This window comes from Brassica napus, chromosome C6 (genome assembly GCF_020379485.1).
Source record: "Brassica napus cultivar Da-Ae chromosome C6, Da-Ae, whole genome shotgun sequence".
NCBI classification, from domain to species: Eukaryota; Viridiplantae; Streptophyta; class Magnoliopsida; order Brassicales; family Brassicaceae; genus Brassica; species Brassica napus.
In genome coordinates, this window is record NC_063449.1 from 43,918,078 (window position 1) to 43,981,603 (window position 63,526).

Sequence of the window (63,526 nt, forward strand, 5' to 3'; positions counted from 1 at the left end):
AGGGAGAAGCAACATATTGAGAGAGTATATGATATAAGGATTCATGGTCCAACATGTTATTCTTGTGGAGTTCAAGGACATATTCGACGTGATTGTTTCAAATTGGTTGATCAAAGAGGCACATCAAAAAGTGGAGCCAAAGAAGCTTGTCAGGTAGTACGTCGGGACGTGCGACAAGGAGTACGACATAAAGTTCTACATCACGTAGCTGTGAGTAACAAGCCGAAGGTTGTACATCAGTGCACCAACATGAAGGCCAGGCAGGAGGTTCTGAAACATGGTTGTGTAGCTGGTACAAGAAAGGAGACTGATCGGTGCATCAGCAGCTGTGTCAGGCCAAGCAAGAAGCAACATCAGATGTGCTGTTGGTTCTGTGGAAAGGTTGGACACAAGAAGGTGGAGTGTTTTGCTCGTGAGAAGAGCAGAAACATGGCCAAAAAGGTGAACAAAACGTTCACTAAACCCAAGAGGGTTGAAGAGGGGTCCTTACCCAAGAGTGGCTTACTTGATGAGATCAAGGAAGAGACATCAGAAGAAGGATGCAGCTCTGGTAGGAGTGATCTTGAGGTTGATCAATGAGCATCAAGTCTGGAGCCAGGACACGAGGTTGTTTGTGGCACAAAGGGGAAGGAGATCGAAGTGCGTCAGGAAGTGATGCAAGATGATCTTCAGGAGTGTGATAGCGAAATCACTCCAAGACAATAGCAACGAGTGCAGAGTGCACTCGGTGTGGATGAGGAGGGGCTCATGGTCAAGGAGACGACACATGAAGGTAACCAGGTCCTCAATAGAAGTGGGTCGAGAGGTAGCTCGACATGTGCGTCAGATCGTGATGCAGTACTTGTTATTCCGCTGCAGTAAGGACTGTATCATGATTACTATGATGGAATGGTTGACATCTAAGCATCTGTGTTTTAGCTTAGTATGCAATCAAGCAGGGGGAGAAGTGGTGACGTTCTGGTCCAAGGAGTGCATATCTCATGGGGGAGAAGAGCATGGTGATGGACATCCTGAAGTAGATCGTGCTTATCTCATGGGGGAGAAAAGTACATTTGGTGTGCAAGTTTCCAGGTGAGGAACGTGGTTATTGAACCAGAAACATGTTGTGCTTGATCGGCATACAAAGCTAAAAGGGGGAGATTGAAGATGCAAGATGTCTGCCCTGAAGTAGTCGTTGAAGTAGTTGCTGACGCAGACGACATGTTGAATGGTGAAGACCATGTGGAGTCAAGATGCTGAGCTGGAGTCGTGGAGACTTGGAGAGAAAAGGAATATCTTGGAGAAAAGACAAGAGGAATAAACTTGGGGAGCAAGTTGATGACTTAAAAAAAGAGGAATAAGTGCATTCCAAGAAAAGGAAAGTTGCACTTAATATTATGGAAGATGTTCATATCCATGTTGCCTAGGAGACTAGGGTTTCAAGAACATGGAGTTAATGATAAAATAGCTCTAAGGGTCGTTGGGAAAAAGATACATAGAGGCTGATTTTATAGAGAGAGAGAAAAGCCCTTGAGTGTGGTTTTGGTCGTGCTGAAGCAAGTGCTGAAGTACTGACGGAAGAGAGACATAAGCTTTATAGCTTAGGAATCGTTCAGTAGCGTGTGTTAGGGTGTTAACACTAGACGTGTAAAAACTGAATTAAACAGATTTTGTAATAGATTGTTTAAAAGATATTCTAATAAAGCATAAGTATTTGTTTGTAGTGTTTTGCCTCTCAATTTATTTTCTGCAGTACTACTGTGGTGTCTCTTTTACATCAACACAGTATCATTGCTATCTCACATTTTCGTCTGTAATTGTGTATGCCTTACTATATAAGATAATTACTTTAAGACTTTGTCTATAAATAAATAATCTTTTGGAGACAAAGTGTGAACCTTTGAATACTAATAATAATCTAGTAGTGTGAATACATGTGTTTTGAACTTTGTTCACGAACTATTGTCTGAAAAATCAAGTATTGGCATGTGTCACGAGCAAATGACACACGGTCTCGCCACCGCGAAAGAGACGGAAAGATGGGCATTGACCTCGGAGCACATTTGAGCTATAAAGGCCCATGAAAATCGGCCCACCGACTTACCTAATTAGATGGACCTACCAGATTCTTCAATGCATCAAAGCCGTCCATCTTAAGAAAATACACTCTAACCACTCCAGATCTCATAACTAAACCAAACACAACAATGGAACAAAAAGTTTGGTCAGAATTAATAATGTCTGCATCTACTCACCAAGTTACCAACTTTTTTCATTCACATATACAAACAAAATCTATAGTTATTTTAGCTATTAATAAAATCGAACCATTTGATTGGTGACTAGTAAACAAATTTTGATTATAAAGTTTTTTTATTAGTGTCGTTACTATTGTATCACTGGTAAACACAAATAAATAATCCTTGACCAAAAAGACAAAAAATTAAGACGGAAAAATCGATAAAAAAAGTAAAATGTGGGGGCCATCCTACATTTTTCTCCAAAACATTTCTTTCTTTACTCCTTTTTTGAAAATTAAAAAAATCTTTTTTTTTCTTGCTTCTTTTTAAATGAAAATGTTTAAAAGAAAGGAAGAGAGAAGGGTCTTGGAAACTTCATGGAAAATCAAAACCAGCTTTGCATTAACTACACAAAGCACCTATAAGTACAACCACGAGCCGAGAAAACATAAGTAAAAAAGAAATATTAAAATACATACAGAGCTCACGAGATTCAAGCAATGGCAAACATTTTCCTTATCGCCAGTGGATCAAGATCAAGAACAAGAAGAGAAATTAAATCAAAGAACCCTGAAGGAAAGAGATCAAACTCCAATCCCAATTCAAACTCAGACAATAACTTCTCATGCAAGAAGCACACGAAACACAGACAGTCTCCTGGAGTATGTTCCCTATGTCTCACCGAGAGGCTCTCTAAGGTAGAGTATTACGACTACACTAAGAACGCAGCTCAAACGGCGTCATCAACAGCATCATCTTCCACATCGGTCTCGTCTTGTTACTCATCTTCTTCGGTCTCTTCTTATTCGTCTCCATTGCAATATCGGTACAAAGAGAAGAAGAAGGATGGGAAGAAACACAGCTTGTTTAGATTATTGCTTGGATCCATAGTAGATTAGATTTTTTAAATTTATTTTCAAAGTTTTTTATTCATACTACGAGTATATTCCTTTTGCGTATTCATTCTTGGTCAGAGAATCAGTAAAGTTGCATAAGATTATAACTAAAAAATTGGATTTTAATATTTTAAATCTTGATGTCTATGACCCAATAAAGGAAGTTCAAAATTACACATCTTTTTCTAATGCTAATTTATTATGAAGTTATAGTTGTTAAAAAATTTACATAAATGATTTTATAACCGATAATTATATATGTTTTATAAATCTGCATGCACCAAATCAAAAGTCTTATGAAAATCTATGCAATAAATCATTCTTTTAAAAACGAAATTTAGGCTTTTTAAAATAGAAATATTAATGAACTTATTGGACTAAAATTAACGAAATTCAGAGCTTGTAAATCAACCACATTGCGTTACTTCAAACTTGTAAATTAACGAAGTTCAGAGCTTCTACGAAAATTTACAAGTCTCTGGTTGTAAACTATGTCGGTGGTAATATATTGTACATTTTTTTAATTACAACATAAATTTCGTGTATAAAAACTACTTTTCAGTTTTGTCAATTTTAACTTCAAATACGGTGTTACATCCAAAACCATAATATAATATGATCAAATATTATGAAATTGTTTTCTTAAAAAGTATATTATCAAATTGTTTCCTGTCCAAAATTGTGCGCGAGCTGTGAACATCGTTAATTTGGAAAAAAAAATTACTGCATGTTGTCAGCATATTTAGTGAGATTTTTTTGGGAGTGAAATGTTAAAATTTATACCAATTTTTTTTTTAAAAAAATGTTGGTTACAACTTATTTAAACAAATGAAAAAAAAAACTAAAAACAACCAAAACGCCTCAAAGAAGCCGAATGCTAGAAAAGTCGAACTCAAGCATGGAATGAGAGCTATCCGGTGATGGAAAGGAGAGCAGACGGTCCTGGATTAGGCGGTCTAGAGCGCGTTGAACACCTGCAGTTGAAGTGGTGGTGTTGGTGAAGATTCGAACAACACCACCACTTAACTTATTAATGAATTCAATATTAACATATTTCAATACTGATATATTTTACACATAATTAAATTAATATTAACTAATTCAATATTGATATATTTCGCACAAAATTAAATTAATATACACCTCAAATTTATTCCATAACCCAAGATAGTTGTAGTTTGAAACCTAAGCACTAATGAAATTCTTAATATATATGAAAAGTCCAATATTCTTACCAGTCTTAAAATGTTTACCATGACTGGAAGTCTAAAACATACAAGAATATTCGTAGAGTGTACTTAGGTATGTGATTTTGACCTACGTGACGAGTCTTTTAGTTATTCGACCCACAGGTTCTTGGTTAATAACGCTTCAAATAACTTATTTTTACTCCTATATTTGTATCATCGTATGACATATTGCCCAAAAAAAATTGCCATCTTTGTCATAAACACGTAGGTATGTGTCAGAACAACAGTTGGAAAAAACCCAAATAATTACCTTTCACGTTTCATTCTGTGTAATGCACATTTATGGGATATGTTTAAGGAAATAAAATGCATAATAAATAAATAAGAGTTATGACATGATAGGCTGGCGCATGACTTTTACTCTAGTTGCCAGAAAGAATGTACGGTAAGAGGACAAAGACGTGTTGTACTTCCATATCATATGATTCACTTCATATCACATACAGCTGTTCTAATTATTAATTTAGCCGTACCACTAATGTCTGATGCATACAATCATAAATATTTACAGATAGATGTGTATGTGTTGCGCGTCTTGGAACTTCAAAGATACTATATGATCACCGATGAAGTCCGGTGAAAGTTCTTTGAACATTAGTATACATATATTTTTTTTTTTTTGTCAACATACTTTGTATTGATGTTGGCCCATAAAGGCATAGTACAAGTGAAGTTACAAAATGGACCATTACCCACACTTACATTCTCGAGATAAAATTAACCCAACAGAAAAAGTCCATTATATTGACTTTTCCTTAAGCTTCGAGAAAAACCTAAGCAGTACACGCGTCCAGCATGTAAAGAAATTCCAACACGCGTCATCCCAAGCTTCATCACCAAGCTTGGATTGTGTGCCTCCTCACGCGCCGCTGCAGCAGGTGGATAATTTTGTGACGCGCCTCCGGCAAATCCCCAAGCTATACTAACTTCGACGCCGGAATCCTTTAACTTCACTTGATTGATGCTTCCTTCTCTATGTCGCCTCTGTCTTCTCCAGTCTTGCATTCTTTACGTCGGATGTGCAATTCACCAAGAAACTTAAAACGATTCACCAACAGTTTTTGTTGAAACACTTGCAATCAGAAGCAAGCTTCAACTCATCTAAAACCGAAGTAAATCATCTAGACATCTTGCAAAGCTCAACTTTTCAACTTCTCGGAAAACTTTACTTATAACATCGAAGCAAAGATTGATTTCCTTAAAGATGAAGGTAGAGGATGACCAACGGGAAGAGGAAGACCAAACGAAAGCAGTAGGGGTATGATATCTTCAAAGAGAGGAAGCTTAGGAACCGATCCAAAGATGGGATTTTTATTATAAGAGTCAAAATGATTCAGAAAAAGAAAGTGATTGATAAACTGCTCTGATCAATTGACTCTAAGCACATCAAAATCGCCTAGCGAAAAGTAAAGTCCGCAACCGGAAGTGAAAATCGATCAAACAGATCGAATATATACAATCAAAAAACAAAAAAAGAGATGGTAACCGGCGGTAAGAACCACCGGCCACCGACGATCGTCCTCAGTTAGGAAGTTTCTAGAGAGAGGTTAGAGTAAAGAAAAGAGATGATTTTTGGAAGAATTTAGTATACATATATTTAATTCATCATTATCATTGATTAGCGTTTTAGTTATATTCGAGCGAAGAGTTATAAATCTAATCTATTAAAACTGAAGTACACATTAAAAATAACCCTAAATTTTTCTAAATATTTACAACTGAATGCCACTGGTCTTAAATTTTTAATTGTAATTAATCCAATAATAACCATATATTTGAAAAAAAATATAAACAGAATCAATACAAACAAATTTGTTAAGAAACAATAACTCCTGATTTTACTCTTCTTTACATATAAGATATATTAATAACATTATTTTTGGAAACAGTTCGGATTTTTTTTAGTTAAAGGAAAAAATAAATTTTTTTAGTTAAAGGAAAAAATAAACATATATATTAATATATATGTTCAATGGATATATATTAATAACATTACCTACGACCCATCTATGAGAAGAAACATTTATATATATATATATATGTATATATATATATATATAGATTTATGAATAAGCAAATGGAATTTTATACAAATAATTCAAAATCAAAAGCATGACCTTTTTCATCATCAGCCCCTAATTCCACAAACATCTTTTAACAAAAACCATAAATGAACTATTCTATAACCAAAATAAAAAACCCTCAAATGAACTATTATAGTTCATATCTAATATATAATATTAAATTCATTATCTTTAAAAACATTATAGTAGTTTTATACACATAAGTAGATTTTATATAATACATATTTCTATTTTACAAACATATATAATTAACATAAAATTTATACACGTAATTAGATTACAAATATTTTGAAACACACAATTCTACAATGTACTGATATTTATATCTTATTCTAATTAAATTTTAACAAGAAAAAAATTAACAAACAAATCTCACGCTTTAGAAGAACATTTTCAGAATCAACAAACGTGCACGCCTAAACAAATTAGTGAACAAAAAAATTAAACCGGTCACCAGACATACATATGCCTAAAAAAATTATTGAACAAACGACAGATTATTAAACTATCAACAATAAAAATTATTCCGCGCTTTAAAAGCGCGGATAAAAATCTAGTTAACATTAACAATCAAGTACGTACAAATTCAAAGAAAACAAATTTGAGCCAACCCAATACGTTTTCTAGAATATGCGTATATATTAAGTTAAATGAATATTCTCGAAATCCCAACCTACGAGTCTATTACTTAGACCATCCTTGTCTTTTTACTTAGACCATCCTTGTCTTGTTTTGTTTCGTCGTAAGATACATTTTACTAGTATTTACTATTTAGTGCCGGTCCTGGAACCCTAGTTTTGAAAAGTAATAAGGTTAATTCTTTGAAGTGCAATATTTTATTCTTCAAATTTTAATTTTCTTCTTATTTATTATTCTTGTTCAATATTCTTCATATTTTAAAAATAAATAAATTAAACATATGCTAGGATCTGGTTTATACCTTTTTAAAATATTCTTCATATTTTAAAAATAAATTAATTAAACATCAGCCTTGATTTATACCTTTTTGTTACCTTTTTACAACTTTCAATATTCATTCTCATTATTTCTGATGTTTCCTTCTATTCCGATTTCTAAGATCTGGTTGTAAAAGTCCAATTAAAATCATCCTGAAAAAAATCCAGAATGCCATATTCAAAGGAAAAATCTATTTTGTAAAATGTTTTTAGAGTTGTACATTTCTATAAAGCTGTTGAGTTTCTGTGCCAATTGGCTTGAAGCCTCGTTATCAAAACGAAATGAACTAATTGGGCCAGATTCTAAATACCCAATCCAAGTACGAAAACTGATTGCCTCACGCAGGTGTCTCACATCGATAATTCTTTTTTTTTTTGGTCTAAATTCTAAGATAATCTAAGATAACATCGATAATTCACAAACTAATCTTTACCGAGGTGTATTGAATTGAGGGTTTTAGGAGATTTTGGGATTTTATTGGAATCTCCTGTTATTCATCAATGATTTTAATTTTTTTTTTTAAATCAAGTGTTACTCAACATGTGATTTGTGTAAAATCACTAAAACTCACTTACAATCTGCAATCTGCTTTACAATCTGCAATCTGCTGTTATTTAAATAACACATTCTAAAAGTTATATCAAATCCACTGTTATTCAATTGAAAACAATATTTAGTAATAAAATTTTTGATACAAATTTTAATAGACTTCATATCCATTTTTAGTTAAGAACATCTCTTGTAAAATAACATTTCCATAAGTGTTATTTGAAGATATTTGAAAATAAATAAATAAATTTATTATGTATACATATATGAACAACATACACGCATAGAGAGTCGAGACTTTGGTTGTATTAGTGTGCTCTCCTTTTGCAATTCCTCCTCACCGAGCCACCACTCTCTTCTCCACATCACCCCCACCTCCTCCTCTCTCCTTCTTACGAGCCACCACTCTCTATCCCTGTCGTTCAACGCGCCACCGACGAGCTCGTCAGCCTGGTTCCATCCTATCACAGACTCATTGTATCCTCATCGTTGGTTGTGGCTTCTCTTCACTCACTGTGTATGATGCTAAAAAGAAGCTCTGTTTCTTCTCTTTTGACATCCACAGTGGCCTCAACCTTCCAGGGTTTGTTCCTCTTTTAATGATAGTATAAAATAATCAAACAAAAGATATATGATTTGAGATTATAACTATCATTTAACAGTTCTTTTTAAACAAGGAGAATTAGAGGTAGTGACTGAGGTAGCTTCAGTAGTTGAGGTTATACAAAACCAAACAATAGAAGAAAGAGGAGTCTGTTGCATATCAAGTGATAGACTAAGCAAACCATTAACATATAATAATACAAACAAAAGACAGCCCAGAAAGGTAGTAATCACAAACAGTAGCGATTGCAGGAAACTGGCTTTGAACACTGAAGCTCCGGATGAGTAAGGTTAGGAACAAGTAACAACCACGTCAAATCCTTTAGTCCATTGCAGCCATTTATAATCACACTGGTGAGGTTTCTCAGTCTTTCCTAGTCAGAATTATGTCCCATGACGTCCTCCCAATCTCCATCTCCCATATATCACAGCTCCTTATGATGAGTATGAGAGTTGTAAGATGATGACACTCGTGTCTGCTGGATATCTCTTGAATCTCATTATTCATCAGTGACATTTTTCTCACAATACTCCAGTCTTTGACTCGTGGTACTTCATGTAGCCCCAAACTGGCTTGCACAACAAATCTCTCCTCTTGCTTCTCAATATCACATGCTAACCATAAAGCCATTTCACGTACCAGATCATGCATTTTCACAAACTTGTTGTCATAGTCATCATCCTCCGTCAATAAACAAGCACGGACAAGGTTATTGATAACTTGGTAACCTTGGTCATATCCACCAATGAATCCCTCGTTTTCCTAACATTCTATCAAGTTGTCTTTACAGTGTAAAAAATGGTGGAAACATAGCGCAATATTGGAGGCAGAACGTAAGCTATCCCAATATCGGAAGAACTTCATGTTTTGTGGCATGAAGTCGAAACGTCTAATGCATCATAAAGGAAAGTGAAGAAGATAGAGTTTTGTTGAATAACTTTATTATTTTCTTGATTTGGTTTGATACAAAGTTGATCTATTTATGCAGGAAATGTAAAACCCTAGAGCACGCACAGGTGTCATCATCAGGTGTCTATGAGATCATCTAAGGCTGAGAATGGATTTGACAGCTCGATCATATGCGCTCCTTCAGTCGTACAAGTAGCAGCTGGCTTGTGTACGCTGCTTTTGGTGATCGTCGACCGTTGAGAGTTTTGTTGACTGGATGATGACAAAACCTTGACAGGCTGCTTGCTGGGTCTATGCGGAACTTGGGCTTTATCATCAGACGGAATCAGAATGGCCTTGCCTTTCTGTTCTGCAGTGAAGCGTTTTGGCAAAAACCGTGTCGTTTTGCTCACTTGCCGGTAGAGTTCCTATAGCCCCCTCAAACTTTGCGACAGAGGTTCGACGACGCCAAGTTTGGATCGAAAACTTTGGAACGCCGCCGCCGGAAGAGACTTAGTGAAGATATCAGCAAGCTGGAAGCGAGCTGGGATGTGACGAACAACAAGTGCTTTGAGAGCTACTCGCTCTCTCACATAGTGATAGTCAATCTCAAAGTGCTTCGAGCGCTTGTGGAAAGCTGGATTAGCAGTGAGGTGCACAGAAGATAGATTATCACCATATAGTTCCGGAGTGGTCTTCATGGGAATCCCAAGTTCTCGCATAACAGAGCCAATCCAATGGAGTTCTGTTGCGGTTTCAGACAGTGACCTGTATTATGCTTCAGTCGAGCTGCGGGAGACTGAATTTTGCTTCAGAGATGACCACGAGATCAGATTGGAGCCAAGGAAGGTGCAGAATCCTCCAGTGGAGCGACGAGTGAAGGAACAGCCTCCCCAATCACTATCACTGTAAGCTCTCACCGCGAAATCTGTTTCACTTGTGAAGTTAATGCCAAGTTTTGTCGTTCCCCGTTTCAGCAGATTAAAATCCGAGACAGACGGGGCGTGCATTTTCTGACATATGTAGTTGACAGAATACTGAATGTCGGGTCTTGTTAATGTCAGGTACTGAAGCTTTCCCGCGAGACTCCGGAAGTATGTTGGATCCGAGAACAGCTCTTTTTGTTGCGGGATTTGATTGAGCTGAGTAGGTAGTGGAGTGGCCACAGGGTTGCAGTCTGACATTGCCGCCACAGTGAGTATGTCCTCAGCATACTGCTGCTGGTTGAGGAAGAGACCATTAGCATGGAAGGTCGCTTGAATGCCAAGAAAGTAGTGCATTTGCCCCTAGTCCTTCATCTTGAATTGCTTGCTGAGTTCATCCAAGAATGTCTTCATGACTGATGAGGTGTTTCCGGTGATCAGCATATCGTCAACGTAGAGAAGAAGCATGATGACATTCTTCCCATGAGAGTAGATGAAGAGAGAGGGGTCTTTGTAACTGTAAACGAACCCAAACTCGATGAGATAGTTGCTGAATTTATCGAACCAGGCGCGGGGAGACTGCTTCAAGCCGTAGAGAGCCTTGTGAAGAAGACACACGTGATTGGGTTTGGTCTTATCTACAAAGCCGGCTGGCTGCTTCATGTAAACTGTTTCATTCAAGTCGCCGTGGAGAAAGGCGTTTTTAACGTCCATTTGTCGAATGTGCCACTTCATGACCGTAGCTGTATGCAGGATCATACGAACCGTGGCAGATCGCACCACAGGGCTGTATGTCTCAAGGTAATCAACTCCTTCGGATTGATTGAACCCTTTAGCCACTAGTCTTGAGCGTAGGGACTTGACCGTGCCGTCAGCATTTAGTTTGACCCGATAAACCCATCGATTCCCTAACACGTTTGTTCCCTCTTTATAGGGAACGAGAGACCATGTTTTTGTTTCTTCGCAGTTGCCAATTTCTTCATTCATGGAGGCATTCCATCCAGGATGGCTTAATGCTTCAGCCAGCGTTCGAGGTTCAGTGTATGACGCCTTCTGTGTAAGTAATGCATAACGCGGGTTTGGTTTGACTATTCCATCCTTAGCTCTTGTGATCATTGGGTGAGATGTTGATGGTGTAGGAACTCCAGCTGATGTTGTCCTGCCTTGCGTAGGTACATAGCTGTTGCCTATAGAAGCAGGATCTAAGCCTGACGTACACTCAGAACTATGTCCCACACAAGGAGTAGAACCAGTAGAGGAGGCTACAGACGACGGAGAGGCTGGAGTTGCGGTTGTGGAGGACAAAGGTGGAAAGTCTGAAGCTGTGAACAGAGACGCTTGCATGAATTCTTGCGGAGGAGCAGGAGAGAAGGGTGGAGCAGCGGGCTTCGAAACAACAGGTGACACAGGCAACACACTCTTCTGCCAAGCCGTAGCTAAGGGAGTCTTGGGAGAAGGGTGCAGCTCTGAGTATTCTTTGCTAAAGGGAAAATGTTTCTCGTCGAAGATAACATGGCGCGAGATATACACTCTTCCAGTAGCAGGAAGTAAGCATCTGTATCCTTTATACTTTTCATTATAGCCTAGAAAGACACATTGTAGAGATCTTGGATCAAACTTGTGATGGCCATAGTCTCGGAGCATTGGATAACAAGCACATCCAAAAACTCTAAGTGATTTGTAATCCGGCTTTCTCTGATGTAGTAGCTCGTAGGGACTGTGAGAGCCTTCAAGAGCCGTGTGAGGTAGAAGGTTGCTGAGGAAATTAGCAGTGAAGAAGGCTTCTACCCAATACTTCTGAGGTAATTTGCTGTGAAACATCAGCGAGAGACCAAGTTCCGTTATTTGTCTGTGTTTACGGTCTACTAAGCCGTTTTGTTGTGGCGTGTAGGGACAAGAGATATGCTGTTGGATTCCAGAGGTTTGAAGAAGAGTGAGGAAGGGGTTACTGATGAATTCACCTCCTCCATCGCATTAAAAGGTTCCAATGGTGGTTTGAAATTGGTTTTGAACCAGAGTTTAGAACTTAACAAAGGTATGATAGAAATCTGATTTATTCTTCATAGGGAAAAACCAACAGAATCTTGTGAAATGGTCTACAAAGATGACATAATATCTAAATCCTTGCACAGACAACACCGGTGATGGTCCCCAGAGGTCACTGTGGATACGCTTTAGCGGTCTTGTTGCTACAAAGGAGGACGCTTCAAAAGGTAAACGAGAACTCTTCCCAAGTTGAAATGCCTCACAGAGACTCTTGGTGCTTTTATTGATGAAGATAGACTTGTTTGCAGATAGTTGCTGCAGAACATGAGGATTGGGGTGTCCTAACCGCTGATGCCAGCTCTCATCTGAGGTGGAGACTTGTCGCGAGGAGAAGAACACATGTTGAGGAGATTCTGGCAGCTTATAGAGGCCCTTATTACGGCTTCCTCGAAGAAGAAGCTGTTTGGTTCCCTTATCAAACACACGGACATCATCACAATCAAAGACAAAAGCACAAGGGTAATCCACAGTAGCCTTTGATACTGACATAAGTGATTTCGCAATATCAGGACACACTAGAACATCAGTGAGAGGAAGAGTACCTGACGTGGTAGCAATAGATGCAGAGCCGGTGTGAGTGATAGGCAGGAACTCGCTGTTGCCAACCATGACAGAGTTAGAGCCTGTGTAGGCCTGAGAATACTGCAGGTGGTGAGGGGAGTTCGTGACGTGAGACGTAGCTCCGGAGTCAGGGAACCACTCGTGACCAGTAGAGTTTGTGACATCAGTAATGCGAAGAGCTGCTAGCGCATTGTGAACATCCTCTGTCTGATAGGTGTTATCAAAACGGTGCCAGCACTTCAGAGCATGATGTCCAACGCGACCACAGATCTGACAAACCGGTCTTGCTTCAGATTCGGAGGAGACAGAGGAGTTGGAGGAGGGAGATAAATGTTGATGAAAGCCTCGGCCTCTCGTGGAGTAGTTTCCTCTGCCTCGACCTCTTCCACGGTGAGAGGTTCCTCGTCCCCTGTTAGAGTATAACACCAAATGAGGAGTAACGGAGCTCTGGCTTGCGTAACTCTGAAGGTGGTCATCATAGCTTGTGAGACGTGGGACAACTTCTTCAAAGGTCGGAGTTGGGAAGGAATCCATAGAGCTCTCAATGGTGGTTTTGATAGGCTCAAAGTCTCTGTTTAACCCATGAAGCGCTGCAAACACTTTCATGCGTTCTGGAACGGGACTACCAATGGAGGAGAGCTGAGAACAGATGTTCTTTATTTCCTTCAGGTACTCATCCATTGGCTTCTCAGCTTTCGACATAGTTTGAAGCTTTCTCTGGAGCTCAAACAGGCGAGAGCTTGTGGAGCGGTTGTAGTGGCTAGCGAGAGAATTCCAGACTTCCAGAGACGTTGAGCAGTCTATGACTACACTGAGGATGTCTTCAGAGAAGGAGCCAAAGAGCCAAGATTTCACCATTTGGTCTGTTTGAAACCATCGGTGGTAATCAGGGTGCGGAGCTTCATCGTTGATGCCGTTGATGTTTGGAACAGGGATGGTAGTGGGTGGTTGAGGAGTTTGACCAGTAACGAAGCCGAGCAGTCCTTGGCCGTTGAGAAACACCTCAAACTGCGACTTCCAAAGGATGTAGTTACGATCAGTAAGAGTGACCGTAACACAGTTGGTGATGTTGAAAGAGGGTGGTTTAAACACCTCCATAGCCATCGCATCCAAGGAGCTATCCCTGATGCTCTGATACCATAAAGGAAAGTGAAGAAGATAGAGTTTTGTTGAATAACTTTCTTATTTTCTTGATTTGGTTTGATACAAAGTTGATCTATTTATGCAGGAAATGTAAAACCCTAGAGCACGCACAGGTGTCATCATCAGGTGTCTATGAGATCATCTAAGGCTGAGAATGGATTTGACAGCTCGATCATATGCGCTCCTTCAGTCGTACAAGTAGCAGCTGGCTTGTGTACACTGCTTTTGGTGATCGTCGACCGTTGAGAGCTTTGTTGACTGGATGATGACAAACCCTTGACAGGCTGCTTGCTGGGTCTATGCGGAACTTGGGCTTTATCATCAGAGGGAATCAGAATGGCCTTGCCCTTCTGTTCTGCAGTGAAGCGTTTTGGCAAAAACCGTGTCGTTTTGCTCACTTGCCGGTAGAGTTCCTATACATCATGCTATTCCTGCATCGTCGTTTTGTAAGACATGGTCGCTCCAAGAACATTCAACGCAAGTGGTGAACCATGCCACTTTTAAGCTCTTCCATGTCTTTTTGTATAGCCTCAAGATTCTCTTCTAGGCTATGAACGTAATTCTCTAGGAAGCATAAAAAATGGGAAACATTTTTAACACTTGATCAGATGATAACGAAACAGAGGAACGACCTGCCATCATTGAAAAACACAACATAAAGCAACTATTTCAGAAACACTGGCTGAACTGTACTTATGAACTTTATAAAGCTTCGTATTTGATAAGAACTTTGCTCAGAAGAAAATATTATCAGTTAAATATTTTCATTTAAAATCACCTTAACAATTCTAAGATTTTCAGAAAATATCTTACCAAATCACCTATAAATTTTATTTTTATTTTTGAACTTTTACTAAAACACTCAAATCACTTCAAAACTCACATAAATACCACCAAAATTAAAAACTCCAAAATCTCCTAAAATCATTAATTCAATACACCCGATAATTAAAATAATATATCAATTTTGGTTTCAGTTATGTCCTGTCCACTTGAATCCGTTATAAAAAGCCCAAGTAATTATAGCTTGCCCGTAAAAAAAAAAGGAGGTCAATCATTGCCCGTCTGCCCGGGAAAACAATTTCAAATTTGAAAGGAGAGTAAAAAAGAATCAAACGGTCGTCTAATAACGTTAAAATAACCGTAACGGGATCCGATTCTTACCTTAAGTTAACCACACAATATTCTCTCCTCCTTCTCCTCCTCTTTGCTCTTCTTTAAAAGGTACAGTGATCGAGCTCAAGGACTCTGACAATGGCAGATCTGGATTCATATTGCGAATTGAGCAACGGTAAGGTCACTCGAAACTCGTCCCTTACGCATTTCCAAAATGCAGAAGAGTTTTAACACTAGAATCTGGATTTTGATTTGTAGATGTTGTTGATATGGAACAATCTAGCGATCCCGTAGCGTTAGGGTTTCGTCTAGCATCTCCCGATCTAGTAAGCTGTAGCGCTTCCCCTGATATACCTCGAGGCAGCAGGTACGTAGACTCGCCGGAGATCGCTAAGAAGCTCAGATTCTCCACCGAGCTTTCTCTGGAGAACGGAATCGATGGCGGACGTAAAACTCGATCCGTGAAATTCTCGGCGATTAATCAGACGTTTGAGTTTGAGCTGTCTCCTGAGTCTTCATTCGAGCTGCCTTCTCCGCCTGGGAACACGACGACGCCTGTGATGAGTATCAACTCGGGGTCTACGAGCGAGGACGTGAGTGTGGGGGATGTGACTTTCTTGAAGGATGAGCTTTTTAGTGGAGGTGGGACTGTGATGACTGATGATGTTGTTGGCAACGAGGAGGAGGCTTTGTTGTATCAGACGGCTAGAGTTGGTGATTTTGCTTACACGTTTAAGGCGTTGGATCCTGGGGATTACTTTATTGATCTGCATTTCGCGGAAATCGAGTTCACTGAAGGTCCAGCGGGAGTTAGAGTTTTCGATATATTTATTCAAGGAGCAAAGGCAAGGCCGTTACTGCATTTGAGATTTTCTTTGTGTTTTTGTTGTTCATCAGATATCTATTATTTATGATTTGATTGTTGCAGGTTATATCCGGACTTGATTTGTTTTCGCAAGTGGGAGCAAATACACCTTTTGTGATGTCTGATCTAAGGATGCTTGTTGGTGTGGAAGGAGAGTTATCTATACGGTTAGAAGGAGTGACAGGAGCCGCAATTCTATGTGGCATTTCTGTTAGGAAGGAGGCAACGGATACTTGTATGTTGCTTTCTAACCTTTTTGTGTCTTTGACTAGATTTTGAATCTTCCATATGGTGACTGGGAACCATAGAACTACTTACTTGGTTATTCAAGCTTCAAGTTTCTCTTTCAGATGGTGGAGACACTGGAGTGCTAGCGGTGAAAGGAAAAACTGACACTGTTCTGTCTCTGCCTCCTCAAGTGAGATTCCACAAGCTTGAAGTTTTTTCAGTTTAGTTTGAGTGTACATAAGTTCTGCAGATTGTTAAAATGTCGTACTATTTTTTTAGGAAAATGTGGACTGCGGTACGGAAGAAGAGACCCATGAGGTGAGTAGTGACTGTGAGCAGCAGAAGAAAGAGGTGGCGGACATGAAGAGAATGGTTGATGAGCTTAAACAAGAGAATCAACGAAAGAGTAGAGAATGTGAAGAAGCATTGAATTCTCTCCGTGAGCTTCAAAACGAGCTAATGCGCAAGTCGATGCATGTTGGTTCTCTGGGTATGTACACCCTTCTCCTCTTTCTTACATCTTTCATTGCAACCCTGAAAGCTGACATTTCAGTACTTTTTTTTTATATCTAGCATTTGCTGTGGAGGGACAAGTTAAAGAAAAGAGCAGATGGTTCTCTTCATTAAGAGATTTGACAAGAAAATTGAAGGTACACGAAGCAAACTTTAAGATACTATCAGCAATTGCAAAAATATTATGCCTCATTTTAACGATTCTGGGTCCATAGATTATGAAAATGGAGCAAATTAAGCTGTTGGAGGAGGCATCTACATACAAATCGCTAGTCCAAGATATCAACGTGTTCAGTTCTCACATCCACTCCAGAGGTGAGTCTTGATCTTTCTGTCATTTGGACACATCACAAGCACTATAAAGAATTTATAAATTTGTGCGTATGCAAATCTGTTTCGTTGACATTTGTTTTCGACAGTAAAGCATGACGCAGAATTGCATGAAAATCTCAAAGCTAAATTTGTAGAGGGAGAAAAAGAGAGGAAAGAACTATACAACAAGATACTAGAGCTAAAAGGTTTGTGTTTATATCCAATAGTAACTTTTAGAGGGACCTCTTACAATGGCAACCTAACAACACAATGATCATTCTTTCCATCAGGAAACATCAGAGTCTTTTGCAGGTGTCGCCCCCTAAACTTTGAAGAAATTGAAGCAGGAGTGTCAATGGGAATCGATGTTGAGTCAACCAAAAATGGGGAGGTCATAGTCATGTCAAATGGGTTTCCCAAGAAAAGCTTCAAGTTCGATTCTGTCTTTGGTCCTAACGCTTCCCAAGGTGATTTTTGGCATCCAATATCACCCTTTGCTACTTTCCTTGCAGGAAACATCATCTCATAACATGTTGTTTCTTGTTCTTTTTATAGCTGATGTTTTTGAGGATACTGCTCCTTTTGCTACGTCGGTCATTGATGGATACAACGTTTGTATCTTTGCCTATGGCCAGACTGGTACTGGGAAAACCTTTACCATGGAGGGAACTCCAGATAACCGTGGTGTAAATTATAGAACACTGAAAAATCTGTTCGAAATAATGAAAGAGCGAGAAAACCGCTACAGTTATGAGATCTCGGTCAGTGTCTTGGAAGTTTACAACGAACAAATAAGAGATTTGTTGGTCCCTGCTTCACAAAATGCATCTGCAGCGAAAAGGTACATAAGATTTCTAGATAGTTACGCACGCAAGCTCCCTGGTTTTGTAGACTCGTTGATTATAACTTGGTGTTTCAGTGAGGATTATAAGTAACTTTTTGCTGTTTTTTCAAACTGGAATTTGGCTAAATGGTTTCTTCTTAGTTCGACATCCCTTAACTAAAATTCATATCATGGTTCTTTGCAGATTTGAGATAAGGCAAGTGAGTGAAGGAAATCACCACGTACCAGGATTGGTTGAAGCACGCGTGTCAACCATGGAGGAGGTTTGGGATGTGCTGAAAACAGGAAGTAATGCAAGAGCTGTTGGGAAAACGACGGCCAATGAGCACAGCAGCCGATCTCACTGGTATGCACACCTGTTTTGTAGTTCAATTTTTCTCTTCCTTTTCTGGTGATCAGCTATCTAAATGTAGCTTTTCTTCTTTGCACAGCATTCACTGCGTGATGGTAAAAGGGGAGAATCTGTTGAATGGAGAATGCACAAAGAGCAAACTGTGGTTAGTTGATTTAGCAGGAAGCGAACGGGTTGCAAAGACAGAAGTGCAAGGAGAACGGCTCAAGGAGACCCAAAACATCAACAAATCTTTATCTGCTCTTGGTGACGTTATATATGCTCTTGCCAATAAAAGCTCCCACATTCCTTTCAGGTCAATATGATACATTTATTTTCTACTACAATCACCATTTTTCATCCAACTTGACACTTGGTTTGCATTATTTTTGCAGAAATTCAAAGCTCACCCACTTACTTCAGGATTCTCTAGGTACTCAACTTTGTTCTTTGCTTCACCTATGTTACACTTGACTTTTCTGTTATGGAGCTTATGATGAACATTGACTGGTATTTGACAGGAGGAGATTCGAAGACCCTCATGTTTGTACAGATCAGTCCTAACGAGAAGGACAACAGTGAAACGCTATGCTCATTGAATTTTGCTAGCAGAGTTAGAGGGATAGAGTTGGGACCTGCAAAGAAACAGCTAGACAATACTGAACTCCTGAAATACAAGCAAATGGTAAGCTTGACATCTCCATATATGTGTGATCGAATCATTCAAGTGTGGATCTGCGTTGTGATAATTCTTTTTATTAGGTTGAAAAATGGAAACAAGATATGAAAGGAAAAGACGAACAGATGAGGAAAATGGAGGAAACAATGCTCGGTTTAGAAGCAAAAGTCAAGGAGCGAGACACTAAGAACAAAACCCTTCAAGAAAAGGTAAACAATAACTCACCATAACCACAAGAAGAACATTTTCATATTTGCTGAAACCATCACATATCACTTCCTCTGCTAGGTAAAAGAACTTGAATCTCAGTTGCTGGTGGAGAGGAAGCTAGCTCGTCAACATGTAGACACCAAGATTGCTGAGCAGCATACAAAACAGCAGAGCGAAGATGAAAACAACACCTCAAAGAGGCCACCACTTGCAAACATGCTGTTGGGAAGCAACAAGACCTCAAATGAAACAGCATCTTCGAAAGAAACAGAGAGCACCTCCAGCTACGACCTACCTCCTTTACCTAACGGTGGCCTCAAGTGTAATGACCTCACTGAAAAGGAGAACAATCCAGACATGGCTGAGCGGTTGCCGATACCTAAGAGAACAGGAAGATTCTCCGTTGTTTCAAAACGTATTCTACCAGCTCCAGCTCCAAGGAGTACTCTTGCCCCAACGCCATACCTCCCAGTCACATCAACTTCGCCATTAAGGCCATCACGCCAAGCTATTATAACGAACTCGCCTGATGAAAAAAGCGGCACTAACCAAGTCCCCTGCATCAGCCCCAAGTTGCATAAAAGTAACGGGAAGACGCTGAGTAGCATACTGAGACGAAGCATGCAGAAGAGAATGCAAACAAAATCTACCCTGAGACAACAACAGCAACCGTTGAGAAGAGGTGGCATTAATGTCGGAATGGAGAAAGTTCGACTGTCTATAGGAAGCAGAGGGAAGTTAGCTCATAGAGTGCAGCTAACCAATGCTCGTAAGGCAGGTTTAAAAGAGACACCACTGAAACAGACGCAGAAGGAGAAAGAGAGATGGATCTGAAACTAATTAAACTGTTTTTTTTTTTTCTAATGACCTGATGACGTAAACTTGTTTCATTAAATTAGATGATTGGAGAATGATTGATTTATTATCATCCTCCTGTGTGGTTTGTGGATTTTGTTCGATCCTACTGTATAGTGAGTTAAGCGTTCTTTGTTTTTCATTCAAAGATATGAAATGATTTGGTTTTCATTCAAGAACAGAGAATTTCATAACAATGAAAAAATATCATAAGATTGGGACTTTTGTTTATTTTCAGTATCCTCCAACTGGATTACCAAAGTACATGTTGTGTTGTTACGTACAGGCATAGTGTAAATTTACGTCGAAAAATACCTTTTTTTTTTTTTTGTTCAACTTACGTCGAAAAATACCTTAGAAATAGCTAATCAGGGAAGCAAAGAGAAACAAAATCTTATAATAAAAAAAAAAAAAAAAAAAAAATCTTATAATATGATTAAAACATTGAAAAGAATCGTCCATTTTACAGAAATAGAAAAATCTCAAGTGTTTGACCCAAGAAAAAAAAAATATTATCAAGTGCATATCTTATAATATGATTAAAACATTGAAAAGAATCGTCCATTTTACAGAAATAGAAAAATCTCAAGTGTTTGACCCAAGAAAAAAAAAAAAAAAAATCTCAAGTGCATACGTGATTCTCACTGGAGCAACCAAGGACCACAGGGACATGTGTCTTGCAACTGTGTAATTCTTGATGCCGTATGCGTGATTCTAATCTCCGAAAACTGAGGATATGGTCCACAAATGATAGACATTGTTTTTACTCTTCCTTGTCTTGGCTTCCTGTCGTTCTCTGGTTATAAATCTTGATTGTGAATTTTCTGTCGTCACTTATTTGTTTGCTTGTAGAAATCATTTTGTGATTCTTGTTTTAGCTAATAATTAAAAAAAAAAAAATTTAGATAAACGATTGTGGTTATATGTTAGTTCGTCGTGCTAAAAAATCGAAGTTCCGATCAGTTACCGTAGATGGGGAATAAAGAGCCAAAAAAGTATTTAAAGCTGATAGATACCATTGTTAAAAAAGAAATTAAAAAAAAAAAAATTTTAAAAAAGCTGATAGATACCTTTAGAGCATCATTATCTTAGAGACCCCTTAATTAATTTTTAATACTATTTAAATAGTAAATTTGGTTAAGAGATTTAGTTAAGAAATTTCAACTTTTATGTCCTCCTTCATTGTAAAGTCTCTTATTTACGGGTTCTTAAAAAAAAAAAAAACCAAATGAGAGAGCTTCAAGTGATAAAGGAGAGAGCTTTCATTACACAAACCTTAGAGACAACATGCTTTCAAAACAGACGCAAAGCTAATAGAATTCATGAAGCAATCAAATATGTTTGCATGATGAGAAGAGCAGTCTACATACCCGTAAGCGAGCAACCTCTCCAATTTGCATTCCGATAACGCCTTCATCCCATCCTGTAAGCAAAAGATTTCAACAATTTTAAATTCATATTAGCTCTTGTTATGGAAAGAATAACAGAACCATAACAATATGATCAAACCACAAAACAGAGGAAAATATTAACTTTGATGACAGCACGTTTACCGATTTGGAAGGAGAAAGGCTTTTGCCCAGCGTCCTTTGTGTTATTCATATACCAAAGTCCAAACACACATTTAGGCTTAACGAAATAACAAAATTAACAAGAAAAGACAAAACCATAAAGCAACAATGTGTGTGAGATGATCTTTTTACCTCCAGAACTGCTGGGATGTATCACCACCTTTCCCTGAAACAAAACACAAAGCATTACAAATTACGATTTCGAAACAAAGGGCATATATAGAGAGTTTCAATCTCATACAAGAAACTTGTATTATTATTATTAGATAATTAAGCTTACTACTCCAAGAGGTCGATTTATTATTAGATCACCACCAGTTCATCAACAAGTTCTCACACACATACTCACTCTGATCTCAGAACATAAACCCTAATTAAATAGATTTCTCCAGAAAGTAATCGAACACAAATAGCGAAACATCCAACCACTACCACATCAGCTGAGCAGAATTTTTTTGTAAGATCGATTTTTCCTACAATGGGAAGTTTCAAAGATAAAGAGAGGTTTACCGAATCCGGTGCAGTGAACGGTGACGGTTTGACCCGGGGCGGGTTTGGGACCGGTCCCGGGTCTGATGATTTGTTTCTCCGCTCCGTTGCCGGCGGCGCCATCTCTCTCTCTCGCTGCGAATTGGGAGAAACTGAAGAAGAGCTAAGTCGGGGAAGAAGGAGAGCAAAAGTCGCAAAAAGGGACGCATGTTCGTAAGATCCGTCTCTTGTAGTCTCCAAATAAGAGACGTGTCTTCACATATAAGCTAATTTTCTTTTATTTTAATTCCTAAATAACATAAGAACCCCAGCTAAATACGGTGGATAAAGATGCTCTTAGACCATGATTATCGGTGGTTTTTAAAGGGGTCCATAAAGAAAAATGGTGATTTAATTAAATCCAAGCAAAATTAAAAGAGAGTTATCGATCCTTAAGAGCAACTTCAATGGTGTTACCCACCATTGGAGTCCGTAGGATTATAATAGTATTTTTTATGCTTTTTGAATAGTTAAGGATTTGAGTCTAAAATGTATGCCCAATGGTGTTACTCAAAATGAAATCCTTAGGAATTTAAAATTATTAAATTTTTAAAAAATTTTAATTTTAAATTTTTTAAAAATTTTAATTTTAATTTTTTTTATTCAATGATTAAAAGCAAACATACAATAATTATACATCTTCATCATCACCAAACTTGTTCCAAATATTTTCGATTAAATCATTTTTCAATGCTTCGTGTGTACGCCTATCTCGAACATGATTCCGTCGACCAAGCATATTACCGAAATGGGTAGGCATGTTGTTAATATGCTCAACATGTGAACTTCTGCTCGAGTCTCCTTCTTCAAATTCAGATGTATCGTACAGAGTGTATCCACCCCGTTCATTTTTGACAATCATACTATGCAGTATGATACATGCTCTCATAATCTTCCCTATTTTTTCCTTGTCCAATGACATGGCTGGGTTTTTCACTATCGCAAATCGAGCTTGCAATACACCAAAAGCACGCTCCACATCTTTTCGGGTAGCTTCTTGAACTTTAGCAAATAACTCTGCTTTAGGACCTTGAGGGAGTGTGATAGATTGGATAAATGTTGACCATTTTGGATATATACCGTCCGTGAGGTAGTACGCCAAATCATACTGGTGTCCGTTGACCATGTACGTTACCCTTGGAGCTCGACCTTGATAAATGTCATCAATACAGGTGATCGATCAAGGACGTTAATATCGTTTAAGGTACCTGGAGAACCGAAATAAGCGTGCCATATCCAAAGATCTTGTGACTCTACAGCCTCCAAAACAAGTGTCGGCTTTCCTGATCCACGTGTGTATTGTCCTTTCCAAGCGGTTGGGCAATTTTTCCACTCTCAATGCATACAGTCGATGCTTCCAATCATCCCCGGAAAGCCGCAGATCTCTCCAATATCGAGTAAACGTTGAAGATCCTCAGGAATGGGTCTCCATAGATATTCTTCTCCAAATAATAGAATGACGGCATCTGTGAAATGGGTTAAACATGAAAGTGCGGTGCTTTCACCGAGTCGGAGATACTCGTCGACGGCGTCAGCCGCACAGCCATAAGCAAGCATACGAATAGCCGCCGTACACTTTTGTAGTGTAGATAGACCCAACCGTCCGACCGCATCTCTCCTTTGCTGAAAGAATGGAACATTTGCTGAGAGGGTGTCGATAATACGCATGAATACTTGCTTGTTCATGCGAAAACGACGTCTGAATAAATTTTCCGGAAATGACGGATTTTCACTAAAATAGTCATTCCATAGACGGTTATGGCCCGCTTCGCGGTTTCGTTCGACATATGCACGTTTCTTCTTTTTATCTGCTTGATTCTCCACGATGTTGTTGTATGTGTCTTCAAAATATTCATCAAAAGCCTCATTGACAGCCGCATCGAGTCTTCGGTCGACTTCATCTGCCATATTTACCTATCCTTCCTTCAAAAATTATTTAGATTAATGAAGAAAACATTTCAATCTTACAAAATTGTGTTTTAGCATATTTTTTAAATCTAAAACCGTTCTCTACAATTATAGAATGTGTTTTTCTAAATCATTAGCTCAATTACTAGGAACACTTTAAATTTATGAATACAATTCTACATGAAATTTTATATTGAGGCTCAATAATGTTGTAGTTTATCATGTTGTCAAAATTTTGAGGCGACATAGATGTAGAAAAGTCAGCATACAAAATGCAAAGCACGTAAATATTACAGGATGCAGTGGGATGAGTGGAGCCTTTTTGTGTATCGATTGATTGTAATGGTTGTTGTGTATCGAGCCTTGTTTATTATTTTGGTTTGTAAATATGTAGTAGAAGGCAAAGAAGAGCATAGGAAACAGAAAACACTAAAACATCATTTTACATCCGTTTTTAAGACAATACAAGGAAGAAGAAGCACACTTGGTTCACTAAACATCCGAGTCTACAAAGAGACTTATAAAGGCAACATGGTACATGACTTGGTCCACATCAAAATACAAACAGAAAGATACAAATAGCCCGTGACTTGGTTGATTTCTAAATAACAGGAGAAAGAGACAAACCACCCGTGACTGAAAATACAAACAGAAAGATACCAGCTTTAGTCTTCAACAAGCACATGGTCTTGTACTTCACCTGAGACAGAGGAAAATCACGTGTGTAAGCAGAGGATAATCACGTATGTAAAAGTGAAATGACAACTACACTTGAAACTAGTCTAATGCAAACATGTGAAACTAAGGTTAGAGCTAACAAACCCTACAACAACTCAGACAGAAGTTTCATTTTGAGAGCTGATTCCATCTCAGAGAGAGGCTCAGACTTTGCAAGCAAACACTCTAGCAAACTTTGCTTTGAGATTTGTTTTTTGATCTCCAACAAATTCTCAAGCTTTGCCAATTCTTCTTCTTTTCCAGTTTTCTTCCTCTTTTTAGCAGCCTTCGCAGCCTTAACCCCAACTGGTCTCTCCTCTGGCTCTGGCACTGTCCCTTCGCCATCAACAAGATCCACTGGTTTGCGCTTTTCCTTCTCAAGATAGGTGGAGCACCACTTCACATCATGCCTAAGCTCTCTCCACGCGTGTTCCAAGTTGAACTTCTGGTTCTGGTCGCTGTGGAAGATATCCAAGGCTGACTTCATCACATCGTTGTCATTTTGCCCGCTCCTCTGCTCCCTCAGTGCCATGTCGTAACATCCAGCAAATTTACAGACCAAATCATTGATCCTAGCCCATCTTTGCTTGCATTGCCCAAGTTCTCGAGGGATAGTCCCAACCAGAAGAGGACTAGCGTTGTATTACTCTACAATTCTCTTCTAGAAGGCTCCAGCTTTTTGTTCATTACTCACTATTGGGTCTTTGCTGGTGTTGAGCCACACACCTATGAGGATTACATCCCCTTTCGGTGACCACTTTCTCCTCTCTTTGACACTAGACTCATCACTACTTTGACCGGAAAAAAAAGGTTGTGATGAGCCAAGGTCAATTGACCCTTGGCTCGCTAATAGGTTAACATAACCATTATTATTTGCCATTTACGAAGAAGTCTGTGTTTCTCTTGTAGAAACACAGAGGATTAAATAAGGGATTCTCCATTAACAGCATTGAAGCGTAGTGGAAATCTGTCCTATCAGAACAGCTCACGACCTTTAAATGAATGTTTTAGTCTAAAAAGAAGCAGTTAAGGCACAATTTAATGATCGTTTCGTGGGAATTTAAACTACGAAGTTAACCTTATTTTCAAACTACAACGTTAACCAGTGAAAATCCTAGTTTGGTTTCAAACTACAAGGAGACACACCCCACTATCCTAGTTTGTTTTCAAACTACAGAGTTACACACACATGATCCTACTAAATATTTAAACTGTTGATTTAAAGTGTTCAAAACACTAACCTCAGCGGACTCTCTCAAGTTCACACACACGCTCAAGAAGCATCTTAACCTGAACATGAAGAGACATCAGAGACAAAACAATATGTTAGAAAGATTGTAAAAATTAGTTTCAACGTTAAGTAAGAAACTAACCTTAAGCGCCTCGCACTCGCGCATGAGCTTCTCCTGCTCGAGAAACTTTAGGTTGAGCCTCTCAATCTCTTGTTGCACACCCATTACCCATGGCTGCCTAAAATGCAGCCCGTCGTTCTGCCAAAACATAAAATTCATAAGCAAACAGCAAAACAATTTGGAGTATAAAGAGACAGAACATTTCGAACCTGGTAGTCTGTGCAGATGAAGTATCTTTTCCTCGGGATGTAATCATATGTATCATCTTCGTCGACAAACTCCTTTGTGATAGATCCACAGGGGCACAGCTTCGGAATTCCCTGTTGGGCATCTGAAACGAAATGAAGCATGTTGTAGTACGCTTTGTGTGCTTTCATGTCTCGCAGTTCGTCCTCCATTTAGAACCTAAAAGAACAAAAAAAATATAAGCGAATCATCAAAAGCCCCAAATTATAAAACCCTAAATCGATTTATAAAAGCCAACATCGAATGACAGCTCAATCACGGACCCTTAAATCCTCCAAAATAACCAAGAACAATATCGAAAAGAAGAGATTGGCAAACCCCGACAGAAACCCTAATTCGAATTTAATCCCCAATCGATAATGAAACCCGAAATCTATTGAAACCCATGAATCGAATCCATAAAAACAGGAGAAATCTACATGCATCTACTCCATAAGAAAGAATAGTGAGTTTAAACGGTCGGATTTGGCCGTATTTACCTAAAACGAAGCAGATCGCTGAATCACCTTTGTCGTCGCCTTTAGAGAAGGAGAAGTTTTTTTTTAGCTCGAGCCGCGTAAATGAAACTTTCCCTTCCCCCATACGAAACGCAACGCTTCACCCCACCAATCAGATGTTGCCAGCTCATTTAGGATCAAAGCCAAAAAATCCTTATTTAAGGATTCTTTCTTAGCGTAAGCTAATTTAATAATATTATTTTCTCCTAAATTGTACTTAGCGCTAAGGAATAGGTTACATCCCGCGTTGCATGTGGTCTAACGGGGCACTTTGGTGACCGATTTTAAGAACTACGTGTCAGTCCCACAGATTTTTTTTTTCTTTTTTTCTTTTCTTTTCTAGTTGTTTCGTTTACTCCGTCACATAAGAAGGATCGATACAGACGACGGATTACGACTCCCTCGGTTGAGTCGACGTCTCCTCCGTATCTTCATTTGTTATTGTTACCTTCGCGAAGGTCTTTTCGTTAAAGCTTCGAAAAGCGACGATGGGTTTTGTTCAGCTCCTTCGATCACTGAATCAGACGAGAAGCCAAAACCCATTTACTGGAAAAGTCACGAATCCAACACTCTCTCCTTCACACCTCCGAGGTTCGAAATGTTTTTCTTTACAACAATCGTAGTCTCTAGCTTCGTGTCATTGAAAGTTTGATACTTTTGTCGCTTAACTTCTATTTCTTGTTAGAGATTGGTTTAGTGCTTAGTCTGACAGAATTTCAAGCTCTTGTATTGCTCTTAACTTCTAGAAGATCATATTGGTGCTGACATAGTAGATATGAAAGCTTGAAGTTCAATTCTTTTGGATACAGATTCGTCTCTTTTATAAAAGGTTGTCCCTTTCTGTATATTTAGATTAGTTTTCTAATTTAAATTTGATACCGAGCATTCTGCATTTGGATGTTTGTTGTAGTTGTTTAAGTGATGAAAAGCTCGTGACTTTTGGTTTCTCTTGTCAAAGCTGATCCACAGACCAAACCTATGGATTCTCCACAGCTCTTGTCAAAATTTATTATTCATCGTTGTTCTACTTTTGGAGAATTGAGTTTATATTTTTGTTCCTGCAGGTCATTTATCAGATTAAGCTACCAGGACCTGCAATACTAGGAGAGGTAATTTCAATTGTTCAATTTGTATTTGTCATCGTGGGTTATGATTGTTTAGTTGGTAATCTGATTCATTATCTTTGACACACTGATACGTCCTTGAATGTGGTCTAATTCTGTTGCCTGTTAACAAGAGAGGACTGTTACATTCCCCAAAACCTGATCTCTGTCAGAAAGTATCAAGCTTTGAGCTTGATGATTCTCTAGTTCATTGTGTTCTTCCAAGATTTGAGGTAATTTAAATAAATGGGTTCTCACTAGTTTCTCATTCTTCTTCTTCTGATCTGTGCTTATATAGTGGTTTGATCTTTTGTCTTTAAGGTAGAAGATGGAGCAGTTCAAAGAGAGGAAGTTCGCAGAGAATGTGGTAAAGGTTTCACTTCTTCTAAAGCTATTTGTGGTCACATGGCTTGTCACTTTGAGAGAGAGAAGAGGGTGTCATGTTCTCATTTTTTTTCAGGTCAAGAAGAGTGTAAAGTCATCAGTCATCAGTCACGGACTTGTGTAGTAATCACTTGTGCAATGCTTACGTACTAACTCTTGTAATCTTGTATTCTTGCAAACTCTTGTAGTCATCAGTCAGGAGTTGTAAAGCTTTGTGTCTATATAAACTTGTGAACTCTTGTAGTCTTGTGAACTCTTGTAGTCTTGTCTATATAAACTTTGTATACCAAACTTTTATTCACAACACAACACTCTTCTTCATTCATCACACATCTTCTTTCAAGTTCCTTCTCAAGTTTTTTTTTGAAAACAAGTTTCATAAACAAGTTTATAAACAAGTTTCCTTCGACTTGTAAACAAGTTTTATAAAAAAAAATTATCTCATGGTTTCTTTTTCTTAAAACACTTTTGAGGGATCACTTGATGAAAATTTTGATCAAACTTTTGAGAATTTTTCCATTCATTTACCTTTGAAAATTTTTCAATTCAAGCTCGGATTTTTTTTTCGAATTATTTTCGATTATTGTACTAATCTTTGTTATTATGTATTTTTTTAAATCTATGTTTTAAATGTTATCTTTTTATAGGTTTTATTTAATAAATAAAATTTTATTAAAAATAAATAATTTTTTTTAGAACCCCTAATTAAGAAACTCTCATTGGACCGCTCAAAATGGGAGTTTCTTAACTAGAGTTCTTAATCTCACTTAAGTATATTTAAAATATTAAATAATCATTAAGAAACCCACTTAAGGATCATGGGATAATCATGCTCTTAGGTTTTATTTACCACACGATTTTTTTTGAACTGTCACATGCACCACACAGTTTTAAAACTTAACCGCAGAAACTTCCTATAAATACCTGTACAATGTGTGTTGCTCTCCACAACTCAACTCACTCAAATCCTAAAAACACACACAAAAAAAGAAATTAAAAAATAATGAAGAATCCTTCGGTGACCTCTTTTCTCATCACTCTCCTCTTGTCTGCAGCTGTCTGCGCCCACGGCACTACACAGATCGACGGAACTCCAGTTAAGGTCGGGGAAAAATATTTCATGCTGCCGGTTAAGACAGAGAATAACGATGGAGGTGGTCTTGTTCCAGCCGCCACCAACATACTTCCCTCTTGTCCACTTGGCATCACCCAAACACGTCTTCCGAACCAACGGGGCATCCCCGTTAGCTTCCGATATACAGAAACTATCGACAGAGACTACGTTACCACAGACACCTCTATAAACATCGAGTTCATGTCGATGACTCCTCATCTGCCATTATCATCGGTGGTAAACACAAGAGCCCAAATAGCGCGTTTAAGATACAAAATGTTACGGTAGAAGAACACACTTATAAGTTGACCACCTCATACGGAACCGTTGGAACTACCCCACCGCAGCTACTTGTCACCAATGATGAGTCTAAGACCTTAGTTGTTCAGTTCGTGAAGGCTGATGATGATGCTACTAAGGCTACTTCTCGTGTTGAAAAGTTAGGTCTAAGGATGTTCCCATTCTACTAGTCAAAGATCAAGATCATGAAATGTAAGAATCCTTGAGAACTCGTCCATGGCCATGATTAAATGGGTTATAGATAATACCCGCAGGTATATATGTGAACTCGTCTTTACTTTCGTAAATAAATCTCATGAATTTGTGTGTTTTCAGCGCGTTATGTAAATACCCGCACGTATGTATGTGAACTCTGTCTTTACTTTCAGAGTATAAGTTTATGTTTTCCGGCGCTTTACGAGATATGTACCTTTTACATTAAAACGATATCCGATAATCTAGTACTAAATTCTCATGACATATGCATATCACCAATGATCCTAAATCTATTTTGGGTAAACCTAACCTCTGTTTTTAAAAGCTCTGTTCATCAAGAGTTACTAACAAGGTATATATAATATATAGGTTACTTTTACCTCAAGAATCTCTATTCTTCTTCTGTTTTATCAAAATCTTGAGTTTGTATAATGATATTCTTTTTTTTCTTTAATTTTGTTACAACGATGACTATCCATTTGATTCAGCATGAATGCCTAACAAAAAGCTGGACAGCTCAATGATTATTTCACCAAAAAGGAGAAAGCTAAATCCAATACTCTTCTTAATCTACCAGGTTTAGATGATGTCTTAGTTATCTGATCCTCCATTAGCCTCTCCACGTCTGGTCTCATATCATGAACCATTTTAACCGACTCAGAGAGACGGTTGAGCAAGTTCACCAGTGCAATCACCTCATTACGTTGCAGTTGAAGCTGGAAAAAAACAATATTTCAGATAATCAAAATGCTTATGTTCAAAACGATGCATATACACATTAAGAAACTCACTGTTTGGTCACCCTCCTTGTCTTGGTTTCCAACAGAGAAGAATATTTTCAATGCTGTCCCTAGACCCTGAACCTGAAGCTTCCCCCAAAGCCGACATTTTTCACAACCTACACAGTCCATCAGTGCACTGCAAACACATACATAACTTATGGTTAGCCGACATATTAAAGCTCTATGAGTGTGTCGTTTTCAAGTAAACACAAACCTTATATTCCTGAATTTTTTCTGGATCTGCTGCTTCAGTTCAGGTCCACCTTGACCTTGCCACAGCTTAGCTTCATCAAAAGGAACAGGACATGCTGTTTGGAGTTTCGGACTGTACAACAACTGTTTGATCAAGGACTGTGTTTTCAGATCTTCCGCATGGTTCCCTGTGTCATACTCTGCTTGCTCCAAGTACTCTGTTGCCTATACGTTGTAAGAGTCAGTAAAGCTTGTTCAGATTTGGCATTTGTCAAAGACCGACAGAAGAGAAGTTAAAGCACGCAGCACAAACAGATACGTGAAGTACATGTTTCTGACACGGTCCGGATGCCTCAGAATACGATCATACATCAGCTCGATGTTCTGTCCCCACTGGTTGCGTGACTCGTCAAGAAGATAATCACCAGCGATGTGCGTGGGGATTGAAGAATGAAGACCTGATATCAGTTTGTACAAAACCTTTTTCTCTGGACATGTTTCTCCAGACGAATCTGCATGTACAAACATCATCACATTACAAGTCTTTCATCTCACAATACTAAAAAAAGCGATGGAGAAGGAGAAACTCACATTTTGGGCAGTTCTCTGAGTATATAGAGTCCCAAATCCTTCTAGCAGAAGGTCCAGTGTAACCAGTTAAATTATGAATGCAGTTTACAAACAAAAAACAAAAAAAAAGAAAAAAGAAAAAGGAAAAATAAACACTTTCACTATGAGAAACTTCACCATTGCGCTTGTCCTTAACTAGTTTTAAATCAGTATCTTATCAATAAAGAAGTTGGAGAAAATTAAACACTTTCGCTATGAGAAATTTGAAACTACTAACAAATGTCATGGTAAAGTGGTTCACTTAAGCCTTTTTACATAGTGAAAGTGTTTATTTTTCTTTTTTCTTTTTTTTTGTTTTTTGTTTGTAAACTGCATTCATAATTTAGATAAAAGTATAAATACTATAAAATTTATGAAAAACTTTTTTCTGAGATTCCCCAGCAACAAAAAATGATTTTTGTTACAACCGAAAAACAATTTCGAACATACTATTGGTCTAACTGATAATTATCTCGGGAATACTAGAAACAAATAAGAAAAAATGGATGAGAATAAAATTATGGGAATGATAAAAAATGATAATTCTATATCAAATTTAGTGAATTTGTTCTTTACTTTTCTACAATAAAAAAATGAGAAATAGCGAAAGGAAATAACTATTCTTTATGAATTGGTAAAATTTATCAGGAATATTAAAGAACACATTATTCATCTTCGTTCTTTTGTCACCATCTATATGTTTTCCAACACAGTTATACAAACTAAAAATCCTAATTTAATTTGGAACAAATTAATAAAATAATACAAACTACACCCTGATCCGCGCGCCAGCGGGGGTATGAATTTTCAGTTTTTAATTATTTATTTTATTAAATGATGTATTTGTAATATTCGTTCATATTATATTCATTAAGTAAATATTTTTTTTTTGCATCTTAAACTATCTATTTTTTTACGAATGTGTGATATCATATAAAAAATATAAAAAAATGAGTATAGAGTTAATTAGATAATTTTAAAAACAGAAATTTTTCTTTCGTGTGCGATATCATATAAATAATGATCCGCCCAGTTAACAAAAATCATGATTATTTTATGTGTAATTTTTTTTTATTTTGGCCATTTCCTTAAAACTATATTAAATTTTACATATTTTAATTAGAATATTTTTAATATCTTTACCTTTTTATTTGAAATGCAACTCAATATTTTTTTAACAATTATAACAAAATATTTAAAAAATATTTTTAGAATTTGTTTGAAAAATATGAAAATTAGATTTGAAATTAAAATTATCCTAAAATATGATAAGTTTTGATGTAAACGAAAACTCAAATTATGTCAAAAATAATGATATTCAATGATAATAACAATTTTAATTGATTATTTTTTTAAAAATACATTTACAAAAATGAAAATATTATAATTAAATAAAAAAAATATAAATAAAAACCATAAATTTAGCAAATGACAACTGAGTTATATTATGCTAAAATTTTCTTTCTAACAATTTATCAAATGACAAATAAGTTATGAGCAAATAATACCATATATTTTTTACAAACATAGCCATTCTTAAATATTTTATGAATAAATAATTATTTTTAAATTTAATCAACTGAAAATAATATCCGTACAATTGTGTGAGTCAAATTGTAGTTTTATTGATGCATGTTATATATTAGTGCTGCATGTTTTAGGTAACATTTTAATGATGCACGTTTTTAAAAATCTCTATTATTAAAATTATGCACGTAAGGATAACTCATGAGTTTTTTTGGTTAATTAAAAGACATTATGTCCAAATTTATTTAAAGATATTTCATTAAGATAATTGAAAAAGACAAACAATAAAATAGGAAGTTTAAATTCATTTAAGCATATTTCATTAATGTAACTGAAAAGACAAGTAATAAATTAGGCAGTTTTATTCGTTTTAGGACATTTCATAAATGCAACTGAAAAAGACAAGCAAAAAAAAAAAGAAATTTAATTAATGAAGTAAGAACATTTTCAAATGGATACTTCTCTTTTAATAATATAGATATAATGATTTCTTCACTGAATTATCTAAATCAAATACCAACGCTCTATGAATATCTGGGCCGATAGATTTACATGGTCAAGAGTAGGAAATTACAAATCATCTTATATATTAAAATAGAAGTCATGACTTCTTTCATGTGTGATTTTTTGTTTTTAATTTGGACCATCACTTAGAAATCTTATTAAATGTATTTTATCAAGACTAATAATACATAGAATCTTTAAAATACTTTAATCATAATATCTTATATATTAAAATAGAAGTCATGACTTCTTACATGTGTGATTTTTTTTTAATTTGGACCATCACTTAGAAATCTTATTAAACGTATTTTATTAAGACTAATAATACATAGAATCTTTAAAATACTTTAATCATAATATATTTTGATATCTTTTCATTTTAAGTATAAATATATTTATTTTAAACTTCTAACAAATCTGTTTTAAAAGATTTTTACAAGATCTTCGTTTTCGAAATTATATTTAAATATTTTCACTAATTTTGAAATTAGTTTGAAATATTATTATACATTAATAAATTCAGTAATCGTTTATAAAATAAAAAATAAAAAATTCTGTAATATTTTATATATTATATAATCATAATCAATCATATTAAAAGAAAATTATTATATTAAGCTAAATATAATAAAATTAAATTAAATTTATAAATTTTATATATTTTATATATATTATTTTCGTAAGTATAAAATATTTATGTTCAAAAATAAAATCTAATACGTTGGTAAGATGGGTTAACATTAGCAAACTATATAATACATGTATAAAAATTAACATGTATTTCTTTAAAGCTTATAATATAAAATATTTGTAACTACTTTAACCATAATATATTTTCATTTTAAATATAATATATATTTATATTTTATATTTTAAAAATTATAATAAATCTGTGTAAAAATATTTTAGCAATAGTTTAATGTATTTTAAGTTATCGTTCATAAAATGAAAAATAAATAAATTATATCCTATTATATCTATTTTATAGTCATGATCATGTTAAAATACAATTACTATACTTAAATAAATATGATAAAAGTATATTCAATTGATAAATTTATAAATTTTATTTTCATAAATATAAATTATTTATTTTAAAAATATAATATGATGATAGAACGGCTTAAAATTAGCAAACCATATAATACATGTCTAAAAATTAACATATCTTAGACTTTTGTATATACAATAATATATTATCTAAAATGAATAAGCATAAAAAATATTAGTAAAAAGAAATACAGCTTTGAAACACGAATCATAATTTAGCATAAATTAAATGCAAAATAATTTTCAAATATGTTTTCTCATGAATATATTAATTTGCTTAATAACTAATGCAAATACAATAAGATAAATATATAATAAGAAATTAAAATACATACGGTTTTAAACAGTTGATTAATTATAACATGTAAATTATAAAATTATTGTATTTGAAATAGTTATATAAACATTTAAATAGATAATTAATATTAAAAATTTATATCTCTAATATTTTAAAATAATAATTTATGTATAGAAAAGTGAGAACAAACATCCGCGCAAATCTAGTTTTCCTTAATACAATAGTCCACTCGATCAGCTAAAGAAAGCACGTTTGCTCGGACCGAGTTGGGCCGTTTGTCTTATTAGTTACGAAGTTCTACACAACCCAGTTTATTTTAGGATCCCTATTCGATTGATGCCCTAATCTCGACGTGTCTTCCAAGGCAGTCACTAGAGGCAGTTGAATGCTTATTATTTTGAACACGACAACAGAGAAGAGTTTCTGATCGTTACATAGGTCAAAACCGGAACTGATATGTAACAGAGAAGACTCGATCGATACTCGTTTTTTCATGAAGGCATCGTTGGAGGCAATTGTGTGCTTGCTGATCTTAGGCTTATATATTGGTCGCGGCTTGGAACAAAGACAAACTTGCAGCAGGATTGGGTTGGGTGTTCTCGGGACCAGGGTTCGAAGCTCCAATCAACGGATCGATGGTTGAATCATCGATCGGCTCACCACTAATCGCAGAGGCCTCTGCAATCAGATCAACCCTTTGCATGGCGATCACCTTGGAAATTGGTTCTCTCGAGGTGCTCTTCGACGACTTAATGCTCATTCGAGCAATCTCCAGCATCACTCAGGCGAAGGAAATCATCGGTATAGTGAAAGACATCCAATCGATATCTACTGAGTTTGCATCAATTTCCTTTTCGCACATCCCACAATCTCTCAACGCTATGGCTGATGCCCTAGCCAAAGATTCTCTTCGCTGTAATAAACATTTTGGGCTTGGGCCCCGCTGGGCTCATTCTCCATCTTTTATTTAATGAAGCCTTTTATGTGACAAAAAAAGAGCTTATATATTGGTCCTTCTTCATGTACTCCCAGAAGCAAAGTTTTGTTGAGAGATAGGACGAGCAGAGCCGGGCCTGACCACAAGCTGGTCAAGCATGGGCTTGGGACCAATATCTATATAATCAGTTTTGGGGGCCAATTTGGCAACAGTCTCTGTTTGTTCAGTGGATGAATAGGTTGTTTCATTTGTCAAGGTCATGGGTTCAAGCCAGCTTAATAATATTTTTGGGGCCAAATTTTTTTTGACTGCTTCTAACCCTAGAAAAGTGCACGGCCTTGAGGACGAGACACAACTTCATTTATTGGTTTATTTACATATAAGATTTGGTGATGAGTTTTATAACAATGAACAAAAATATCGTTAAGATTGGGTCTTTTAGTTATTTTCAATATCCTTCAGCTGAATTACAAAGTAGCTATTGTGTTGTTAAGTATAGCCATAGTGTATATTTGTGTAGAAAATACCTGAGGAAAAGCTAATAGGCGAAGCCAAGAAAAGCTAATCTTATGATATGATTAAAACATTGAAAATAATCGTCCATTTTGCAGAAAAAAGAAATCTCAAATGCACACGTGATTCTCACTGGAGAATCCTTAATGCCGTATGTGTGAGGGTTTTAGTTTCAAGACAAATACGGATATGGTCCACTGATGCATAATGTTTCTGCATCTTCCTCTCTTCATAAGTATAATTCATGGAGACCACGTTTTTGCTCTTCCTGGTCTTTGGTTCGTGTCGGTCTCTGGTTATAAATCTTGATTGTGAATTATCTGTCGCCACTTATGTGTCTGCTTGTAGGTCTTTGGTTCGTGTCGGTCTCTGGTTATAAATCTTGATTGTGAATTATCTGTCGCCACTTATGTGTCTGCTTGTAAAAATGTAAAAGTCATTTTGTGATTCTTGTTTTAGCTAATAAATTATTTTTATAGATATAGAGAAACGATTGTGGCTAGAAACAAAAGATGTTTAAATTCATTCGTACGTTGTTTTCACTCATCCTTATCTAAGTCTTGTCATCGTTCGTCTTTGTTTTCTATGTTAGTTACAATGGACCACTGTGCATTTTCCTCGTGCTAAAAATTGAAATTCAAATCAGTTACCATAGAGTCTAAAGCCTAAAACACCATCTTCTCAACTCAGCCCTCCCTGTACTAGAAACAAACCCATATCACGGGAATTCAAATCAGTTACCTTTAGTCTTTTTTACCACACAGGATTTTTACTGCCACATGCACCACGCTGTTTTAAATTTAACCGCATAAACTTCCTATAAATACCCGTACGTTGTGTTTGCTCTCTTCAACTCAACTCACTCAAACCCCAAAACACACACAAAACAATCAAAATGAAGACTTTTTTTCTAGTTACTCTCCTGTTGGCTGCAGCTGTCTGCACCCACGGCAGAGAACAGGTGAAGGACTCCAACGGAAATCCAGTTAAGCGCGGTGCAAAATACTTCATCCAGCCGGCTAAGAGCAACGCCGGTGGTCTTGTTCCAGCCGCCATTAACTTACTTCCGTTTTGTCCACTTGGCATCACCCAGACACTTCTTCCCTACCAACCGGGCCTGCCGGTTAGCTTCGGATATGAGCCAGTTATTGTCGGCACAGACTACATTTACACATCTACCACAATAAACATCGAGTTCGAGTCCGACATCTGGCCCGTATGCAACGAGCTTTCCAAGTTATGGGCAGTCGATGTTTCCTCATCCGCTGCCAAGGAGCCTGCCATTATCATCGGTGGTGAAAGTACGGCCCCAAATAGCTTGTTTAAGATAGAAGAAGCTACAGAAGCAAACACTTACAAGTTGACCACCTCGTACGGAACCGTTGGAACCATCCCAGGGCCATGGTTAAGTGCACCACAGCTGATTGTCACCAATGATGAGTCTAAGACCTTATTCGTCAAGTTCGTGAAAGTTGATGATGCTGCTACTAAGGCTACTACTTCTACTTCACGTGTTGAGAAGTTAGGTCTAAAGATGTTCCCATTCTACTAGTCAAAATCATGTAATATTGTAAAAATCCTGAGACTCGTCCATGGCCATGAATAACGGGTTGAGATAATACCCGCACGTATGTATGTAAGCTCGTTTTTACTTTCAGAAAAATCAAATAATTTGTGTATCCGACGCTTCATGAGACATACCTTTTACATTAAAACCATATCCGATAATCTAGTTCTAAATTTTCCTGACATATCAGCAAAGATCCTAAATCCGTTTTTGGTTAAACCTAACCAATCAAAGTTACACCGTTCATGATATGTAGTCGATATATCCAGAGTTCCAATCAAGTTTCTCGAATTTTATGAAAAACTATTGTAGCTCTTCTAAATGACATTTCAAAAATCCCAAATTTCACCAGTAAAAATTTAGGTCTGGGCGTTCGGGTCTTCGGGTTGGGTTCGGGCCGGTTCTTTTCGGGTCCGGGTCTTTTCGGATCCTAAATATTTAGATCCAATAGGTACTTAGAAATTTTTGGTTCAGGTTCAGGTCGGTTCTTCTCGGGTCCGGATCTGTTCGGATCTATAATTAAAATACCCATAAAATACCCATAATTTTTCGGGTCCATATCGGGTCGGGTTCGGGTATTTAGGATCTGAAAAAGACATGATATACCCATAAAATACCCGTAAAGCTTTATATTACTTAAAAAATGTTAAAAAATAACAAATGTTGTTCGCAAAATATATTTCAACTAAATCATAAAATAATACATACAAAATAGAACACAAAAAATCATATTTTTAGATATACATGTTTTTAAGTCGGGTACAAATCGGTTCTTATTGGGTCGGGTCTATTCGGGTCGGTTCTTTTCGGGTCCGGGTCTATTCGGGTCGGTTCCTTTTCGGTTCCGGTTCCAATTCAATGTGCTTCGTTCTTCCATGGAACACTGGATTACTGGCCAGCTTGATAGCACTTTGATTATCTTCATAGATGGTAATCGATTTATTGATTGGCTCGAACAATTCTTCAAAGAGTCTTCGAAGCCATATACATTCTTGGGCTGCGAGTGTTGAAGCTTTATACTCTGCTTTGGTAGTAAACAATGACACCGTTACTTGCTTCTTACTGCACCATGAAATGCTTGTGTCTCCACATAAGAACACAAAACCCGAAGTTGATTTTCGATCATCTAAATCTCCACCAAAGTCAGCATCTGTGAAACCATATAGAGAAACCTTGGCATTATACTTGTACATCAGTCCCATGCCAAGAGTTGTCTTCACATACTTAAATTTCTTCTTTGCCGCTTCTAGATGTGGCTTCCTTGGTTCCTGCATGAACCGGCTTACAAGACTAACCGCAAAGGCAATATCTGGTCTTGTAATGGTTAAGTATAGAAGACTTCCAACAAGAGAGTGATAAGGTCGAGGATTGGCTAACAAGGATCCTTCATCGCGTTTGAGCCTTATGTTAGTATCTAGTGGAGTAGAACGTACCTTTCCTTGGTGTACTCCAAACCTTTCAACAATCCTTTTTGCATAACCTTGTTGGCCGATGAATATTCCTTCCTTTACCCTCTCGACCTCTAGACCAAGAAAGTGATTCAGCTCGCCTAACTTCTTCATCTCAAACCTCACCGACATATCCTCTTGTAGACGAGCAATTTCAGCATCGTCATTTCCAGTAATGATCATATCATCCACGTAGAGGAGAACTACTACATAAGCTCTTCCACTTCTCTTGAAGAATAGGCTTGGATCAGCACTTGATGCAATATAACCGCAAAACTGAAGGAATTGAGCAAGCTTTCCATACCAAGCTCGTGGAGCTTGTTTTAACCCGTACAAGGCCTTCTTTAGCTTGCACACATGGTTAGGATACTCTTGTGATTCAAAACTAGGTGGTTGCTCCATAAATACTTCTTTATCAAGCTCACCATAGAGAAAAACATTCTTCACATCTAACTGCCATAATTTCCATCCAAAGCTTGCAGCTAAAGATAAGAGTGAGCGTACCGTAGTCATCTTTGCTATTGTCTGAAGGTCTCATCATAATCTTCTCCGTACTTCTGAGAGAACCCTTGAGCAACCAACCTTGCTTTGTATCTATCAATGCTCCCATCTGATTTTCGCTTTAGTCGATACACCCATTTACAAGAAACAGGCTGAGCATCCTTGGGTTTCGGAACCAAATTCCAAGTTTTGATTTTCATGAGAGCATTAATCTCCTCCTTCATTGCGATCATCTATTCCTCAACTCCTTTTGATTTTTCATAAGATGATGGTTCATTTTCATCTAGAGGAGCCGCAAAGTAACAAGAGTAATTGGTGACGAACCTTTCATCTCTGAACCGAGCGGGTTTGACAATGTTCCTTTTTGATCGTTGATTGGCGACAGAACCATGATCATGCTCTTCTTCGTCGTGGTCAAGTGCATACGTGATTCTCACTGGAGCAACCAAGGACCAGAGTATAAGGGACATGTGTCTTGCAACTGTGTAATCCTTGATGCCGTATGTGTGATTCTAATCTCCGGAAACTGAGGATATGGTCCACTAATGATAGACATTGTTTTTACTCGCTTCCTGTCGTTCTCTGGTTATAAATCTTGATTGTGAATTTTCTGTCGTCACTTATTTGTTTGCTTGTAGAAATCATTTTGTGATACTTGTTTTAGCTAATAATTTTTTTAAAAATAAAATTTAGATAAACGATTGTGGCTAGAAGCAAAGATGTTGACATTCATTTGTTCGTTGTTTCACTCATTCCTTATCTATCTGCTATGAAATCTTATCTTCTTCCCATGAGTTATGGTTCGTCTTTGTTTTCTATGCTAGTTCGTCGTGCTAAAAAATCGAAGTTCCGATCAGTTACCGTAGATGGGGAATAAAGAGCCAAAAAAGTATTTAAAGCTGATAGATACCTTTAGGTTTTATTTACCACAGGATTTTTTTTGAACTGTCACATGCACCACACAGTTTTAAAACTTAACCGCAGAATCAGATCTCTTAGAAATACAAAGAGTTTATAAGAACAACTTTTCTTATTAGCTTTAGAAACTACTCAAAACTAAAGCTCTCAATATGTTTCTCTCAGATCATATGGAACACCTCTCCATTAGACCTATATTTATATGAAAGAAAATTCCCTTTAACATGTGGGATATGGAAAACACAAACCTAACTTAAATAGAAACTTCCTTTTCCTATTTCTAGGTTTCCTTATTGTGTTTATCTTAACATATTAAACATCTAATAATATGTTAAGTTTCCACAAGCTTGGAATTATCCAACATTCACCCCCTTAATTCTAACTTGAATTAGGGAGATCAATTTCTTGAACTCCGATTAAGCTCCTCATTTGCTTGAACATAATCCTCAAGTAATCCTCCTTCACCACACAATGGTGTGCGAATCCACCCATTGAATTCACATCTTTCTCAAGGTTAGACCGGATGCTCTCCTCGCTTCCGTACCGCCTCTTATTAGAATTGGCCCAGTTCTTGTAGAACCTTCTCCTGACCTCTTCACTTAAGTTGCGATGAGTCTTGTGGCTGAAGCTCACTGCGACGATAACTCTGGTCACGTCCGCCATCTTGCGTACGTGAGCTCTGGTAAGGATGTCGGCCTTCTGCTCAACACCCAACAGTTTTATCTCTGGTTCGTCTTCAGCCTTTGAGAACCTTGACTCCATTGGTACGTGCGTTGTGTTACACGCTTCCACCTTTGTGTCACACACTCCTATGTGAGTCGTGTTACACGCTTCCATCCGTGTGTCACATACCCGTGTATATTTAACACCAGCCGATCTATCCACAGGCTCACACGTCTTGTTTCTTGTGATAGAATCCACCTCGGCTGCCATAGCTTCAAATCTATTCTCTTCACCGAATAGATTGAACTCATGTGAGGCAAACTCTCCTCCTCTATTGGTGCATCCTAGAATGAACATAGCTGAGGTAACTTCTCCTCCTCTATCGGTGCAACCTAGATTGAACATAACTGAGGCAAGCTCTCCTCCTTTATCGGTGTGAAATCTTTTGAACCAATAGAATGCCTCACGATTATCTGCTGGCGTTGGTGGTGCGATTCGCCCACATCAATCTCCATGCAGTAACTCCTTCATCGTCATCGACAAAACCTGGAAGTTTATCAATGACAACATCAAACAATGGATGGATGTAGATCCAAAGTCTTTGATGCGAGGCGCAGCTGTAGTCACGTCGGCCATCTGCTTTCGTGATCTCTCCTCATGTCGCCATGATCTAAGCTTCATCTTAAGCTTAGATTCGAGTCTCCAACTTGAGGCTCTTTAATGATGGTAACGGCCCAACCTGGCTCTGATACCAATTCAGATCTCTTAGAAACACAAAAAGTTATAAGAACAACTTATCTTATTAGCTTTAGAAACTACTCAAAACTAAAGCTCTCAATATGTTTCACTTAGATCATATGGAACACCTCTCCATTAGACCTATATTTATACGAAAGACAATTCCCTTTAACATGTGGGATATGGAAAACACAAATCTAACCTAAATAGAAATTTTCTTTTCCTATTTCTAGGTTTCCTTATTGTGTTTATCTTAACATATTAAACATCTAATAATATGTTAAGTTTCCACAAGCTTGGAATTATCCAACACAGAAACTTCCTATAAATACTTGTACAATGTGTGTTGCACTCCACAACTCAACTCACTAAAATCCCAAAAACACACAAAAAAAAAATTAAAAAATAATGAAGAAGCCTTCGGTGACCTCTTTTCTCATCACTCTCCTCTTGTCTGCAGCTGTCGGCGCCCACGGCACTGCAGAAATCAACGAAACTCCAGTCAAGGTCGGGGAAAAATACTTCATGCTGCCGGTTAAGACAGAGAAAAACGATGGAGGCAGGGGCGTGCCTTGACACAGCTAGTTGAAATAAGGGTTTAGGGCCCCCATTTTTTTAAGGCCCCCATTTAAAAAAAAATAAATTATTTTTCATAATTATTTTTTGTATTCATTGTTATGTATAATAAAAAGAAAATAATAATATCAACTGAACTAAAAATCAGTTTACTATTATTATGTCAATGAAAAAACAAAAGAAAAATATTAGTAAAAATATCTATCTATATTAATAAAATATGGTTTTCTCTCACTTTAGCCCTCCACGTCATCAGGAAGGAGGGTGCGTTTTTAGACACGTGGCATTCTATCATTAACAACATTAAGCTGCTATATCACGGTGAGTTGTTTATTTGGGCTTTGTGTGCTGATCTGAGGAATGTGATGGGCTATTATTGTTTTCCCTTAAGAAGTCTATGTAATATTAGTGTTTGCTTTATTCTCGCTTCTGTCGCTTGAGAGTCTCTACACATCTCACAACCACAGGGTTTCGTCTCTGAAACGGCTTCCGTTATTCAGATACATTAATTTCTCCCACTTTTTTTCGAATTAAATCAGCCATAGCTAAATCAAAAGAATTAAATCAGCCATAGCTAAATCCAAGGCAACCGACTGAAACTTCTCCTTTAAATGTCTTCATTGTTTGGGATGGACAGCCCCAACGAAACGAAATCCCAAAGTCTTTCTCTGTCAAGCATCAAATCCATCAATGGTGAATTCATTTGCAACAGATATCACCTCCGATGAAACTCATCACTACGATGAGAAGTGTTGTGTTTCATCAAAGGATATTTCTTTGATATTGGTAAGTTATTGTTCCTTTTGCTTTTTGATTAATTTATACTTTCCAACTGTGATTGATTGATTCTTTGTGTTTGATGTAATTTGCTAGCTTGCTTTGATCACATGTGCACTAGAACATCCTCCAAGAACTTGCATTGATGACAGCTCTCTCATTCCGTAAGCTCCAAATCTCTCTTTGTCTCTTTGATATTAATCAGACCTTTTTTGGCTTATTATCTTACTAAGATTCTCTATTTATTTTTGAGTCTGTCTCCTTTTCAAGGTTGTGTTTTGTCCGGAGGTGTTAATGGTCTGACTGAATTTGCTTATTCTTTTGTTTTCGTTTTGTTTTCTGAAGCATTGTCGCTTGAAATTGTATTGTTTTTAGTGTTTTCAACTTTTCATCTTCTGCAATTTGTATATGTCGTGTTCTGTCATACGTGAACATGGTCTGTGATATAATGCAGAATTCAATCTTAAGCTCTATTGCAAAGTACGAGAATCCGACCATTTTTCACTGAGCTCGGTACCATGGATGTAAGTTTTCTCTCCTGTCTTTTGTCTTAAGTATAATATCCGGCTAAAAAAGACTGACACAAAAGCTGCTAGCGATTCCCATTTCCAACAACTGAATAGGCTGTTGTCACTTTTGAACAAAGATCCAGCTAACGTGGAGAAACCGAGATGCCATATTTAAGCGGCTACAGTTGTATGGAGCTAGCCTAATCAGAGATTGAAGCAATCAGATGGTCCAAGTGAAACTGACATCATATGCCGACTTTTTTTGCTTTGTTGCAGTACATATCCGAAATAAAGGTAAAGTCTCTGTGTGTGTAATCTGAGATAAAGATTGGATGGTGGGAAAGAGGACATGAGGGGGAATGATGAGGCTGCTCATGGTTCTAATCCGTTTGATGTATCGTGTTCATGTCTTTGTGTTGATCATTCTGTTTATGTACAACTTTTGAAACATAGAGTGTGAGTATGATCTCAAGACGTGTAGACTTTTACAATGAGTTCTACTCCTATAACTTACCTGATTATTTTTTTCATCTTGATGATCTCTTGAATTCAATTGTATATGGGGTGATAGTGTAAGTTGTTCACAATCACATGTGCCATTGAGAATGATGTGTCTTTTGCGAATCTCTTGCAAATGTGTGTGGTGAATTGTTATTGAATGCTTTTTTTTTTGCCATCTTCTGATTCTCTTCTACTCCAGACAATGTTTCCAACAAGCATTATCTTGGACCTGTGCAATTAGAAGACATGGCAAGGTAAACACTTAGCCTCTCCATGTCAACTTTTATTGATAAAACACTTAGCCATCTTCTGATTCTCTTCTTTTTCAGGTTACAAATGCAAACTGGAACAGCCTCAAAATATTTTTTTCCCGCTAGAGATCCAAAGCTCTCTTTTTTCACATGTTTAATTTTTTTTTGTAGCCTTTACATTGATAATCACTCCTCAATAGAGGAATGAAATAATAGACAGTGATATCGTGACACCAAACGTTAAGTGAAATTTTACTTATAAACACTTCTATCATATAAAAAATATTCGACAATATGCAAGTACAACTAAACGAATAACAATTTTAAATCAATAGAAATACATGGGGGAATCTATAAAATATAGAATCTGAAAATATTTTATTTTTATTAAGTTTTAAAATGATTTTGGAAGATTTAAAAATACTCTGATTTAAGTTTAACTACTCTAGAATCTCATTTATAATTATAAGATTTATTCTTTAGTTTAAACTAAAAACTTGACTAAAAACACTTTACAATGACTGAAAACTACTACAAATCACAACTTCTAAATATTTCAAGACAGTTAAATAGTTTATAAAATAAAAATCCAATAACACTTTAAAATTAATGTTTAAATAACAAATGATTAGTCATTTTAATTTAAATTACCTCAAACTTCCAATTAAATAGACCTCTTCAATTAACCATGGTTTTATAATTCTAAAAGTATATTATAAAACTATGTGTACAAAAATATATCTATGATTCTAATAAATTTTAAAAAAGTTTGCAAAGAAACCATCAACTAAAAACAAAGTGAAATTCATCAATTTAAGCAATAAAATGACAAATTCTAAGCAATTGTTATCTGCTTTAATGGTCTACAATTTTTTGGTTGATTACTATTATTGAAAAATGATTTTTTTTTTATGAACTAATAACTCTATAAGTTTCTATAGTCTGAGCATTATTAATTTATACATTTTTTTACTGTATGTGTATTTGTCTACTTTCTTAAGCAAATAGTTTACCGATATACACATTAACACTACATAATTAAACGCTAAAGTGAACTATTTTCTGTCTAGCATAAAAAGTTAATAACTTCCATAAGGAAATATTATTACACTTTAAAAAAATAGCTGCATCTACATAAATTGATACAGCAGTTGAATATCAAATTAAACAACAATACCACCAAAAAATATTCAAATCTAAATAATACAAAAGCCAAACAATCCGCGCGTAGCGCGAAAACACCACTAGTTTAAAATAAAATAGATCTATAGTTAAAGAGTTATTCTTGGGTTCAACCAATAGGATTTCATTGTTTCAAATTTGATATCTTTTAAAATAGGAAACAAAATATTGTCAAGTTATATTATTTTTTAAAATAAAAAAGTAAAACAAAATAGTATTTTCAGCAAACACTAAACCCTAAATCCTAATCACTAAACCCTAAATCCTAATCCCTAAACCCTAAACCTTTGGGTAAATTCTAAACCCTTGGGTAAACTCTAAACCCTTGGATAAATCCTAAACTCTAAATAAAAAAAATACTAAACACTAAAACTCTAAACCCTAAATCCTAAACCCTAAACCCTTTTGTGTTTTAGTGTTTAGTGATATTGATTTAGAGTTTAGGATTTATCTAAGGGTTTAGGGTTTACTCAAAGGTTTAAGATTTAGTATTTAGGGTTTAGGATTATGATTTAGGGTTTAGTGTTTTGCCGACTACGTTAAAAATATATTTTTTGTAATTAGTATTATTTTTTTATCTTTTTTTTACCTTTTAATTTAAAAAACATAATATAATTTGATAATATTTTGTTTTCTTTTTTAAAAGATATTGAATATGAAATAACACAATACTATTGGTTGGTGAACCTCTACAGATCCCAAGAATAAGTCATAGTTAAATAGGCCCCCAATTTTTATTTTTTTTGTCAATGGCCCCCATACCGACAGGGACGCCCCTGGAGTGGTCTTGTTCCAGCCGCCACCAACATACTTCCCTCTTGTCCACTTGGCATCACCCAAACACGTCTTCCGAACCAACGGGGCATCCCCGTTAGCTTCCGATATACAGAAACTATCGACAGAGACTTCATTACCACAGACACCTCTATAAACATCGAGTTCATGTCCGACATCTGGCCAGTCTGCAGCGAGTTCTCCAAGTTATGGGCAGTCGATGACTCCTCATCTGCCATTATCATCGGTGGTAAACACAAGAGCCCAAATAGCGCGTTTAAGATACAAAATGTTACGGTAGAAGAACACACTTATAAGTTGACCACCTCATACGGAACCGTTGGAACTACCCCACCGCAGCTGCTTGTCACCAATGATGAGTCTAAGACCTTAGTCGTCCAGTTCGTGAAGGCTGATGATGCTACTAAGGCTACTACTACTACTTCTCGTGTTGAGAAGTTAGGTCTAAGGATGTTCCCATTCTACTAGTCAAGATCAAGATCATGAAATGTAAAAATCCTTGAGACTCGTCCATGGCCCGCACGTATATATGTGAAATCGTCTTTACTTTCATAACTAAATCAATTAAGTTTGTGTTTTCCGGCGCTTTATGTAAACACCCGCACGTCTGTATGTGAACTCGTCTTTACTTTCATAATAAATCAAATAAGTTTGTGTTTTCCGACGCTTTATATGAGATTGAGGTGGGGGCTCCGGGTACTCATTCGGATTTGGTTTAGATCTATTCGGGTTTTGAATTTTTGGCGTGAAAGATTTCAGTCTCATTCGGATATTTCTAAATTTCGGTTTTAATATTTGTGGGTTCGGTTCGGGGTCAAAGATTTCAGCCCCATTGGGATAATCTTTTAATTTCGGTGCGGTTTAGATCTTTGCGGGTTTGGATAACTCATTTAAATTATTTTTAAAATTTTAAAATTCATTATATACTTCAGATTTTTCAAAATCTATAAACAAAATAATATATTATGAATAACATATGTAAAAATAACATATAAATTGGTTTGGTTTGAATCTTTGAATATATATTTCAAATATATTTGGTGTGAGTATATTTTAATTATTGTAGACATTTATTTTTGACTATTTGTATATATTTTTAATTATTTTAGATAACTTAAAAGTATCTTATATATTTTGGATGTTTTTAATATACATTAAATTTAAAAATAATCAATATATTAAGGTATATAAGCCTATTTCGGATTTATTCAGGTACATGAAATACTTCGATTCGGATTCGGTTCTCTAGATGCCAGAATTTTGAATCCGTTTGGATGTTTCATCAATTTCAGTTCGGATTAAGTACTATTTTTTCGGATCAGGTTCGATTCGGTTTTTCGGATTCAGAGTTTTTGCCCAGCTCTAATATGTCATATCCAGTAATCTAGTTCTAAATTCTCATGTCATATGCATATCACCAAAGATCCTAAATCCATTTTTGGTTAAATCTAACCAATCAAAGTTAAATTGAATTCGAAGCCCCTTATCTTTATTTGCCCTTTTAAACTACACCGTACATGATACGGAAAACTATTGTAACTCTGTACTTGATGACATTTCAAAAATGCCAAATTACACTAGAAAAAAGACATGAAATTTTGCATTCTTGTTGTTTTCTAAACATTTGAAATGATTTGGTTTTCATTCAAGAACAGAGACTGTCATTACCATTAATCCAGGTTTGGAGAGAAGCAACAGAGTCTTGAAGTCTAATGTGCAAGAAGAGACTAAAAGCTCCGTTTTTATGTTTATGTTGGAATCTTTACCTCAAGAGTCTCTATTTTTCTTCTGTTTTATAACTTTATCAAAATCTTTTGGCTGAGTTTGTATAATGATATTCTTTTTTTTTCTTTAATTTTGTTACAACGATGACTATCCATTTGATTCAGCATGAATGCCTAAAAGCTGGACAGCTCAATGATTATTTCACCAGAAGGAGAAAGCTAAATCCAAAACTCTTCTTAATCTACCAGGTTTAGCTGATGTCTTAGCTATCTGATCCTCCATTAGCCTCTCCACGTCTGGTCCCATATCGTGAACCATTTTAACCGACTCAGAGAGACGGTTGAGCAAGTTCACCAGTGCAATCACCTCATTACGTTGCAGTTGCAGCTGGAAAAAAAAAGAGAAGAAAACATTACAGATCATCAATGCTTACGTACAAGACAAAGCATGTCAAGAAACTCACTGTTTGGTCACCCTCCTTGTCTTGATTTCCAACAGAGAAGAGGATCTTCAACGCTGTCCCTAGACCCTGAACCTGAAGCTTCCCCCAAAGCCGACACTTTTCACAACCTACACAATCCATCAGTGCACTGCAAAACACATACATAACTTACTTAGCTAGCCGACATATTAAGCTCTATATGAGTGTGTCTCGAGAAACATAAGACCGAACCTTATGTTCCTGAATTGTTTCTGAATCTGCTGTTTCAGTTCAGGTCCACCTTGACCTTGCCAGAGCTTAGCTTCATCAAACGGAACAGGACACGCTGTTTGGAGTTTAGGACTGTACAACAGTTGTTTAATCAATGACTGTGTTTTCAGATCTTCCGCATGGTTCCCTGTGTCATACTCTGCTTGCTCCAAGTACTCTGTTGCCTATACACGTTGCAAGAGTCAGTAGCATTGTTCAGATTCGGCATGTCAAAGACCGACATGAAGAGAAGTTTAACTCACTTTAGTTACAGCACGTAGGACAAATAGATACGTGAAGTACATGTTTCTGACACGGTCCGGATGTCTCAGGATACGATCATACATCAGCTCGATGTTCTGTCCCCACTGCATTTCAAAGCAAAACATGTCACAGTCATGACTCAACAAGAAGAGATACAATATCAGAAACACACAAACCTGGTTGCGTGACTCGTCAAGAAGATAATCACCAGCTATGTGCATGGAGATTGAAGAATGAAGACCTGATATCAATTTGTACAAAACCTTCTTCTCTGGACATGTCTCTCCAGATGAATCTGCAGAAACCCATCACATTACAAGTCTTTTATCTCACAATACTAAAACTGTTGTGAACAAACGCGAATCAAGCTCGAAGAAAGCAAAGAGCAAAACGTATTGAGGCAAATACCCGTTTTAGGGTTTGTATATTATTATGTGAATAATTAACTTTACAACCCTTGGACTCATATTTATAGCAGGCTCAAAATCCAATTTTCTTATCCTTTAGGATTTTTAGTATTTTTAGGATCTTTAAGATTTAAGACACATCCAGATGCAACAAAAACGAATAGAGAAGGAGAAACTCACATTTTGGGCAGTTCTCTGAGTAAATAGAGTCCCAAATCCTTCTAGCAGAAGGTCCAGTGTAACCAGTAAACCTCTCAGGGTTTAGCTGAAGATTTACATAAGTCATCTCACCTGAACATTATAAGTCAATAACCAATCAGTTCTCAAACACATTGGTGCATCAAACTGTTTTAGTTAAAACTACATTACCGTTATCTGTGTCATCCTCATGCGTCCATGGATTATTAGTCTCCACCCAACCTCTGAACGCTATGTTATCTATAGTACGGTCCACAGCAGCTTGGGGTTTCCCCTCTTGACAAATCAAATTATCTGAAGGAAGACCTGCGATGTTATAGGGTCTTTTGAAAGGTTCAGGGAACTCATTCTCTGGACATTCGCAGACGCTGCAATCACGTAAACGACACATCCCATCGTCTGGCCAGAACGGGCAGTCACACCACAGTTTGACCTGTAAAAAAAAAACAATGTAACTAGCTGTTGGGGAAGAGTTAACATCAAAAGAAAAGAAGAATGAGAGACCTTGAAGTAACGGAAGAAGGGAGTAGCGACGAGATCTTGAAGCAGAGGATTCAAAACCTCACTGTTGAGATTGTCCACTGTTTCGTAGTCACAGCAACAGTCCTCAACCATGCCTTTGTATTTACCACTTCCCTGTGTATATATACCAACAATGTCATCAAAAAAGATTCAGTTTTTTTTTTTTTATTATACTTAATCCAAAGACCAAAGCTTTTGACTTTTTAACTATTGTCAATACTACGAAACAAAGTTTATCAGATTCAGACACGAACATGTAACTGAGATCCTTTTTTGTCCACATTCCGTTATATCAGATTGAAGCAAGGAGATGGAGAGTAATAATCACGAACCTGAAGTGAGCAGCTGCAAGAATTACGATCGGTGAAGAAGGAACCGACATTAGAAGCGGTTCGAGAGCTGACGGCAACTGCTAGTAAGACAACGACCAAAGCCGCCAAAGGCCATCGCCATGTTTGTCTCTTCCTTTCGCTTTCTTCTTCTTTGATTGCGCCTTTTCCCATAATTATCGTGAAAAGACACAAAAAGCAAATCAAATTGGGTTCAAATAGATCCTTTCACGGTAAACACGTTTTTTTTGCGTCTTTCGGACAATTCTCAAAACCCCATTGTTGTTTTGTCTGAAGATCGACTCGGCTCTTATTAAGCAAAAGTCATGTAATGTGGATGCGTTAGTTTCAATGCCCGCATTTTTAATCTCGTTTTGACATTTCAGCGCGACGCGCGGGTTTGGGTACCACGCGCCTTTTTAAGTCGGAATATTTATCTCGTTTGTCCCGTGACGTGCTTTAGCCAATAGGATCCATTTATTTGTTCCTCGGAGAATAAACAACTTGCCCGTTTTAGCACGTCTCAGTCAACGGACGGTCGTTTATGATTTAGTGGTCGCCACGTCACCGGTTAGCCTTAACTTTATCCGACAAACTCTCGAGTTTTAACATTTTAACTGAACACAGTATCTCTCATTATTAATAACAATTAAAAAAAAAGTTGGAGAAAAAGAAACACTATTATAAAAAAACTTGAAACTCTTGAGATACTACTAACAGATGTCATTGAATAAATGGTTTTACTTAAAAAAGTAGATTATTTAATAAAATTAGATTAAAAATATTAAATATTGAATTTATGAAATAGTTTTCCTGAGAATCTCCAGCAATAAAAATTCTTATATGAGTGTTGACAACTGTTACAAATTGATAAAAACTTCACTAAACCATCTTAAATCAAATCCAAAACTTTGATAAATACCTGGGCCTATGGATTTATATTCAATCGGGTCAACCATTTTCCTTAACACAATAGTCCACTCGATCAGACCGATGATTTGGGTCAGACCGAGTAGGGCCGTTTGTCTCATTCATAAGTTATGATGTTCTGCACATCGGCAATCAACCCAATTAACTTCGCTTGATGCCCTATTCTCGACGTGTCTCACAAGGCAGTTGAATCCTTATTGTTTTGAACATGACAACTAAGCATTGAGATGAATCGTTCCATTGTGTACTCTCAGAATCAAAGTTTTCTAGAGAGAGAACTAGACACAACTTCGTTAATTGGTTTCTTTACATATAAAATTGGGAGATGAGTTCCATAACAATGAACTAATATCATAAGATTGGGACTTTTATTTCTTTCCAGTGTTCGCCAATTGGATTGGAAAGTATTTGTTGTGCTGTTACGTACATCTATAGTGTATATTTATGTAGAAAAAGCTAATCGGTGAAGCCAAGAAAAGCTAATCTTATGATATGATAAAAAAAAAGTACTGAAATGAATCGTTCCATTTTACAGATGGAAAAAAAAGTTCTCAAGTTCATACGTGATTTTCAATGGAGCAACTAATCTTTTGAGTAAGGGACATGTGTCTTGCAAATGTGAATCCTTGATGTCGTATGTGTGAGGGTGAAGGATATGGTCCATTAATTAATGCATAAATAATGTTTCTACATCTTCCTCTCTTCTTCAGCATAATTCATTGAGACAATGTTTTTACCCTTCTTTTTCTTGGATATTCGTGTCGTTCTCTGGTTAGAAATCTTGATTGTGAATTTTATGTCGTCGCCTATCTGTTTGCTTGTGAAAATGTAGAACTCATTTTGTGATTCTTGTTTTAGCTAGTAATTTTTTTAAAGAATAAATTTAGAGAAACGACAGTGGCCAAAAACAAGGATAAGTAGTTAACAAGCATTCATACATCTCTCTGCATTTAAACCTTATCTTTTTCTCATGAGTTATTGGTAGAGTTATCATTCGTCTTTAATTTCTATCATTCTATGTTGGCTACTACACACCACTGTGCATGTTCCTCGTGCCAAAAAGTATTTAAACCTGATAGATACCTTTAGGTTTTTGTTTTTGGCCACTATCGTTTCACTCATACCTTTAGGTTCTTGTTTTTGGCCACTATCGTTTCACTCATACCTTTAGGTCCTTGTTTTTGGCCACTATCGTTCACTCATCCTTATCGAAATCTTGTCTTCTTCCCATGAGTTATTTGTTGTGTTATCGTTCGTTTTTATATTCTATGTTAATTACTGAGCACCGCCGTGCATTTTCCTCGTGCTAAAAATCGAAGTTCCGATCAGTTACCGTAGACTCAACCCTCACTACACTATAAACCAACCCAATGTCACGGGAAAGATCATAATGTGAGATGGGGAAAGAGCCAAAACGTATTTAAAGCTGATAGGTACGTACCTTTAGGTTTTATTTACACAGATGATTTTCTACTGTCACACCAGGAGGTTTTAAATTTCACCGCATAAACTTCCCATAAATACCGGTACAATGTGTTTGCTCTACACAAGACAACTCTCACTCAAACAAAACAATCAAAATGAAGAAACCTTCAGTGACCCCTTTTCTCATCACATTCCTGTTGGCTGCAGCTGTCTGCACCCACGGCAAAGAAGAGGTGAAGGACTCCAACGGAAATCAAGTTAAGATCGGTGCAAAAATACTTCATCCAGCCGGCTAAGAGCAACGGAATTGGTCTTGTTCCAGCCCCCCATTAACGTGTATTTTTTTTGTCCACTTGGCATCACCCAAGCACTTCTTCCCTACAAACCGGGCCTGCCGGTTAGCTTCGCATATGTGATATTCCGTGTTTTTGACGGTTTTAAACTCGTTTTGGAGCAATTAAATGGTCGGTTTTAATTAATGTTTTGGTCTATTTGATGCGTTTTGGTGTTCTTAAGTGTAATATGCAGGTTACTAGATAGCTTGCAAGAAAAGAACGCATTCGGGATTTATTCAGAAGCAAGATGGACCGAACAATGGACCGAATGAGAAGTATTGATCGCACAGGACATAGATCGACCGATCAATTGTCTGTGGATCGACCGATCCAGAGCTAAGAAGAAATTCATGCACTAGATCGACCGATCCGACCACTGAGGATCGACCGATCCCACGCTCTACGGGCTCCACACGCACCAATGAGCTTTTCACTCCTTTTTACCCACTCCCCTCAATAATGGACGAAAAAACTGGACTTTTGGGGACTCAGAAAAGATTAGAGACGACCAAGAAGGAGATTTACAAGTTCTTGAGAGAGATTTGAGAGTTTTGTAACTTGTTTTGTGTGATTTGTGAAGATTTGTAAAGGAGTTCATCTCAAAACCATTTGGAGAAGATCTTCTGAACCTTTACTCTGTTTTAATACAATCTTATCATGTTTTCTTCATCAAAATCGTGTTGTTCTTGCTTAGTTATGTGTGATTAGTCATCTAGTTGGGTTTAGGGGTTCTCATAGGGGATTTCTTGATGTTTTGATTCATAAAACGTGTGTAGACTAAGGGATTACGTTTTGGTTCTTCATCTAATGGATTTCTTACTGCTTGAACTGAATTGATCATTTAGTTCATGATATCAGATTGTTTGATGCACCGAAAGTGATTGTTTGAACTTCCGAAAATACTTTAGATGAGGAAAGTGTCCTTAACCCTCGGAAGTTGATGTTATTGCGCTTTGTGAACATATTGAACCTGTTCTTAATGCTTGTTTAGAAATTGAAACTCAGCGGAAGTTAGTGTGGAGATTTCTATAACATAGAGAATTAGCGCTACGGAAGTAGGTTAATTCTAATATCGTGTTTGAGTTCTAGACGGTTCTTAATATACCCCTGTGTCCGCCATTAATTGTATCTTGATTAAAAAGAAATCCCTGAGAATTCCCAATGCCCAACGTTTGTTTTAAAATAGTTTTCAAATCGTTTAAATCATCCTTTTTTACAGCTTGTTTATGTTTTGTGATACTAAAGAAAATTAAATAAAAACCATCAAAAATATATCTTCGTTCGCTATAGCTATTAACTTTTCTGCAACTCTACGTGTGATCATCGGTCCCTGTGGATTCGATCCCGCATTACTACTGCGTACTTTACTGTGCACTTGCAGTTAGATAATCGAGTTAAAACTCGACACATCAAGTTTTTGGGGCCGTTGCCGGGGACCATTTGGTCACCCTAGAGTTAATGATCAGTTTAAGACTATAGCATTTTTATTTTGTCTAATGTTTCTGTCTTTCTCTTTCTGTTTGTGTTTTCAGGTGAATGAGCGGATTTCATACTAGAAGCAAAGGATCATCGAATTTAATACCTTTGGAGTTAGAGCTCGGCCGCCTAGAGAGACAAGTGAAAAAGAAAAGACTTGAGTCCGCTGAAGAGGTTGAAATGGCTGAACACCAAGAAGACCAGTTTCAGGACAACCCGCAAAATCCAATTCCTGTAGATGAACGAGAAGGCAACAATGCTGGTGATAATCAGCAGGCTGGTGTAGCTGCAAGACAACAGGCTGGAGACTATGGCATGCCTAGGATGACGCTTGCACATTATGATACACCAGATGCATTCTATGCCGATCGTTCTGGGATTCGCCCACCTCCCATTGAGAGAAGAGACTTTGAGATCAAGACTGGTCTCATTAATTTGGTGGAGAAAAATCCTTTTCATGGAAACCCGTCTGAGGACCCGATGTATCACTTGGAGCATTTTGAGCGAGTCTGTGACACCAGCAGACATAATGGAGTTCCTCAAGGCGCTTTGAAATGCAGGTTGTTCCCGTTTTCCTTAGCTGATAAAGCTATCAGATGGTTAAAGTCCATCCCTCCAGGATCTCTTACTACATGGGAAGAGACAAGAGCTGCTTTTCTACAGCATTTCTTCACCAAGTCAAGGTCCACATATCTGAGAAGCAGAATTGGAAGCTTTCAGCAGCTTGATTCAGAAAGCTTTCATGAGGCTTGGGAGCGTTTCAAGGAGTACACACAGGACTGCCCTCACCATGGTTACACTGATGTGAGCTTGCTGAACATTTTCTATAATGGAGTTCATGAAGAGAGTCAAGATGCCATGGACACAGCAAGTAATGGTGATTTCATGACCAAGACTGTTGAAGAAGCTTACACCTTGCTGAACAACCTGTCATCCAGCAAAGCAAACCGCAAGTCAAGGTTTGACACCAGCCAGAAGGGTGTTGGTTATGAATCCAAGAAGATAGATGAGCTGAATGCCAAGATTGAGATGCTTCTCAAGAGAGATCAGAAATCTGTGAAATTTGTGGAGGAGCAAGACTATCGTTCCTCACAAGAAACTGTTGGTGATAATTCAGATGATATGCAAGCTGATGTGAACTACATTGGTGGTCAAGGAAACTACAACAGAGGCTACAATCAGAACCTTGGATGGAGTCAAAATCAGCAAAATAATCTGTCTTACCGGAGCAACAATGTGGAGAATCCACAACATCAGTCCTACCCTCAGGCAGGAAACAGGCAGAACCAAAATCAGAACCAGAGTGTGTTCAACCAAGGATATCAGAACAGAAATCAATATCAGGGGAACAACTCGGGCAACTCAGGATTTCAGCAAAGGAAGCAGTACAACAACTACCAGAATCAAGGGAATGCCTCTTCGTCACAGTCTTCTCAGGATAACGAAATTAAGAAGATGCTGCAAATGGTGCTAGAAGGTCAGAAGAATAGCACTGCAGAGATAAACACCAAGGTGGATAACATGTATGGAGAGCTTAATGGGAAGTTTAAAGCTTTGAACACCCATTTGAAAGTTTTGGAAAAGCAAGTTGCTCAAACCGCCTCCAGCAGCAGAACAGCACCTGGATTCCTACCAGGGAAGTCAGAGACGAATCCCAAGGAGTTTGTGAATGCTGTAACACTTAGGAGTGGAAAAACGATTGAGGGATCGAATAAGAAAGAGATCGACCGATCTCAGGAACAGATCGACCGATCCAAAGGGACGGAGATCGACCGATCCGGTCCATATGGATCGACCGATCCCGTGTCAACGAAGCCAAATTCCTCTGAACCTGAAGAGGTGTATGTGGCGCCTCCTGCTTATGTTCCTAAGGCTCCATACCCATCCAGACCAAGGCAGAAGATCAAAGAACGTGAGTACGAGAAGCTAAAGAACCTTGTTGGGGAGTTACATGTGAGATTGCCATTCGTTGAAGCGGTGAAGATGGTACCTTCTCTTAAAAGGTACATGAAGGAGATTCTTACCGATAAGATGAGCCTAGAGCGTGGTGTGTTGATGCTCAATGAGGAATGTAGCGCAGTTCTACAAAATGTCATGCCTAAAAAGCGTGAAGATCCCGGAGCATTTTTTCTACCATGCCGCATTGGATCACTTACCTTTGAGAGGAGTCTCTGCGATCTGGGTTCAGGAGTGAGCCTAATGCCTTTCTCTGTCTCTGAGAGGCTAGGCATGACGAACTACAAACCTACAAGGATCTCCTTGGTCCTTGCTGACCGATCAGTGCGAAGACCAGTCGGTGTACTAGAAAACATCCCTGTTGGTGTTGGAAAGGGATATGTGCTTACCGATTTTGTAGTTCTGGAGCTGGAAGAGGAACCACTTGACCAAACAACCTCTCTTTAAATCTTTTATCAAGTCTCGGTGAATTGTAATCGACTCAACTATTTTTGACCATTAATGAATTTAATTTCTTTTGACCAGGAATCAACATCAGGAAACGGTACACCATATACACATTCAGGATTTTCTTTACCACATTTTACCACTCTTTAATAATCCCGAATGGCTAGACTCATCAATAGTTTGGTACCACACCTACACCTTACCCTTTTATTTCATCTCCATGCATTCTTACACACTGATCATATGTGCATACATGTGCAAAAACAATGGAGAGATTAGGGTAGACATGGTTCATCTGACTGCTTAGGTAGGATTGGAACATTTAGGTGGTTAGACACGGACCTGTGTGTCTAGAGGTGTAAATAGAAAAATTGGGTGTTGTAAGTGTGTGATTGCATCGCAGTGTATATATTCGATTTCGGTTTGTATAAGTTTTCGTTCTGAAATAAAAAAAAAAAAAAAAAAAAAAAAAGAGTTCATGTTTATATCTCATTCAGTAGATTTGATTTAGACATTTTATTTTTATTTTGTGTACCAGAGATGATGCGTTGTTTAAATTTGGGGTTAGAGTTTGAGATTTGTTGGGTTTTGATCATTTGAGACTTGAGCAGTTCGAAAACGTGGTTATCAATATACTCGGTTTCTCCAGCGATTTTTCATAATGTTTTGCATTTTTTTTTTTTGGTTATCGCTGATACCCACAAACACTTGAGCCTCACCTAATTAAACACTAAAACAGCCTCCCAAACACCGAGCCCGTTATACCTGATGGAGATATCTTTGGTGGAAAGGTCACGCCCTTTTTTAATGAATGTAAAGAGTTGATTACTTGAAACTGAGACTTGCAGGTCTGAAATATGGAAAGGTTTGCGCGGTCTTGGTGGGGATTTGGAATGAATGCCTTGACAGTCTCTGATTTAAGTGGTTAGCGAAATCACAAGGTAAGGTCTACTGAGGGTTAGTGAGCTCCCAAATTTTAATCTTCTTTACTTGAGGACAAGCAAAGATTCAAGTCTGGGGGAGTTGATATTCCGTGTTTTTAACGGTTTTAAACTCATTTTGGAGCAATTAAATGGTCGGTTTTAATTAATGTTTTGGTCTATTTGATGCGTTTTGGTGTTCTTAAGTGTAATATGCAGGTTACTAGATAGCTTGCAAGAAAAGAACGCATTCGGGATTTATTCAGAAGCAAGATGGACTGAACAATGGACCGAATGAGAAGTATTGATCGCACAGGACATAGATCGACCGATCAATTGTCTGTGGATCGACCGATCCAGAGCTAAGAAGAAATTCATGCACTAGATCGACCGATCCGACCACTGAGGATCGACCGATCCCACGCTCTACGGGCTCCACACGCACCAATGAGCTTTTCACTCCTTTTTACCCACTCCCCTCAATAATGGACGAAAGAACTGGACTTTTGGGGACTCAGAAAAGATTAGAGACGACCAAGAAGGAGATTTACAAGTTCTTGAGAGAGATTTGAGAGTTTTGTAACTTGTTTTGTGTGATTTGTGAAGATTTGTAAAGGAGTTCATCTCAAAACCATTTGGAGAAGATCTTCTGAACCTTTACTCTGTTTTAATACAATCTTATCATGTTTTCTTCATCAAAATCGTGTTGTTCTTGCTTAGTTATGTGTGAGTAGTCATCTAGTTGGGTTTAGGGGTTCTCATAGGGGATTTCTTGATGTTTTGATTCATAAAACGTGTGTAGACTAAGGGATTACGTTTTGGTTCTTCATCTAATGGATTTCTTACTGCTTGAACTGAATTGATCACTTAGTTCATGATATCAGATTGTTTGATGCACCGAAAGTGATTGTTTGAACTTCCGAAAATACTTTAGATGAGCAAAGTGTCCTTAACCCTCGAAAGTTGATGTTATTGCGCTTTGTGAACATATTGAACCTGTTCTTAATGCTTGTTTAGAAATTGAAACTCAGCAGAAGTTAGTGTGGAGATTTCTATAACATATAGAATTAGCGCTACGAAAGTAGGTTAATTCTAATATCGTGTTTGAGTTCTAGACGGTTCTTAATATACCCCTGTGTCTGCCATTAATTGTATCTTGATTAAAAAGAAATCCCTGAGAATTCCCAATGCCCAACGTTTGTTTTAAAATAGTTTTCAAATCGTCTAAATCATCCTTTTTTACAGCTTGTTTATGTTTTGTGACACTAAAGAAAATTAAATAAAAACCATCAAAAATATATCTTCGTTCGCTATAGCTATTAACTTGTCTGCAACTCTACGTGTGATCATCAGTCCCTGTGGATTCGATCCCGCATTACTACTGCGTACTTTACTGTGCACTTGCAGTTAGATAATCGGGTTAAAACTCGACACATCAATATGAGCCAGTTATTGTCGACACAGACTACATTTACACATCTACCTCCATAAACATCGAGTTTAGGTCAGAGGTATGGCCTGTATGCGACGATTTTTCCAAGTTATGGACAGTCGATGTTTCCTCATTCGCAGCCAAGGAGCCTGCCATTATGGTCGGTGGTGAGAAGAAGAGCCCAAATAGCTTGTTTAAGATAGAAGAAGCTACAGGAGCACACACTTACAAGTTGACCACCTCATCTGGAACCATTGGAGCCACCCTAGGGGCTATCTCACATGCACCACAGCTACTTGTCACCAATGATGAGTCTAAGACCTTATTCGTCAAGTTCGTGAAGGTTGATGATGATGCTACTAAGGCTACTACTTCTACTTCACGTGTTGAGAAGTTAGGTCTAAGGATGTTCCCATTCTACTAGTCAAGAGATCATGTAATATTGTAAAAAGCCCGAGACTCGTCCATGGCCATGAGTAATGGGTTGAGATAACACCCGCACGCATGTATGTGAACTCGTCTTTACCTTCATAACAAATCAAATAAATTTGTGTTTCCGGAGCTTTATGTGATATAACTTTACACTTTATAAAAATCCAGTAGTCCTAAATTCTAATGACCCTATTTCCGTCGCTTGTGATAAATGTAAAGTTTTTTTATTTTTGAACAAATATTTGAAACTATTGGGGGTCTTTGGCCGGCGTCTATTAATATACAAGTAATAGCAGAGAAAATCTTGATTGTGAGTTTTCTGTCGTCACCTATTTGTTTCCTTGTGAAAATGTAGAAATCATTTTGTGATTCTTGTTTTAGCTAGTAATTTTTTTCTATAAATTTAGAGAAACGATTGTGACCAAAAACAAAGATAAGGATGTAAACAACCATTCATACATCCTTATCTCTCTGCATTTAAACCTTATCTTCTTCCCATGAGTTATTGGTAGTGTTATCGTTCGTCTTTAATTTGTATGTTAGCTACGATATGTGAATGGGAGAAAAGAGGGCTTACCGGTAATCTCCCATTCCCGCCGTCGAGTGAACTTTGAACTTTATAATTTCTTTCCTTAAGCTTTACAATAGACCCTTACAAGACTTATATACAGAGGACTACTAGGGTTTTAGGAACAATCTAGATCTTAGTGTAAACCTTATCTATCCAGCTAAGACCTATTGCTTTACACCTCAAAGCGACTGTGGGGGAGCAAGCTCGTCGTTCCCGTACACGCTCCTCTGTCTGTAGCATATGACCGTTGTGGTGAGAAGGAGAGGAGCTTATTGGGTCTCACTTCAGCTGCATTGGCTTGGGCTTGGGCTTCGTTGTCCTTATGCCCCAAAGACTTCCATTCACTAATATTCCCCCTCAAACCAGAGGTGGGTGGAGCACCAACTCCTAGTTTGGCACGCAGCTGCATGAAAGCTCCCTTTGGCAAAGACTTTGTGAAGATATCTGCAATTTGTAGAGTTGCAAGGATATGTCTTGTTTCTATCAAACCCAAAGCCATTTTCTCCCTTATATAATGATAATCCGTATCAAAGTGTTTGGACCTCTTGTGTAGAGCCGGGTTAGCACTTAGATTGACGGCTGATACGTTGTCACACAACAGCAAAGTAGACTGAGGTTGAGCAATGCCTAGATCACGCAGGAGGAAAGATATCCACGCAATCTCCTGAGTTGTAGCCCCTAAAGCTCTGTATTCAGCCTCTGTAGATGATCTTGAAACTGTTGCTTGTCTCTTTGCTGACCAAGAGATGAAATTTGGCCCTAGCAGTGTACAAAAGCCAGTTGTAGATCTTCTTGTCTCTTTACAGCCTGCCCAATCAGTGTCACAATAGGCTGAGAGTTGAAGTTGCTCTCCCTCTCCCTTTTGAATGTATAAACCAAGCGTTTGAGTGCCTTTGAGATATCGTAGGATGCGTTTTAGAAATCCAAAATCAGCTGTAGTAGGCGAATGCATCCTCTGACATACAAAGTTCACTGCATACTGTATGTCAGGCCTTGTGATTGTTAGGTACTGAAGCTTACCTGCCACACTCCGAAAGTAAGTAGGCTCTAAGAACCGTTCTGATTCTTCATAGTCTGGTGTTAACGGAAGCGGTGTTGGCATTGGGTTACAGTCAGTCATTGACGTAAGATGAAGTATCTCCTTGACATATGCTGACTGATGAAAAAACATTCCCCTTCCGTAGATTGTAGCTCAATACCAAGAAAATAGCTTGGCTGACCAAGATCTTTCATTGGAAAACGTTTTCCTAATGACTCCACAAGTGGTAGTAACAGAGTTTCATCACTGCCAGTCAACAGAATGTCATCCGCATAGAGTAATAACACCATTGTCTTCTGTTGTCCTTATGGCCCAAAGACTTCCATTCACTAATACGATACACCACTGTGCATGTTCCTCGTGCTGAAAATTGAAATTTGAATCAGTTACCGTAGAGTCTAGAAACCAATCGATGTCATGGTAATGATCATAATGTGAGAAGAGGAAAGAGCCAAAAACGTATTTAAAGCTGATAGATACCTTTCGGTTTTTGTTTAGCACATATGTTTTTTTACTGTCACACCACGCAGTTTTAAATTTAACCGCATAAACTTCCTATAAAAACGAGTAATGATGCCCTAAGCTCGACGTGTCTTCCAAGGCAATCATTGGAGGCAGTTGAATGCTTATCATTTGGAACACGACAGCAGAGAAAAGTTTCTGATCGATACCTTCACATTCACATAGGTCAAAACCCGAACTCATTTGTAACAGAGAAGACTCGATCGATACTCGTTTTTTTCATGAAGGCAGTCGTTAAAGGCAATTGTGCTTGCTGATCTTTGGCTTATGGTCCTTCGTGTACTCCCAGAACCAAAGTTTTGTTGAGAGAGAGAGAGAACGAGACACAACTTCATTAATTGGTTTATTTACATATAAAGATTTGGTGATGAGTTCCATAAATGAACAAAAATATCAAAAGATTGGGACTTTTATTTTTTTTCAATATCCTCCAACTAGATTACAAAGTAGCTGCTGTTACGTAGTACGTACATCAACTATATTCTTATGTAGAAAATACCTTAGAAAAAGCTAAGCGGCGAAGCCGAGAAAAGCTAATCTTGTGATATGATTAAAACATTGAAAAGAATCGTCCATTTTACAGAAAAAAAAAATCTCAAGTGCATACGTGATTCTAACTGGAGCAACTAAAAGGAACAGAGTAAGGGACATGTGTCTTGCAACTGTGAATCCTTGATGTCGTATGTGTGAGGGTTTTAATTTCCAGACAAATGATGATATGGTCCACTAATGCATAATGTTTCTGCATCTTCCTCTCTTCTTGAGTATAATTCATTAAGCCAACGTTTTTACTCTTCCTTGTCTTTGATTCGTGTCGTTCTCTGGTTATAAATTTTGATTGTAAATTTTCTGTCGTCACTTATTTGTTTGCTTGCAAAAATGTAGAAATCATTTTGTGATACTTGTTTTAGCTAATATTTTTTAAAAAATTAATAGAAAACAGCTGTGGCCAGAAGCGATGTTGACATTCATTCGTACGTTTGTTTTCACTCATCCCTATCGAAATCTTGTCTTCTTCCCATGACTTATTTGTTGTGTTATCGTTCGTCTTTATATTCTATGTTAGTTACTAAGCACCA

General features: G+C 37.3%; 6 protein-coding genes, 1 long non-coding RNA gene, 1 other non-coding gene and 1 pseudogene across 8 annotated transcripts; 5 read left to right on the top strand and 4 right to left on the bottom strand.

Moving 5' to 3' along the window:
- The first annotated feature begins 2,653 nt into the window (after positions 1-2,653).
- On the top strand, positions 2,654-3,250 carry LOC106373762. The gene has a single exon (XM_013813896.2). It carries the CDS (start codon positions 2,720-2,722, stop codon positions 3,116-3,118), a length of 399 nt encoding a protein of 132 aa, XP_013669350.1. The 5' UTR covers positions 2,654-2,719; the 3' UTR covers positions 3,119-3,250.
- Positions 3,251-15,253: 12,003 nt separating this feature from the next.
- Positions 15,254-20,203, top strand: LOC106376830 (kinesin-like protein KIN-14Q). Its single transcript, XM_013816959.3, has 16 exons — positions 15,254-15,411; positions 15,495-16,081; positions 16,165-16,336; positions 16,452-16,519; positions 16,609-16,819; positions 16,903-16,979; positions 17,058-17,157; positions 17,262-17,360; positions 17,445-17,621; positions 17,710-17,995; positions 18,183-18,344; positions 18,430-18,645; positions 18,725-18,762; positions 18,851-19,014; positions 19,092-19,217; positions 19,297-20,203. The coding sequence occupies exons 1-16, from the start codon at positions 15,375-15,377 to the stop codon at positions 20,050-20,052; spliced, it is 3,276 nt and encodes a 1,091-aa protein (XP_013672413.2). The 5' UTR covers positions 15,254-15,374; the 3' UTR covers positions 20,053-20,203.
- Positions 20,204-21,527: 1,324 nt separating this feature from the next.
- Positions 21,528-27,479, bottom strand: LOC111214298. Its single transcript, XR_007325301.1, has 3 exons — positions 26,359-27,479; positions 26,039-26,287; positions 21,528-24,780 (listed from the first exon to the last, which is right to left on the bottom strand). It is a non-coding gene; the product is annotated as an uncharacterized LOC111214298 (long non-coding RNA).
- Positions 27,480-29,309: 1,830 nt separating this feature from the next.
- Positions 29,310-30,160, top strand: LOC106376835 (annotated as a pseudogene).
- Positions 29,943-35,728, bottom strand: LOC106373768 (endoplasmic reticulum oxidoreductin-1-like). Its single transcript, XM_022704469.2, has 6 exons — positions 35,524-35,728; positions 31,554-31,727; positions 31,242-31,474; positions 30,985-31,178; positions 30,780-30,906; positions 29,943-30,704 (listed from the first exon to the last, which is right to left on the bottom strand). Exons 1-6 carry the CDS (start codon positions 35,726-35,728, stop codon positions 30,513-30,515), a joined length of 1,125 nt encoding a protein of 374 aa, XP_022560190.1. The 3' UTR covers positions 29,943-30,512.
- A 1,298-nt stretch (positions 35,729-37,026) lies between these two features.
- Positions 37,027-38,079, top strand: LOC106376833 (kunitz trypsin inhibitor 2-like). Its single transcript, XM_013816960.3, has one exon. The coding sequence runs from the start codon at positions 37,296-37,298 to the stop codon at positions 37,950-37,952; it is 657 nt and encodes a 218-aa protein (XP_013672414.1). The 5' UTR covers positions 37,027-37,295; the 3' UTR covers positions 37,953-38,079.
- An 8,894-nt stretch (positions 38,080-46,973) lies between these two features.
- On the top strand, positions 46,974-47,294 carry LOC106373769 (kunitz trypsin inhibitor 2-like). The gene has a single exon (XM_048759959.1). The coding sequence runs from the start codon at positions 46,974-46,976 to the stop codon at positions 47,292-47,294; it is 321 nt and encodes a 106-aa protein (XP_048615916.1).
- Positions 47,295-48,598: 1,304 nt separating this feature from the next.
- On the bottom strand, positions 48,599-51,301 carry LOC111202391 (endoplasmic reticulum oxidoreductin-1). The gene is made up of 9 exons (XM_022695216.2): positions 50,966-51,301; positions 50,616-50,747; positions 50,283-50,544; positions 50,094-50,204; positions 49,683-49,801; positions 49,506-49,610; positions 49,225-49,427; positions 49,015-49,141; positions 48,599-48,938 (listed from the first exon to the last, which is right to left on the bottom strand). The coding sequence occupies exons 1-9, from the start codon at positions 51,134-51,136 to the stop codon at positions 48,753-48,755; spliced, it is 1,416 nt and encodes a 471-aa protein (XP_022550937.1). The 5' UTR covers positions 51,137-51,301; the 3' UTR covers positions 48,599-48,752.
- A 4,517-nt stretch (positions 51,302-55,818) lies between these two features.
- On the bottom strand, positions 55,819-55,925 carry LOC125589402. The gene has a single exon (XR_007325595.1). It is a non-coding gene; the product is annotated as a small nucleolar RNA R71 (small nucleolar RNA).
- Between the last annotated feature and the right edge of the window lie 7,601 nt (positions 55,926-63,526).

Bases quoted from the DNA above. Each gene is read 5' to 3' on its own strand.
- LOC106373768 (XM_022704469.2), bottom strand. From the start codon at position 35,728: ATGCTGGAGATTGCTCGAATGAGCATTAAGTCGTCGAAGAGCACCTCG. The intron at 31,728-35,523 runs GTTTGTCTTTGT...ATTTAAAACTAG, and splicing joins CCAACCCAATCCTGCTGCAA to TTAAGGACAAGCGCAATGGT. The intron at 30,705-30,779 runs GTGAGTTTCTTA...GTTTTTTTCCAG, and splicing joins ACAAGGAGGGTGACCAAACA to CTTCAACTGCAACGTAATGA.
- LOC106376833 (XM_013816960.3), top strand. From the start codon at position 37,296: ATGAAGACTTTTTTTCTAGTTACTCTCCTGTTGGCTGCAGCTGTCTGC.
- LOC106373762 (XM_013813896.2), top strand. From the start codon at position 2,720: ATGGCAAACATTTTCCTTATCGCCAGTGGATCAAGATCAAGAACAAGA.
- LOC106373769 (XM_048759959.1), top strand. From the start codon at position 46,974: ATGTCCGACATCTGGCCAGTCTGCAGCGAGTTCTCCAAGTTATGGGCA.
- LOC106376830 (XM_013816959.3), top strand. From the start codon at position 15,375: ATGGCAGATCTGGATTCATATTGCGAATTGAGCAACG. The intron at 16,820-16,902 runs GTATGTACACCC...TTTTATATCTAG, and splicing joins GATGCATGTTGGTTCTCTGG to CATTTGCTGTGGAGGGACAA. The intron at 16,980-17,057 runs GTACACGAAGCA...CTGGGTCCATAG, and splicing joins ATTTGACAAGAAAATTGAAG to ATTATGAAAATGGAGCAAAT.
- LOC111202391 (XM_022695216.2), bottom strand. From the start codon at position 51,136: ATGGGAAAAGGCGCAATCAAAGAAGAAGAAAGCGAAAGGAAGAGACAA. The intron at 50,545-50,615 runs GTCTCTCATTCT...TTTTTTTTACAG, and splicing joins CCTTCTTCCGTTACTTCAAG to GTCAAACTGTGGTGTGACTG. The intron at 49,611-49,682 runs GTTTGTGTGTTT...TTTGAAATGCAG, and splicing joins TTGACGAGTCACGCAACCAG to TGGGGACAGAACATCGAGCT.